This window comes from Micromys minutus, assembly GCF_963924665.1.
Source record: "Micromys minutus genome assembly, chromosome: 10".
Classification (NCBI taxonomy): domain Eukaryota; kingdom Metazoa; phylum Chordata; class Mammalia; order Rodentia; family Muridae; genus Micromys; species Micromys minutus.
This window is the reverse complement of record NC_137979.1, coordinates 22,046,576-22,114,705: the sequence shown is the minus strand read 5'-3', so window position 1 is coordinate 22,114,705 and position 68,130 is coordinate 22,046,576. Positions and strand designations below refer to the sequence as shown.

General features: G+C 46.3%; 4 protein-coding genes and 1 pseudogene across 6 annotated transcripts; 2 read left to right on the top strand and 3 right to left on the bottom strand.

Annotated features, from left to right (window-relative positions):
* Positions 1 to 10,070: 10,070 nt before the first annotated feature.
* ZMYND15 (zinc finger MYND-type containing 15) lies at positions 10,071 to 15,465 on the bottom strand (the record flags this gene model as incomplete). The annotated part of the gene is made up of 13 exons (XM_080922324.1): positions 10,071 to 10,242; positions 10,668 to 10,828; positions 11,012 to 11,070; positions 11,175 to 11,328; positions 11,476 to 11,574; positions 11,664 to 11,752; positions 11,842 to 11,958; positions 12,114 to 12,194; positions 12,505 to 12,657; positions 13,410 to 13,570; positions 13,749 to 13,904; positions 13,994 to 14,228; positions 14,901 to 15,465. The coding sequence occupies 13 exons, from the start codon at positions 15,463 to 15,465 to the stop codon at positions 10,071 to 10,073; spliced, it is 2,202 nt and encodes a 733-aa protein (XP_080778450.1).
* Positions 15,466 to 16,336: 871 nt separating this feature from the next.
* Positions 16,337 to 20,751, top strand: CXCL16 (C-X-C motif chemokine ligand 16). Of its 2 annotated transcripts, XR_013975220.1 has the most exons (6): positions 16,337 to 16,640; positions 16,838 to 16,976; positions 17,189 to 17,271; positions 19,422 to 19,826; positions 20,001 to 20,183; positions 20,441 to 20,751. XR_013975220.1 is itself a non-coding variant. In XM_080924426.1 (5 exons), the coding sequence occupies exons 1-5, from the start codon at positions 16,571 to 16,573 to the stop codon at positions 20,108 to 20,110; spliced, it is 807 nt and encodes a 268-aa protein (XP_080780552.1). In that variant the 5' UTR covers positions 16,337 to 16,570; the 3' UTR covers positions 20,111 to 20,751. The 2 variants fall into 2 exon arrangements, 1 of the variants encoding a protein (XP_080780552.1); XM_080924426.1 differs by having other exon boundaries at positions 20,001 to 20,751.
* Positions 20,752 to 21,354: 603 nt separating this feature from the next.
* On the bottom strand, positions 21,355 to 23,223 carry MED11 (mediator complex subunit 11). The gene is made up of 3 exons (XM_080923474.1): positions 23,100 to 23,223; positions 22,824 to 22,954; positions 21,355 to 21,904 (listed from the first exon to the last, which is right to left on the bottom strand). Exons 1-3 carry the CDS (start codon positions 23,182 to 23,184, stop codon positions 21,767 to 21,769), a joined length of 354 nt encoding a protein of 117 aa, XP_080779600.1. The 5' UTR covers positions 23,185 to 23,223; the 3' UTR covers positions 21,355 to 21,766.
* Positions 23,224 to 36,033: 12,810 nt separating this feature from the next.
* On the bottom strand, positions 36,034 to 43,939 carry ARRB2 (arrestin beta 2). The gene is made up of 15 exons (XM_080922553.1): positions 43,842 to 43,939; positions 41,115 to 41,145; positions 40,445 to 40,505; positions 40,296 to 40,340; positions 39,908 to 40,104; positions 39,738 to 39,797; positions 39,284 to 39,351; positions 39,014 to 39,152; positions 38,707 to 38,791; positions 38,361 to 38,433; positions 37,963 to 38,100; positions 37,183 to 37,266; positions 37,009 to 37,088; positions 36,846 to 36,900; positions 36,034 to 36,534 (listed from the first exon to the last, which is right to left on the bottom strand). The coding sequence occupies exons 1-15, from the start codon at positions 43,862 to 43,864 to the stop codon at positions 36,441 to 36,443; spliced, it is 1,233 nt and encodes a 410-aa protein (XP_080778679.1). The 5' UTR covers positions 43,865 to 43,939; the 3' UTR covers positions 36,034 to 36,440.
* Positions 43,940 to 63,318: 19,379 nt separating this feature from the next.
* LOC308426742 (bifunctional phosphoribosylaminoimidazole carboxylase/phosphoribosylaminoimidazole succinocarboxamide synthetase-like) lies at positions 63,319 to 64,574 on the top strand (annotated as a pseudogene). Its single transcript has one exon. The product of its transcript is annotated as a bifunctional phosphoribosylaminoimidazole carboxylase/phosphoribosylaminoimidazole succinocarboxamide synthetase-like (transcript).
* Positions 64,575 to 68,130: the final 3,556 nt, after the last annotated feature.

The window sequence follows — 68,130 nt, the reverse complement described above, 5'->3', positions numbered from 1 at the left end:
CTCAACTGGTTTAGCTGAAACAGAAGGGTAAGAAGAGGTGGTACATGGAACAGATATGGAATGCTTAGGCTAAAGAGCCTGAAGGGTCGGAGACTCGTGTGAAGGAATAGAAACAGGTCTGGGAGGAGCCATAATGGTGAGATGCTGGTACTGGGTTGTCAGTTCCTGCCAGCTTCCTCTGGTTTTGACCAGGGGAGAGTGTGGCTGAGGCTGGGTAGACTGCAGAGGATTCTACACTCATCTTCACTTCACTGGGAAGTTGTGCAGGTGGATTTGTGCCCACACAAACAAGGAAAGGATTCATAACAGAAAAGCAAGTGTAAGCCAAACACTTAAGCATTGACGAAATCGGTGGGCGTCTGGTGATGGTTGTTACAAACAGGCCATGGGCAGGTAGTCTGTTGGCATGTCCTTCAAAGGTTTTTGGAAGAAGACCATTTTGGAAGCAACAAGAAGCAAGAAAGACACCTGCGTTGTTTCCAGGTACATAGAGTGTGGGAAGAAAAGAAAATAGCTACCAGCTCTCTGCGTTTCGGTTTGAAGTGTGGTCCAGGGAGTATTGGTTTCCGTAAGCGAAAGAAGGCAACTGGAATCTTGAGAGCAAGCAGCTCACAATCTGAGGCATTGTGTGGATGTCTCACCTTGAGTCCCAGAAAGTTCAATGAAAGGATTTAAAGCAGGATGGGGTGGAGGTAGGTGACTGGGACTAAGAATGGCTGAGGATGAAACTCAGACAGGATTCCTTCCTTCCTTCCTTCCTTCCTTCCTTCCTTCCTTCCTTCCTTCCTTCCTTCCTCCCTCCCGCCCTCCCCATCCCTCCCTTCCTTCTTTCTTTCTTTTTTTAAAGACTTATTTTATGTATATGAGTGTACTCTTGCTGTCTTCAGACACACCAGAAAAGGGGATCAAATCCCATTACAGATGGTTGTGAGCCACCGTGTGGTTTCTGGGATTTGAACTCAGAACCTCTAGAAGAGCAGTCAGTGCCCTTAACCTCTGAACCATCTCTCCAGCAATCGGTCACTATTTCTATGCTTAGTATTATGTAAGGAAAGAGATGCAGAGAAACTGGGTCACTTGACTATGGCCATTGTTAGCTTTCCATCACTTTGACAAAATACCTGAGACAATTCACCTCTGGGGAACAGGTTTTATCTTCCTTCAACATTTCTGTGTACTCTGTTTTTGGGAGAGGCAATCTATGAATATCAGCTACACCCTGCTGGCCAAAGGTACTGAATGTTTGTTTCCTTACTTGTTCAAATCAGTTGCTGAGAGGTGAGCCCTGACTTGTGACCTCAGAGAAAACTGCTTGGAAGCTGAGCTATCCTGGTCAGCAGAGCAGAAAAGCGGCTTCTAGAAAAGTGGATGAACTGATGCAAGGTAATGGAAAACCACTTCTCAGATTCCAGCTCCACCCGCCAAGGGTGGAAGACCCAAATAGGAGGCTTCTGTTGGAGATCAGTGGGCCCTGCTGTTTTGGGGCCTGCAATAAAACGGCACATCATATTGCAGCAGGGGCATATGTAAAAATGCTCATCTTGTGGCCAAGGGACAAGAAACAGTGAGAAGAGGCTCAGGTACCATATTTTCCTTCAAGAAAATATGTGACCTAAATGACCTTCCATTGTGCTCTGTTAAAACTTCTGGCTGGAGAGATGGTTCAGTGGTTAAGAGCACTGATTGCTCTTCCTTTCAGAGGTCCTGAGTTCAATTCCAAGCAACCACATGGTGGCTAATAACCATCTGTGATGAGATCCAATGCCCTCTTCTGGTGTCTGAAGACAGCTACAGTGTACTCATATTTATTAAATAAGTTATAAAAACAAAACAAAGTCAACCAACCAACCAAACAAACAAAAAACTTCTGTCCTCTAATGGGACCACTATAGGTTCACACTGGTCTTAAGGGGACATTCCAAAACCTAAATATAACAATCATAAAACTGGTCAGTTCAGGGAACTGGATTAAAATTAATGTCATCTGACTCCTAAATTTTGTCTTCTATTCTAAGCTTTGCTCTTCGCGCTGCAGTGGTGAGGTGGGCAGGGCTGGGCTGAGGGACAGCTATGATCCTAGGACGCCGTGGGTCTCCTTTAGTCACTCCATGCATTAAAAAAACAAATAAACAGAAACAAAACAAAACTCAGCACAAGTGTTTCTGATTCTCTGCATGGTTAATCATGGATGTCTGGTTTAAGACATATTGGCTTTGGGGCTGGGGAAGTAGTTTATTATGAAATGCTTGCCTTGCAGGCTTGAAAATCTGAGTCTAATTCCCAGACTTTGATCTCCAAAACTCATCTTTAAAAAAAGAAAATTCTGGTTGGTATGATGATGCTGGTTTGTAATCCCAACAATGGTGAACAGACGCAGACAGGGCAGATCCTCAGGACTTGATGCTCACTCAGCCCACTGGACAAGCTCCAGACCAATGGAAGACTCTGTCTCGGACCAAACAGCATTCTTTACCTTAAGGGAGGATGGTGAGGTTCATTAAGACATGGAGTCCTGAGGCTCAGCTGCCTGGTGTGTCCCATGGTCCCCTGTGTCTCAATTTCCTTACCACGAAGTGAGGGTAATATCACTGTCAGGAACATAATGTGTAGTCAAGCACAGAGTGAGCTTATGAGTGTTTGACTTTTGAGTTTTCTACCCCGGGCCAGTAGACCTTAGAACTGGGTGGTTCTCTACAGTCTAAGTTGTCAGTTTATCCACCTTTCTAGAAGCCACCTTTCTGCTCTTTGGACCACTAAGGGAGCTCAGGTTCAAACCGGTTTTCTCCAAGGTCAGGAGCCATAGCCCACCTGTCAGCAACTGAACAATTAAACAACAACAACAAAAAAAATCATAAAGAAAACAAAAATTCAGTACCTTCAACCAACAGGGTATAATCAATATTACAGATTAACAGGATAAACACTCTTTTCAAGTAGCCTCAGAACACATGGAGATGAGAGACTAGAGGTGATGCTCAGAGGCTAAGAGCCCTTGTTGCTCCTGCAGAGAACCCAGGTTTGGTTCCTAGCTCCTGTGTGTTGGCTCACAAATGTCTGTAAATCTAGTTCTAGAAGATACCTCCGTGGGTACAGCCACACATGCAGCGCACATTCATACGTGTGAGCAGAACACTCATATGCATAAGTAAATAATTTTAAAAATGTTTTAAACATATCCAGTGGTCTCTGATCATAATAGGCTCAAAGCTAAAAAAGTTAGCAACAGAAAGGTTACCAGCGTTGGTATGAGGGTTTGCGCCACACTGTAACATGTTATGCTGCATTCTGCCTGACATCCCTGGGAAGCCTGTTCTTTTGTTTTTGAAGGGATGTGGAGGAGGAGTGGGTATGGGGGAGAGGGAGATGAGGGATAGACTGGGAAGTGGAAACTGTGTGGTCATGATGTAATGCATGTAAAAACAAAGATTAAAACTAAAAACGAAACAAAACAAATAAAAAAAAATCTTTCCAAACACTAGGAAACTATATTCACACCCTTGGCCTCAGGGAGTGGCCTTCAGTTTGGACTGTCAGTGTTAACAACCCACACACAGCTTCTAGGCTCTTACATCACCTACATCACCTCCAGTGAGAAAGCAAAAACTCTGAAAGCTGCCGGTCACCCCTGACTAGAGCTACTCTTGTAGGTTCCTTAAAATCGCTAGTGTTCCCCAACCCACCCTGCATGTCCCCAAAAGTGAAGCCCCCTTTGGCTCTACAGCGGTTATTTTCAGTGGTTCCTCAAATCTCTGCCTATGGTTTCTCTCTTGTAAGGTTCAGGCTGGAGGGTGGAGGCTGGCCTGGGACTGACTCATAGCGATGCCGCACCCCCATCCCACGCGTTTACCAGGTACTGAGAAACTCCATGCAAAGCAGTGAGATCAGTTCCTCACTCCGGGGCGGGTCCGGACTGTCTTGGATCCGGCTTGGTAGCAAACCAGGTCCCTTTCTACTTAGTCTCTCACTTATTGTTGAGAGAACTCAGGAATTGCCAACAAGTCCAAAACTGGTACTGACTACAGTGTGGTCTTATATAAGTGTACAGTCATCCATGAAGTGAGGCTGCCTGAAGACTTTAAAAACTGGTCATAATATACCGACCAGTGAAAAGGAAGTTCCTGGACGACGAGATGGTTCAGTAGATTTGCTGCCAAGCCTGACAACTTGAACTTGATTCCAACAAAATATGCTCTAGCCTCCACATGTGCCCCATTGTGTGATTAATCGATTAATTTAATAAAAATGGCAATGGAATTACAATAACACAAAGCATGATTATAAGGTTTTGTTTAGGGGGCTGGAAAGATGGCTCAGTGGTTAGAGCACTGACTGCTCTTCCACAGGTCCTGAGTTCAAATCCCAGCAACCACATGGTGGCTCACAACCATCTGTAATGGGATCTGACACCCTCTTCTGTTGTGTCTGAAGATAGCTACAGTGTACTCATATAACTAACCTTACATTCTGATGGAAAGTCTCTATAAATACAACTGAATGGTTACGGTGATCTTTTTTCTGAACACTGGGATTAAGGGGCATTAACACTTTGGTTGAAAATGGTTAATAGACTCTGATTATGCATTCAGATAAAGTTCTATATAGAGTAACAGGGTGTGGCAGACAGTTTACTATAGGTCCCAAAACAGCAGCACAAAGAATTCTGAATGTTACTAACACAAAATGATAAAAGTTTGGGGTGGTACCAGATGCCCTCATCTGCCACTATACATTGTGTTGGGGAAAAAAAAATTAAAAGTGTGTAAGGCGTGGTAGCTCAAGCATGTATTCCCAGCACTCAGGAGGCTGAGGCAGAACAGTTACTGAGAGTCTGAGGTCAGCATCGGCTGCACAGTAAATTTCAAGCCAGGCAGAGCTGTGTAGTAAGATCCTGCTTTAAAATAGCAACCGTAAACAAGCAACAAAACTGGACGTGGTACGTTTGTAGTTCTAGCGCTCTGGAGGCTAAGGCAGTAGGATTGAGAATCTGAAGTCAACCTGGCCTATCTACTCTAGGCCGAGGAGTGGGCTGGAGAGACCCTATCTCATAAATAAGCAAACAAGCAAATAAACGAATGGATGAAGTCTGAGCATGCTGGTGCACGCCTTTAATCCCAGCACTGGGTAGACAGAGGCAGGTGGGTTTCTGTAAGGTTGAGGCCAGCCTGGTCTGCATAGGGAGGGAGGGGGAGGGAGGGGGAAGGGTAGTTGCATCTGCATTTGTGTAGGAAGAAGCAGACAAGTCATGAATATTGCATCAGTTCTGGAAGGAAGTGAAAGGCAAAGAAAGGCAGAGTACCCGAGGATGGCTCTCACCCACACTCCCTCCACCTACTCTCCAGCCTCAACCACTACTCCAGGGAATGTCGGTTTGCTGCCAAGAACAGGGGCTTTCTTTCCATTCAGCTTACCCGGCCCAGGAGCACTGGCTTCCGGTTTCTAGCCTCTCTTGATTTTCCGGTTTTCCCACCCAGTCCCTTGGCTTCTCCACAGCCTTCCCAGCTCCCCTTCCGCTTACATTTTGCCCTCCCGTGTGAAGTCTGCTCTTTCTTTTCCTCGCTGTTAGAGATCTAATCCAAGACCTTGACATGTTAGGCAGGGTCTCTACTGCCAAGCCCCATTCCCAGCCGGCACTTGTGGCTTGGAAGCGTTCCTGGGTCTGTCTGGATACTCTCATCTCAGTCTTGTGAGTTGCTCTAGTACATCATTGATCATAATCTTCCCCAGAATATCCCATGAGTACCTCAAGTTCTAGCACAAACTGTTTTTCTCCTTTCCTTCTTTGAACTCCTGCCTGTGGCCGACTACACCCTCTTCTATCTGCTTCTCCTTTTCTCCTCTTAGTTAGGGTTTCCATTGCTGTGAAGAAACACCATGCAGCTCTAACAAAGAAAAACATTTAATTGGCTCTGACTTATAGTTTTAGAGGTTCGGTTCATTATCGTCACGTCGGGAAGCATAGCAGCCTGCAGGCGAGACATGGTGCTGAAGGAGGAGCTGAGAGTTCTACATCTTGAAGGACACTGGCTCCTCTAGGTAGGCTGCAGGAGGGTTGGAGGCTGAGCATAGGACCTCAGAGCCCACCTCCATGGTGACTCACTTCCTCTAACAAGGCCACACCTACCCAAACAAGGCCATAGTTCCTAATAGTGCCACTTCCTGTGAGCCAAGCATATTCTGAACATCACACCTCTTATAATCTATTACTGTCTTTTTTTTCTTTTGAGACACAGTCTCACACATCCCTGGCTGGCCTCACTATGTAGGTGAGGATGACCTTGAACTTCTGCTCCTCCTGCTTCTACCTCCCAAGTTTACAGGTGTGTGCCACCAGCCATAGTGCTGAGGAACTATCTCAGATCTTTGCACATGCCGGGCAAACACACTACCAAATGAGCTACATCTGCAACCCATGGTCTCCTCTCTACTCCAGTAGAACAGGAAACCTGTCTAGTTGAAACCCTGCCTCAAAAAACAATAAACAAACAAACAAATAAAATAAAGTGTCAGGTTGCTTAAGCTAGCCTCAAGTTCTGGGCACCCAAGTGTGACCTTGGGCTCCAGGTCTTCCAGCTATTAACCTCCCAGGTGTGAGGATTACTAGCATTTACCACCATGCCTGCCGAGGATGAGCTTTGGGACCTACTAATTGGATTTCTGATTTACACCAAGTATTGTAAACCCACATATAAAAAAATCTTACCCTAGAATAGGCCGGCACACCTTTTCTGCAAAAGACTGGTTAATATTTCAGCTTTTGTAGTCACGGGGTTCTTGTTGTAAAATATATTAGACTTTTCATTGACATTACAAAACACCCGAGTAAACAACCAAGGGAAAAATTTGTTGTTGTTGGGGACTTACAGTCTCACAGGTTTCTGTCTAGGATCTGTGTCTCCATTGCTTTAGGTCCTGAAATGAGGCCGATCATCCTGGCAGAGAGCTCCTTACCTCAAAGCAATCAGGAAGCAGAAAAAGACAGAGAGGAGTCTGGGACAACATGGTGCCCCACAGATATGTCCCCATGGACCTGCTTTCTCCAGTAAAGCTCTGTTCCTACTTCTTACCAACTGGCAATCATTCAATTGTAAGAACCCATCGAGGAACTCACTGAGGACATCAGAGCTCTGGCCACCTGATCCCTCCAAAGTCTAGTAGTTGAGACTTTTAGGGAGACACTTTACATCCAAATCACAGCACTGGTAGGGTAGTCAAGGTTTGTCCTAAAGAGTCATATAACACGCAAAGTGATGTTTATGGCTCTGTTCCAACATAGGTTTATGGACACTCTAACTTGAAATTCACATAATGTATACATGGTGAGAAATTCATTTCCTGGTTTAGTTTTGTTTATTCTTTCCCTTGCTTTCTTCCTCCATCCCCTCCTTCCTTCTTTCTTCTTCTTCTTTCTCAGGATTTGACTTCCAACCTGCCCTTCTCTGGCTTCAGTCTTCTCCTTTATGCCATAATAGACATAAAACCATGCTCAGGGGGAAGTGAACCCATAAAGGAGCAGTTTGTTTATGAAACTTGGTTTTGGAGCCAGGGTTTCCTGTGTGTAGTTCCTGGCTGTTCTGGAACTCACGCTGTAAACCAGGTGAGCTAGCCTCAAACTCAAGAGATCCGCCTACCTCTGCCTTCCTAGAGCTTCGATTATGGTGTGTGTCACCACTATCTAGCTATGAAACATTTTTATTACAAAAGGACTGCGTCTGTTCATGGGAGAAAAGTGAACAGGTCATCAGAACAAAATGAAAAAAAAAAAAGAAAGAAAGAAATCTTTAGCAATCTCATGGCTTACAGATAACATAGCTTTCCCTGCTTTCTTTCTTTGTTTTTTGGCTGGGAGTTTGGAGGTTATTTTTGGCTAGGGATGGACCACTAAAACTTTGTTTCTCTTCCATCTACCGGGAAACGAGGCTTCTTTCTGGCTACAGAGTCTGAAACAAGAAGCTATGGTAGGAGGAGAGTGGAAACCGTGGGTGTGTGGGAGGAGTTAGATAAACAGTATAACAAATTCCCAGCCCTGTGCCCCGGCAGACCCTTAGAGACAGAAGTAGCACCCACCCTTGGTCAGTGTGTAACTAGACTAGGAATAACAAGGGGAAATAAAAGGTATTTCAGGGCTTGGGGGATGTATCTGTCTAGCTATCAAGTATGACTCAGGCAGGAGACTCAAGTCTCCCTCTCAAAGGAAGTGAAATAGTAATTGAGCAAGAAAATGGGAAATTCCATAATGACAGAATGCTTGTTATTTAGCGGTGTCTGGCTCGAGGGGAGGAGAAGCTAGACGTCACGAGCTTAGTTGGTAGAACTTGGCAAGAACGATGTGAAAACGTGCTGTGTCAGTCGGCTAGATCTAATGACCTGTTTATGGAAATTAAATACAGGAATAAAGGACAAAAAACACCCTGAGGAAGTAATCAGCCGGAATGAGGAGCATTCCAGGGGACAGACTGACTCAGGCTGTCATTGAGTGCTACGAGAATGAGAGAGACCAAAGGTGGCCTGTTCCAGTCCTCTCCTTTTAAGGAACGTATTCATTTTTTATCTATGCACATGCTCTCCCTGCATACATGTCTGTGAACACTTGTCTGTGTCCAGGGAGGAAGAAGACATCAAATCCCCTGGAACTAGAGTTACAGATGGTTGTGAGCCATCATGTGGGTGCTGAGAATGAAACCTGGGTCCTCTTGCAAAAAGAACAAATTCTCTTAGTCCCTGAGCCATCTCTCCAGGTCCCCCGCCCATCCCTGTCATTCTTTTAGTGAGGTCTTACTACCTGCTTCAGGCTAGAATTTGTGGAGATCCTCCTGCCTCAGGTTTCCAGATGTTGGGTAACAGGTATCTGCCATCATACCCAGCACTCATTATTTCTTGATCAGAACCAACCAACCTTAAAGGTATATTTGCAATAACAAAGGAATTTTAATGTGAACAGGACATTATGTTAAGAAATTATTGGAGTTCGTAAGATGGCTCCTCAGCTAAAGGTGCTTGCCGCAAGCCTGACACCTCAGTTCCTTTCCTAGGACCCACATGATGGAAAGAGAATGCCAACTCCTGGCACCTTTTTAAAAAGACTGTAGCACAGATTGTCCTAGTTCTAAAGGGAATCCTCCTGTCTCAGCCTTTTGAGTGTTGGCACTGCAGGAGTAAGCCACCACACCTGGCTTTGGGAAGTTCTTTCAGCCTTGACACGGAGATATATGCATGCATGTGCCTGCACCGGTGGAAGACAGCTTTCAGGAACTGCTTTTCTTCCATGTGGGCCTTGAGGATTGAACTCAGGTTTTATTAGGAGTTGCAGCAGGTGCCCTTAGCTGCTGAGCCATCTTGCTGGCTTCTGGACATGCTGTTACATTGACACAAAGGACAGTTGCCAGTGCTCTTGATTGACTATGGAGAAATCTTGTAAAGCCAGGCTTGGTTTGCCTGATCCCGTTGTAATATAGCTCACCCCGTCAACCTCGGGTCCCCGAGCAGTTAGAACTGCTTTGCTATTTCTGTCTAGCAAACCTCACTTCCAACCTAAGAAAAGAGAGGTCAACGAAGAGATGTTGGCAGAGAGGTCTAGGTTCTGGTCGGGTAAGATTGAGAAGAATGAAAGAGGGTAGAGTTTGCCCCCCTGAGGCTCTCTTAATTGACTCCAAACCAAGTGTGGATCAGGTCCCAAGGAGGCCATCTACTTCCCAGTCCCGGCAAGAGAAGCCACTTTGGTCTCTCACTGTCTTGGCGGGAGACTCGATGTTATCAGCCTAGAAATATGACTTATCAACATATAAACGGGAGCAGATTTTGGGCTTACCAGGGAAGGCTGTACACCCTACTCGCTGCTACCCCAGGTAGCAGAGTGAAAGGGGCCAGAAGAAGTCACTCCTAAATCCTTATCATCCTTCCCGGGATAACGACCCAATCAATCATGAGGGTGAACTCAAAGGGTCAATAACTCAGAGGTTTCAAACAGGGAATTTTATTTAACCTTTCGTGTCCTGTCAATCAGTCCTCCCCCGGCCTTAGAATGTTTCCCTTTAGGAAGCGTGCTTGGGGATGGACCGCTGCCAACTCTGCTTTCATCTACGCCGGCGGGGCCCGCGTGCAGCTTTCTTTTCTCCTCGGCGCCTTCGAGCCGGGACGGGAGGAGCAGCCGGAGTTGGGGGTCGAGGTGCAGGGCCAGGAGCCGAGCGGACCGTGCCGCCTTGGGGAGGCTTGTAGACCAAATGAAAGATGAAGGCGTTGCAGTACCTGCCGGAGGGAGGGGATGGGAAGTGGGGTGAGGGCGTGGTCAGGGCCAGGGCCAGGCCTCCTAGCCTGCGACGACGCTGCTCAGTGCAAGATCCAAGGTGGTGGTGGTTGGTGGTTAGGGGCTTCTCAGCGGATAAAAGCACCCGCTGCTGAGCCTGGTGCCTGAGTTCGAGCCCCAGAAAAAGATAAAATAAAGGAGCAACAGTCTTTTCAGGAGTAGGGCGAGGAGTTGAGAGATGTGAGCTGTATCTAAAAGATTGTGTTGGAGGTTGTCAGACAAGCAAGGGAGTGGAAAAGTAGTGAAAGACAGAGATAGAGATTTTTAAGGCTGGGGTGAAGAGGGTCCTAGGAATACAGAGACCTTTTGGGATGCAGAGTGTATAAATCGCCAGTCAGGAGAGCAATAGGCAGCCTTGGGCCCTTACCAGGGCATACAGTTGTCAGCTGCGCGAAGGCGGAACGGGGAGCGGAAAGGGTTGGGCTGTGGCGAGCTGGTGCCCCCTCCTGTGGCCACCGCCATGGTCTGATCATCCACCACACAGCCGTACTCACTGCTCTCAGTGAAGAAAGCTGGCACTCGGAGAGACTGAGGTTTGGGTGTGCCCTCAGACACTCCCCGGGTGACCCCTTTCCTCAGGTCCATCCCAAACCCCACCTCCCAGAAGGGACCAGGATGCTGAAGAGGTACTCCCCAAGTCTATGGAGTAGTTTAGGGGTGGTAGAAGGAGCCTTTACAGAAGGAAAGGAGTTGGGAGGTGAGATTATCCACCTGTAACCGAGGTAGAGAGCTCATCCATGTGTCCTTGAGACCAAAGCCAGAGTTAAATCCTGCAGAGAGAGGATAACGCTGGCCTCCTTAAACAACAAACAAACAAAACCAAAAACAAACAAACCCTTTCCCAGATCCCCATCCGTGAGCCCCAGGCTGTTACCAATAACCAGATCAGGTTTGGGTCCCTGGAGCAGATGATAGGGCCTGGTAGACACCCTGATTTGCAGATCCCTTCGACCTCCCTTCTCCTTAGTCCCAGAGCTGAGTCGTGCTGATACTCCAGAACCAGGACGCACAGACACCTCAGGGCCATCCTGTGGGGCCAGGAGTGGTATGGGGAAGCCACAGGATAATGGAAGCACCAGGAAAAACAGAGGATGGTGGAAGGGAACAAGAGGGTCCCACCGGGAGGCTACCAGAGGCAGAGCTGAGTAGCAGGCCTCTCTTTCTCTCGCTCTTACCCTTTGCATAGTAAAATGTTGCTGGTCACTCTCAGGTGGCAGACTGTCACCCACAAACTGTAGCTCCAGGGCCACATGGGGGAGAAGGACCAAGAGCTCCTTAGAGACAGAGAGAAGGTCAGCTTTGGGTCCCATCCAAAGGTACACATCCATCTTTTCAGTGCACGCTCTCCCCGCTGGAGACTTACCCAAAACACCATGACGAGATCGAATTCCTTGCCAGCCTCCACCACGTGGATCTTCAGGGACTGCTTGTTCCGGATGTTGAGTTCAGGGACTGGTGAGAAAAGAACACATTAGAACTATGTGCTCCCTTACAGCCATACCCGCAACCCCACACCCTCCAGTCCTGTCTACACTCCTTACAGGACTGGGGCACCAGGTGGGTGATGACATAGTACACAGTCAGTGGATAGGTGAGAAGCACAGCCATGGGGGAGTCCAGGCTAAGGCCCCGCCACGTGTAGTAATCCTGCCATGAACCTGGGGAGAGTGTCTTGATAGGCCACCGCGTCCCAGGCCTGGACCCCCATCCTCTAATAAGCACTCAGTTTGCTCACATTACCAGGTTTTTGTCTGCCATCCCCTCCAGGATCTCTGTCCTAGCTCCCAGTTCTTTCAGGACCCCTCAGGCTCACCAAAGAGGCTCCTAGGTGGGTCTAGGGGCACTGGAGGCATCAAGGCAGACCCGTCTCCCTGCAGAAGCTGGTAAGGGTCATCTGAGAGGACGAGGAAAAGCCTGTAAGCCTCTACTTGCCTCATCTCCCTGCTCCTCCCATAAGAGCCGTGTGCCCTGGGAGAAGGCCAGAAGCTGTAGTAGGACTGGAGCTAGTCTAGGGACGGGGTTACTGGATCGATCAGGCAGAAATGACGCCTCTGTGGTCTGGAAAGGCTAGAGGTAGTTCTGGTTGTATCCGTCCAGGGTTGGTGTGTGTAGGAAGTGGTTACATGGGACTTGGTCTACTCCCTGAGTCCCCCAACCTTCCCTCTAGGCTTAAGAGTCTATTCCTGGCAAAAGGCCTCACCTACCATTGAGAAGGCAGCTGAGGGATGGTGTGGTGCCCCAAGGGTTCCTGGGTGCACCAGGCCCTGGAATCAGCATGCTGAGCTGGGTCCAATAGCCACGAGTGAGGCCTCGAGAGGCCAGGAAAGCTTCCTTGTTAAAGGTTTCACTGGTGACCTCTGCAGAAAGAGGAGAGGGGCTTTATGCGTATTCCCCCAGACTTTACCTGCCACCTGCTAACCCCGAGGACCCTGACTAGGGGCCTAGGTATACCTAGGGAGGGGATTTTCATCTCTGGGTGCCTACCATGCTTCAGGTACAGAGAGCTTCCATTCCTCTTGAAATACTTAAATGTGATCTTTGTAGTTGCTAGTATTTCTCCTTTGCAGATGAGGAGACTTGGGTTTGAAGAAGAACTTTTGTGTTGAGACAGGGTGCCATTCTATCACAGGCTGGCTTTAAACTCACTGTGTAGCAGAGGATGGCTGTGGATACCCAGTCCTCCTGTCCCCCACCTTCGAAGTGTTGGCATTACAGCCATGTCCCAGCTATTGTTTTGTCTTGTTTTCGAGACATGGTCTCAATGTAGCACAGGGTGGTCTGGAACTCATGATCTTCCTGCCTTACAAGTGCTATGAATGTGCTACCATGCCTGGCTTAAGTGACATATTTGAGGTCATGTGACTGGATAGTGGTAGAGGTGGGCAGCAAGCACTTGAATCAATGCTCTGGAATCCCCTAATCTCTCCCAGGGACCCTGTTATCTATTCTTCTTCAGGTATTATCTCTAATCCATAATCTCAAATACACAGCACCCAACTCTTATTCCTAAGGATGTAAACTTTAAGCACGTATCCTTCAAGCCCTTGATCCTGTCTCAAAGGCTGGTCCCAGGGTCCCCCTCCCTGCCACTTTGACCTTCTTCTGGTACCTGCGGTATAGGTGAAAGGCAAACTTGCCAGTTCTCCTGCCCGCTCCATAAAAGCTGCAAGCCTTGGGCACCAAAATCGGTGGCTCACATCATCTGGGCATCGCTGCCAATCAGCCTGGAGACAATCCTCTCCACAGTACAAGACAGCACTGCACTGGGGGCTGGGTGACACGGGGCATAGGCACCTGGTATTAGCTGTCACCGTCCTTGTATTGCAGCACATAACTTGTCTTTTTCTACTTTCTTACCCTCCCAGCCCCCATCCGCTTGGGACCCTCACTGGTCTGGCTTCCTTTTCTACTTGGTTTGGCCAACTGCTGAAGTCTTGTGGGTGCTCACCAGGGCGTCAACTTCACTTCAAAGCTGTGCTTGTGACAGACGTGGCAAGTTCGAGCCCGAAGGGAGGCAAAAGTAAAGCCTGGCCGAGGGCCCCATGTTCGCATTGGGGTTTTTGCTAACTTCACACCCAACCTTGGCAGCAGGCTCTCTAGTTCTCTGTGTGGGGATGAAGGTGGCATCAGGCTAAAAGGGGTCAGGAGTTTGGACCCCACACCTTCCTACCCTCTGATACTAGATTTTTGTACCGATGCAGATGGGCGTCTCCGACGGTAAGCTGTCGGGGCTTGCGGGGGTCCCCAGAGCCCATAGGGCAGGCCATGCTATGACAAAGGAGAGCATAGGCCCGAGGAGCCAGATTCTCAGTCCCTGGGCTCTGGCCTACACTCCCCTGGGCTCCTTCCATTAGCAGATCAATGCCCAGGACGGTGCCATGTTCATCTGTCACCAGCAAAAGGCAGGAGAGGTGCAGGGGGCCAGCCTCTGCGGAAAGACAGAGAACTTGGGGGAGAGAGCCGGGGCCAGACAGTCATCATCAAACACAGCAAGATTTAGCTGCCTTGAAAGGGCAGGCAAGTGACCTTGAATGAGTAGAAGGGACAAGAGGAAAGAGGCGTTCCCTTCGAATGTTGGCAGCTGCTATGCAGGGCCAGAATGCAAGAAAAAACAGAAACCTTGTAAAAAGCTGGCCTTTTCTTTCATTATACTTATTTTTATATTATTTGCATGGGTACTTTCTCCACCTGTATGTGTGCACGCCAGATGCATGTAGTGTCTGCCGAGGCCAGAAGAAGGTGTTGGATTCCCTTGGAAATGGAGTTACAGACGGTAGTTAGCCCCATATGGGGGTCTGGGAATTGAACCTGGATCCTCTGGAAGAGTTAGTGCTCTTAACCTCTAAGCTATCTCTCCTACCTTAGAACCCGGATATTTTCCTTAAGATGCAAGGTTTCTGGACTTTCATTCCTCACAGCGCTTAGGTATTGATTCAAATTACAAAACAAAACCACGCTGGGACGGACGAAAACAACCTCTGGCACCAAATTTGCATGAAGGTTACCAGTTCAGGACTCCTCTTTGGGTTTTGAGTGACCGGGAAGGACTTTAGAAAGGTGTCTGGACAGGGAACAGGGCAGGGCCATCCTGGGCTCTTACCACTCTTCCGTCCTCTCCTCTTTGCAGGCGCCCTCTCATCCTCTGCACGCTCCTCTCGGCAGCCTTCCTCACAGCTTGTTTCCCTCTGGGTCACCTCTGACTTGGGAGCGGACTTTGCTTCTTGGGGGAATTCCTTGCTTGGAGGGGCTGGCTCCTCACTCTCCTGTGGTTCTACCTTCTCTGTGCCTGGTCTCTCCTCTCCGTGCTCCTCCTCCTCCTCCCCTTCCTCCCCATCCTCTAGGCTGACAAAACTGACATACGGACTCAGGTCCCTCAGGTGAAGTGGAGGCTCATCTCCCAGGAGCCGGGAAGCCCCTAGGCCTGGCCCAGGACCTTGCTCTGCACCTTGCCCCAGGCTGATACCCACACTGCGGTTTGGTAAGACATGTAGCACCCAAAGGGCAGGGTCCTGAGGCAGTCTCCTTATCTGAGACTCCAGTTGACGCCATCGGCCCTCAAGCCTGGTTCCCATGTTCCCCCTCTCTGCCACAAACTTTCGGAACCAGCCAAAGAGAAGAGCAGCGAAATCGAGGAACTCATCTCGGTATCCAGACACAAACTCCATGTCTTTAGATTCACAGGGCCTGGACCCAGACTGAGCAGAAAGGGATATGTGATAACCATGAGGATCATGGTAGTGGCGAGGCTTTGGGCTGGGTCACAAAAGGGAGAAGGGTGTGGGTTTGAGGTAAAATACTCAGGGATGAAACTGTACCTGGGGCACAAAACTCAATGATTCAAATCCCAAAGTGAGATTTGAACTAAGGGAAGACATGAGGTAAGGCGACTCCTATAAAGAAAGGCTTGCTGAGAAAGGGAGATGTGGGGGTCTGTTGGTCTGTGGGAAATAGACGTGAACGTAAGTTCTGAGGCATCTCTTGGGTCTGGATGGGTTTGGGGTGAGCCCCAGTAAACCCACCCCTTTTCCGGCCGCTCCTCTCCTCCGGTACCTACAGCCGCCACCACTTTTCGAAGGTAAATACCTCGTGCGGGAGAATCGTGGTGACGTCAGAGCTGCCCGTGCCCATGGCTCATGACTTTAGTGGCACGCTTAGAGCGTCTGGCAGTATCCAGCCAGGACGTGGGCACTCCTACAGGCTTGGGTACTTGCTTGACTGTTTCACCTTGGCCATGTGACTGGATCCTACTGAAAGTCAGCGGTCCAGGGAAGTGAAAGCATCTTGGAGCCAGAGATCTAGAGGGTCATCCACATTACAAACCAGCAGACAGACAGATGTCCGCTCAAGAAGGCTGAAATCCCCGAACCCAACCGAGTCATTCTTCCGGGACCCTGCTTGCTCACTCGGATTCCTCTGACTCTACAGCCCAAGTTTTCTTTCGGTTTTGTTAGATTGTCTTGGCTGACCCTACCGCTGGCGTCTGGAGTCCTGTCAGGAGCTCCGCCTTCGAGGACAGGGGTGTGTGTGTCCCCCGACTGGGAGCTGGGCGCAGCGCGGGCTCCCCGGTACTGATCGGACCCGTCGGTTCGGGACAGCGCGCGCCAGGGGAGGGGGGGACAGAAGGCGCCACCACCTCGCGCCCCCTCCCCTCCTGAGCGTGGCACGGATCATCGCCCCCGCAAAAACATCAGCCAGGGTGAAGAAGCGAAAGCAACAGAGAATCGGCTGGATGTCAGCTAGGTGACCCAACAAGCTCTGCAGAGGCCGGAGATGAGGCGGGGCTTTGGACCCTTACCCCTAGCGCTCTTCCTTTCCTTGTTGTCGCTGCTGACCCTGCCAGGTTAGTCAGGAGGCGGGGACCCCCCCCCCCCCATGGAAACTGCGGGAGGTGCACTGCGTCTGTCCGAGGGATTAAGAACTCAGCCCAGAGCTGTCAAGGGCTGCAGCGGTGACTAGGGAAAGTCTTGTCTGGGAATAGACTGGGACAAGGGCAGATTCCTCAGTCTGAGAACCCAGGCTGATCCCTTTTCCATTTAGGCGATGGCAACCAGGGAAGTGTCACTGGAAGTTGTTCCTGCGATCATACATTTTCTTCTAGCACCCCGATACCGCCCAATACTTTGAATCATATCCGAAAACATCTGAAAACATTCCATCGCTGCCCATTCTTTATCAGGTACTTTTCCTTTCCCTCCCCGGGGAGGGCAGAATTGTAGGACCATCAATCTGGACACCGGGTCCAAGTCGGGAAGCATAGCTCCTTTCTACTTTCATTTATCTGGGGATTTCCAGCCAGAGTGAGGCTCACCTGTGACTTCACACCTTTGGAATGAGGAAAGGTAAGGGAGGGAAGGAGTGGCCAGGAGACTGAGATTGCTCCTCTTGCAGGTTCCAGTTGCCAATCAGGAGTGTGTGTGGGGGAAGCCAAGATCAGTGGGTCCGAGAACTAATAAACTGCTTTGAGCACAAAGGTGAGAGCCTTTTCTGTCCTCCTGTGGGGCATCAGGGTTCAGGCTGGCATCTTACAATCTCCTCTGCCTCTGCTTCACAGCACTTTCCTACTTAGAATCTTGTAATTTTCGATGAAGTACTGTCACTTAAGTCCGTGTTTTCCCAATATCACTTACTGTCATCTTCCTGGTTTTGGCCATGTTGTTCTACTACATATGCTATTACTTAATGTTTTCTTAAAGTCACTATTATAATATAAACTATACTTGAGATTGGTCAAGCTGAATAAGTACTCTGCCCCTGAGCTATCTTCCTGCCTTTTAAACATTTTTAGACAGAATCTGGCTAAGTTGACCAGGATGGTCTCCTCTTGTTTCATCCTCTCTAGTAGCAGGGATTATATGAGTCTGCAACAGGCTTGGCTTTCACTGCTGTGGTTTAACTGAAGTCACCCGAAGGCACTATTTTCATGTTCTAATACTTAATGATGAAAATAAACATGCTGAAGTTGAAAGAATTCATCCACACACCTTTAACCTCAACATTCTGTGAGGCAGAGGCAGGTGGATCTCAGTGAATTTGAGGCCAGCCTGGTCTACAAAGCAAGTTTCAGGATAGCTAGGTCTATGTACGAAGACCCTGTCTCAAAAGCCGAACAAAAAGTTGAAAAAATTCTATAGTAGACAACTACTATGCCTCTCACCTAGATTCTATAATATTTGATTTACAGTTTTTGGGTTTTTTGGGGTGTCCTCCCCAGCCCCAGACAGGGTTTCTCTGTTTAAGTCTTGGCTGTCCTAGAACTCTGCAGACCAAGCTGGCCTTGAACTCACAAAGATCTGAATGTCTCTGCCTCCCAAATGCTGAGATTAAAGTTGAGCACTACCTCCATCTGGCTCTGAGTTCAATATTTTATTGTTCTTCTTTTTTTTTTCTTTCAAGGTAAAAAAACAAACAAACAAACAAACAAACAAATAAAAACTTAATTAATTAAATGAATAAATATTTCTTAAGAATACATAAGCCAGTTTTCAAACAAATTACTTATCAGCTAGCTTGCCTTCAGCTGTAACTCCTTCATGTGCAGACTGTATTTTTCCTCTGAAAGAAAGAACACGTGCAGGATGTGGTAATACCACGCCGTTAGTTACCACGCTGTCAATCCCAGCACTCACGAGGCAGAGGCAGGCAGTCTTGGCAGTGTGCCTGGTAGCAGTGGAGACCCACTGCCTTTCCAACTACAGAGACTACATTGTTTTCTTCAACCCTCTCAGATACCCCGGGCCTTTTACTCCGCAGAGAGTCCCAGTAGGCTGTAGACGAGGGGTAAAGTACATCTAGAGTCCCATGCAGTATAGCATACCCGCTGGCCCTCGTGACTGTATCTGGTGGTTTGTGAACTTCCTTGTCCCTGTCTGTCCCTCTACCACTGTCTTCCTCCCCTGGCCTTCAGCTACCCTACTCTTTTTGGACAATACTTTTTGGAGAATGAATCCAAGGCCTCACCTCATACATGCTAGGCAAGAACTCTGCTTCTGAGCTGTCTACACAGCTGTTCCACTGTCCCCTGCATGCTGCTCATGCCCTTCCCTCTGCTGGGGTCAGAAATTTCCTCCACCATTCTCTGAGACAGCTGGCTATAAAGGAATTCTATGACATCACCTGAAAGGGGGTGGAGGGTGGGGAGAGGGTGTAACAAAAACTTTCATGCTATAGCAGTCTGGGCCAATGAGGCCAAGAAGAATCTAACAAAGCCTCACTGATCCCCTTCCTGCTTTACCCTGGGGGTGGGGTTGGGGGACTGGAGGTTTAATCCATGCTACATCCCAACACCTTCCCTTGCTCATCACTACACTAATTACTATACTAATCACTGTCCAGTCACACTCCTATACAACTGTCCTTTATCCCTAATCCAGTCTAAGCCCAATATAACTCTCCCTGTACTTTACTCTGAAGGTTCCTGGGTCCCATAAAACTTTGACTGAATTTGTTCTACTGTAATCTGCTTTTCTTGGGGGTGGAGGGGTGGTGGGGGTGTGTGCGTGTGTGTGTGTGTGTGTGTGTGTGTGTGTGCGTGTGTGCATATGTGTATGTGATAGCCATGCAGATATATGAGGAGGATACTTCTATGACCATTCTAGTAGCTGATCTTTTGTTTTCTCTCCAGAGTGTGGAATCAGTCATGAAAAGGGTTTCCGACACCAAAAACATTTGCCTCAGGCCAGTACCCAGCTCCCTGAGGCCACAGAGGGGACACCTCCAGACACAAGCACCTCTGCACAGATCCAAAGTACCCAGCAGTCCACTCTCCCATCTGGAACACTGTCCTTGAACAAAGCGCTCACCCACAGCCGGGAAACGGCCATTCTCCCTTCAGGCTATGGTCTGGAAGCTAGGCCCGAGGCTGAGGCAAATGAGAAACAGCAAGATGACAAACATCGAAAAGAATCAATAGCTGGAGCTGGCACACCAGCCTTGGTACCGGTGCTGTCCCTGCTGGCCATTGTCTTCCTCCTCGTGGCAGCCATGGTCTACGTTCTGTGCAACAGGAGGCCACAGCAGAACCCTGCAGGTAACCGGGATTCTTAAACCTCACCTCCACGGACAGCCTTCCTGGGAGGGAAGTCAGCCAGAGTGGACTAGGTCTTAATGTTAATTCATTAAGAATTGACTCCCCAGTTTAGCCCATGTCCTGCCTCAATCCTTCACCTCAGGAATCATCTACCAATGTCTTTACCCTTTCCAGGTTTGCAGCTCTGCTATACACCGGTTGAGCCAAGACCCCAGGGCCTGCAGCAAGAATGGAAGCTCAAGAGAGGTGATGCGGAAGAGGCGACAGACAGGGTGGCATTCTAGGCTCCACCAATGAACTGAACCTGCGCTCATTCTTTCTGATGCTGTTTTGAATCGAAGTACTGTATATAATCAGGTCAGCTTTGAACTCCTCATCCTTTGCCTCTAACCTGCTAGATTCTGGGATTATAGACATAATGCTACCTACCACACCTGCCTTCATTTGCTTTCATAAATAAGGTATGAGTTTTCAGGCTTTTGTTTTGTTTAACCAGGACCTTATTTAGTTCAAGCCACCTAAAATTCCCTATATGATTATGTATCCTGCTTCCACTTTCCTTAGTGCTGAGATTACACACTCACTTAACACTTTTTTTTTTTTTTTTGAGACAGGGTTTCACTATTCAGCCCTGACAATCCTAGAACTCAGAAAGATCTGCCTGCCTCTGAAGTGTTGGAATTATAGGACTGCCCTTGGCAAATACTCTTTACAAGTAATAATATATGAATAGCCCCTCTGCCCTCAGCCTTCCCCTGCCTCTAATAAAATGTCATACTCTCCACTATGTGATCCAAAAGTGTAGCCCCGAGGCCAAGTGCCTGCCTAGCATATGTAAGGTTCAAATTCAACCCTCCCGCTACCAGATCAATTTTAAAACCTGTCTGCTTTTTACACTGTGTCACAATAAACTGGACAAATTCTATGTTCTTCACTGTAATACTAAAGATCGCTTTTAGAATTATTGGCTGAAGGCTGGAGAGATAACTCAGCGGGTTAGAGTAATTGTCCTAGACTCTAGAGGACTCACATGGTGGCTCACAACCATCCACAACTCCAGTTCCTGGGGATCTGACCCCTTCCTCTGACCTCTACACACCAGGTATGTACATAGTGCACACATATACAATGACAAAATTATTGTTCATACACATAAAATAAACGTAGGTGAAGTGGCTTTAGAATTGCTGACTTCTGCAGATGCTGGGTCTTTGTCCCTGCAGAATGCTGATGGTGTCCCCTGACCACAAGTCTCCCTTCCACTCCATCAGCTGTTCTCCAGTCCCACAATCCCACACTGAAGGCCTGGGTTTCCTCACTTCCCCTCTCACAGCCGCTCCACCGATGCTGTAAGGACTGGACTCAAGTCCTCACTCTCTTGGATCCCTCATATACACTCCAGAGAGGGAGACAGACAGACAGACGGAGAGAGACAGTCTGAGTTTTATAAAAAATATTATTTATTTTTGAAACAGTTCCTGTTTTATTTCTTCCAATGAGGAACATAACTTCTCCTTTTGAAGGAGGGTCTCTCTGTGTACTTAGCCCAGCTTGGTGTCAAACTACAGCAATCCTCTCACCTCTACTTCCCAAGTACTGGGGCTACAGGTGTGAGCCACCACGCTGTGTTTATAAGAATACATTTATCTTTACTGGGTTAAGTCTTCTGAAACCCCAGGGCAGGGTGCGCACGAGGAAGTGGGTTGGCAGTTGACTTCTGACTCCTGTCTGAGCTTGCATAGTGGAAAACAGGGCCGTCTTGCTGGAGCATCCAGAAGAGATCTTTGTGTACACTTGGGCTTCGGACTCTCCGGTTCTACTTTCTGCTTCGTGGTCCTTATCTGCCCTAACCAGTAGGGCCCGTACATTACTCTGCTCCCCATCCTACCGGTCTCTGGGTTCTGTCCCGAGGTGCAGGTCACACTCGGCATCATCCTGACTTAATTCTCCAGCATCTGTTCACAGGTTCTTGCCACATCACCAATCTTGAGGCGGGCATAATCAACTCGCTTTAGAGCCATTTGACAGTCCTTCCTGGAAGAGTAGCTGGAGCCCTCATGCGGCTGCCCTGTGGCCACCTGCAAGACAGTCAGACAATCAATGGAGCACTGCCTCTCTTGACCACTCACAACCAGGCAGTGTTAGGTTTCTCTCTGGTCTCATATCTCTCCCAAGTCTGATCTACATTAGCTGTCTGATAACTCAGTGTTCTAAGGCAAAAGGCGTAGAACTTCATCTGTGAAACAGGGACCGCAGTGAGTACTTCTTAGAGTCTTAGCATAAGACACTGCAGAGTGCCCAGCACATTGCAAATGTTAGTAAACAGTGCTAACTAGTGTATGGACTCTGAAAGCCACTTAGTGCTGCTGTACCTTTTCTTAGTCCCCAAGCATATGTGGCCTCACACAGGACATCAGGACAAGTTTCTGAGAACCAAGTTCAGTAGCTTCAGTTTCATTTTTTTGTTCAGTATGGGGGTGGGAGGTCTTTATGGTAGGCAAGTGCTCTAACACAGAGCTTCAAGCCTCTTTTTTTTTTTTTTTTTTTAAGATTTATTTATTTATTATATGTAAGTACACTGTAGCTGTCTTCAGACACACCAGAAGAGGGCATCAGATTCCATTACAGATGGTTGTGAGCCACCAAGCAGTCAGTGCTCTTAACCACTGAGCCTAATCTCTAGCCCGCCCTCCCCGCACTCCCAAGTCCTCTTTTTTTACCTACTGGGTCTGAATTGCTGAACTTGTGATCCTCCAGCCTCAGCCTCTTGAGTAGCTGAGATACAGGCCTGTGCCACTTGGTCTGGCTAGGGTACTGTTTAATACATCCTAGACAGTTTTAATACTTCGCTTTTAGAGGACTAAACCAGCCCTGAAATAAAAGAAAGTGCCTGTCGCATAAGAGCCAGTCTCACAGGGCTAAAGCTCAAGGAATCCCTAAGGCTAGGGCGGTGGCGCATAGCTGGGATCCCGCCCAGCACCTTCTAAACACACCCACCTGGGTGAGGTAGCGGATCTGAGCGGACAGCTCTGCCTCCACGTGCTGCACAGAAGCGGTGAAGGCTGCCGCCTGCCGGTCGAGGAGCCGCTCGTTCGTTTTTTCCTTGGACAGTTCCAGGATCGCCGTTCCTGCCAGGGCGGGGAGAGGGCGGTATTAGACCCGGGCTGGAGACTTAGCCCCGCCCTAAGGCTAGCATTCAGTGTCCCGCCCCAACCGTGCGCAGGGTCCGGGGCTGGTCTTCTCCCCCTGCCGTCCGCTCCTCGGTTTCCGAACCTGCGTTCTGGAGGATGGCGCCGATTTCGCGCTCGATGTCCTCCAGGGCGCGCAGCCGCTCGTTCGCCAGGCTGTAGGTAGCCATCGTTCCGGTGGAAAGCCTCGCAGGGTGTCTTTTGCGAGGTGTGGCGCCAAGGCCCGGAAATGCCTGTTAGTGTGCGCCTGCGCAGAGGTCACTGTAGCGAACACTACAATTCCCAGAATGCTTAGCGCGGCCTCACTCTTCCGCGTCTACCTGGTCTAGTCTGACTGTCAGGGCTTTAATGCTAGGCCAGGTCAGAGGTTGAAAGAAGCAGTTATTAACTTTTGTTTTCTGACAGGGTCTTCAGTATAGACCAAGTTGGCCTGGAACTCACAGAGATCCTCTGGTGTAATAGGTCTGTCAAAAATGAAGATACTCTAAAGAGATGCTTGTATCTCTTCAGTCTTGACTATTAGACTATTGAAACAATGGCTGCCAAAGAAATGAGAATTTTCCTAGGAATATCATGCTAAGAGAAGGAAAGCGTACCCGCCAGAGGGGGGACTTGTCTTCCAGAAAGAGATTTTACACAGTTCTAACAAATTGTCAGACCAGATAATAAAGTCAATGGTGGATGTAACCACACACCTTGACCGTGGGGGGCGCTACTTAGATATTCACAATCTTGCTCTGTTTAAACTTTGATATTGCGTCAGCACCCTGAAGACTGACTTGAGGGGGTTTGCCGGATCTCTTTGTCACTCTTTCCAATGTGACCGCATTGAATAAACTTCTTTTTTTTGACTTCCCATTTTTAATTGGCTAATTAAGGAAGGATGGCCAGACATGACTTGAACACTAGTCTTCTACCTACCCTCTTCCCCCCAAATTATTACTGCCTCTGCCTCCCTAATTCTGGGATTAAATGTCTGAGCCACCACTGAAACATCCTTGGGGTCTGAAGCCACTCAGACCCGTGTGATTTAATTGACAGTCTGGTGGACTTATTGAATTTATAAGAATTTATTATTAAGCATTGGCCCTGGGCCAGGTGAAGATGTAGGAGTTCAAGTATGTTCCTCCATACTGGGTAGTCATGGGCTATTTGATGGCCATCCTCTCCCAAGGGAAGTATGACTTGTGTTAAGCCATTCTTCCTAAGGCTTCTTCCTGATCCTGAGCCCAGCTAATTCTCAGGTCCTAGATATGATTATCAATTAGGTGTGCCAGGCTCTATGGATAGAAAGATAAATGAGATGTTCTTTCACTCAATGGTGTTTGCTAGCTTTTTTATTTTATTTTTTTATAGATTTATATTTTTGTTTTTTCAAGACAGGGTTTCTCTTTGCATCTCTGGTTGTCCTGGAACTTGCTCTGTAGGCCAGGCTGTCTTTGAACTCACTAAGATCTGCCTTTCTCTGCCTCCTCAGTACTGGGATTAGAGGCACTACCACAGCCCACCAAGATTTTTTTATTTTATTTGGTAAGTAGGGGTATTTCGTCTGTATGTGTGTGAATGATGTGCATGTATTGCTCATGGAGGTTGGGGAGGACATTGGATTGTCTAGAACTCACTGTGTGGGTGCTGGGAATCGAACAGAGTCCTCTGAAAGAACAGCCAGTGCTTTTAACCATTAAGGTTTCCCTTCAGCCCCAGGAAAAGGATTCTTGAGCAATTGGTTCTTGAACTGAATTCTAAAGAGCTGTTGAGATGGATGAGAAGTTGTAGTGTAAAAGGAAAACAGCATCCTCTAAGAGATGGGGCTGTGAAGGGGCCTGGCACAGTTGAGGTCCAAAAAGGAGTCCTGTTTAAGTGGAGGGGGAGTGGAATGTTATTGGTGCTTAAGGATGCCATGAAACTGGAATAGGGAGATCAGAGGCTAAATAATCAAAATTTATTCTGGGATGCTAGAGAAATGACTTGAGCTGTTGAGAGCACTTCCTGCTCTTGCAGAAGACCTGAATTCAGTTCCTAGCATCACATCAGATGGTTCACAATTGCTTATATCCCCAGCTGCAGGAAATCAGATGTGTCTGCACACATGTGACATAGATACACACACAAAGTGTGGATTAAGAAGTCGTAGGTGTGAATATGTTCAAGATGCATTGAACAACATTCTCAAAGAATTAATTAAGAAAATTTGGGGGGTAGGAGGAGGCTGGAGAGATGGCTCAGTGGTTAAGAGCACTGACTGCTCTTACAGAGGTCCTGAGTTCAATTCCAAGCAACTACATGGTGGCTCACAATCATCTGTGATGGGATCCAATGTTCCTCTTCTGATGACTGAAGACAGCTACAATGTACTCATGTGTACATAAAATAAATTTTAAAAATTTTGGAAGCTGGAGAAATGGCTCAGCGGTTAAGAGCACTGATGGCTCTTCCAGAGGTCCTGAGTTCAAATCCCAGCAACCACATGGTGGCTCACAACCATCTGTAATAAGATCTGATGCCCTCTTCTGGTGTGTCTGAGGACAGCTACAGTGTACTTATATATAATAAATAAATAAATCTTTTAAAAAAATTATGGGGGGGGGCAGGGTTCCTCTGTGTAGCCCTGTCTGTCCTGGAATTCACTCTGCAGATCTGCCTCTGCCTCTCAAGTGCTAGAATCAAAAGATGTGTATCACCACTGCCTGGCTCAAAGAATTAAAGTTTTTTTTTTTTTAAATGAAAAAAATTCTGAAGGGACTTTGGGACCTTTGAAGAAAGTGTGTCATGACCAGATTTACCTTTTTCTTTTTCATTCATTCTTTTTTTTAAAAGAGTACTCTTAAGACTTCCATCAAGAATAAAAACATTTTTGGTTGTGGTGGTGCACGTCTTTGATCCTAATGCTCTGGAGGCAGAAGCAGGTGCTCTGTGAGTTTGAGGCCAGCCTGTTTGACATGTGAAGTTCTGAGACAGACAGGGACTCACAGTGAGTCAGACTTCACAGCACACTCAAAGCCAGCCTGAGTTGAGACCTTGTCTTGAGGGACATAAGGAAGACTGAGGAGATGGCTCAGTTGGTAAAGCGCTTGCTAGGCAAGCCAGTGGGCATGTGAGTTTGGATGACCAGCACCCATGGAGAAGACAGGTTCAATGGCTTTCCTCTGCAGTCCCAGTGCCTCAGGGAACACAGTAGTTTCACAGCCTTGCTGGCCAGTCAGTCTAGCCAAAATGGTGGTCTCCACATTCAGTATGAGACTTGAACTTCTGATCCTCTTACCTCTACCTAGGTGCTAGGGGCATAGGCATAGCCAATTCAGAGAGATCATTTAACTGAGTCAACATCCAATGTGCTAGAATAAAAGGCATGCACCACATGACTGGCTCTCTGTGATTTTTTTGCTCCCTCAACCAAGGTGGCCACCATGGTGAAAATCCTGTTTTCCATTTCCCACAAAGAAGCCTTTAAGACCTTGGAAGAGACATTTGGGAACCCTTCTTGCAAGTAAAGTAAATGAAAAGGGCAGCAATAGTCTATGCTTTTGAAAAGCCCCCGCAGAGGGGAGACCCTCACTCAAGTCTCAGGATGACACGATCCCCCAAGAACTCACGAAAGGCCATCCTTGCTGCAATTACAGGAGGTTTATTGATGAACTGATGCACCGGGGTTGAGACTCATATCCCACGCAGGGATAGAGGAGTCTGACCCCAGTGGCTGGGAGAAGGGGTTTTTAAAAGAAATTACCACAACCAAGGGGGGGGAGGGAGTACGTCATTGGAAAATGCCAAAAATACCAGTGAAGAAACGTAAGGGAAACACCCGGTTCCTCAAGATTGTTTATAAGGTTAAAACCTTTTAACTTTAATGGTTTTATGGTCAATCAGTTCCTGAAACAGTCACTGAACTGGCTATGCTACATTTTTGGCTCTAATCTACTGCTAGGGGTCTTCTACTTTACCTGTTAGGGGGTCAGGATTTATCCTGGTCTTTCACCTTTAATTCCAGCACTTAGGAGTTCAAAGCCAGCCTGGTCTACATAGTCAGTTCCAAGGCCAGCCAGGACTGTACAGTGAAATTATCTCAAGAAACAAAAAAACCAAACCAACCAGCCAACCAAACAACAACAACAACAAAACCAACAAAGAGGAATAGGAAATAGGGCTTTTTAGCATATGCCTAAGTCCCTGGAACTTGGTAGAGGCAGGAGCATGGAAGGACACTGTAAACAAATTAAGTAAATGCTTATGTACTGGGTTGTGATGTCTACAACTGAAAGCCAGGTTCATTGTCTCCAGGTTCTAGACTCTAGGACGTTCCTTGGGGAACTTGATTACCCAGAGAAATCATCTAATTAATAACAAAGTCCTTAGGCAGACCAGACCATGTTGAAATTGATTGGTGGTTCCAGTTGTGTACATGGAACAGTCAGTGAGTTCTTTTTGCCTGGGCCTTTTGAGTCCTGGGATTACACTACCATACCCAGCTGCCACTTCACTCTTGAATATGACCAGACAAAACAGCATTTCTAGATGTTTGAAGAACTTTCTGGAATGAAAGCAAGAAACACAGAGAAAAAAACAAATCCCATAGGTCTTAGAGATGTTTTTTAAATGTATGATTGAGTAGTTGAGACTGTGGCATATTCCTGTGGTCAGAGCTGACTTGGAAGACTGAATGGGGTAGGAAGATCACTGGAGCCCAGGAGTTTGTGGGCAGCCTGGACAACATAGCAAGAATGCCCCCGTTTATTCTATTTCATTTATTTTCTGAGATAGGGTCTTGGTACGTTACTTATGCTCCCTGTCTCTTCTTACAAACAAACAAACAGGGCTGAATCCAGAAAAAATGCCTTTGGAAAACCAAATCATGAGAGAAGAGAAGTCCATCATGAGATGAAAGAGAAAGGAAGTCTTCCTGCAGGTAAAGAAAAGAAAAAGAGATGGTGTGTAAGAGTGAGTGTGCTGGCCCATGCTGCTAATCCCAACACTTGTGAAATTGAACACTAGCCTATTGCAGGCCAGCCAGAGATACATAGTGAGACCTTGGTCTCAAAAAGAAGCAAAACAAAAGCCAACACCACACACACACACACACACACACACACAAAAACCCCACAAAACACACACACACACACAGAGAAAGAGAGACAGACAGACAGACAGACAGACAGACAGACAGAATAAATGTAGCCAAGAAAAGGCCATTGAGAAACAGCCCAAGAGGCTTAGATTCTAGATGAGATCACAGAAAATGAGGAGAAGGAATTTGTACCTTGTATGTCTGGGATGAAGGAGCCCATTAAAGGCGCCATGTAGCTGAGGAGGAAACCAGACTCATGAATTAGAGCAGCAGGCTCAACCAAAAGGCATTTAGGGAAGCTTCCAGAAAAAGGAAACTGTAGGCAAAGACTGGGCAATTAGAATGGTGCGGGGCCTCTTAAAAGTAAAGAAAGAGAGAAAGAAAGGAAGGAAGGAAGAAAAGAAGAAAGGAAGGAAGAAAGGAAGGAAGGGAGAAACAGAGAGAGGAAAGAAAGAAGAAAAGAAAAAGACACAAAGAAACACTCAACAAAAGCTTCAGAAAAACAACCACCATCTCTCCATTCCCCCCAGCAAGAATAACCTACATTTGAGGGAGAACCTGTTGGGAATCCAGAATTCCACACCCCAGCTGCGTTGGGGTGAAGGCTAAAATGCAAAGACTCCATTTTTCTCAGTGAACATTTAAATGTATTTTCTCCTGGAACAGTTAGGTGCAGGCAGTTAGTTCTGTGTACTCCCCAGGTCGCACGAGGGCCAAGGCTTGTGCTGTGGTTGTCCTTTAAGGCCTTGCCTGGCTGGGTAAGTCTGTAGTCCTGGATGTCAGCCTTCCCTAGACTCATGAGAGACATAGCCTTAGCACTGACCCCAGACCAACTGAATCATAGGCTGTGTTTAAAGATCCCCAGGTGACTTGTGTGCACAATAAAGTGTGAGAAACCCTGCTGGGGGCACTGTGCATACACCCTGAGACCTGAGTTTCCCCTGCTCTGGGCTAGAGCTGTAGGGAAAGAGGAAGAGGAAATGGAGAGGACAGGGAACTATGTGAGGGTCTGGCTGGGAAGTGACTCATATTTCATGAAGGAACTTAGCCATAGGCTCTTCCCTACCTCTGGAAAATGCAGACCTTTCCTAAGGGGACAGCTATTTCGTCATCTCAGGTATAGATCTCCGAGGCATCTGGGGGTTCATAAAGCTGAACTCTCAATTAGGAGGAAGACGGAATAAAGACACTTTGGTCTGTGTAAACTGTCAGATTTCCCCAGTGAAGAGGCGCATGTTATTCATCAGAGGTGACTGGCAACCCCAGTACAATAGGAAGACCCCGAAATATATCTTCAAGGGCACGAAAGGGATGGATGTCTTTTGTTTAGAAGGAACTGAAATGTAGACTCTTGGAAGAGAGGAGTGTAGGGTAAGTTTGTGATAAACTGGAGAACAAGCATATTTCAAATAACCATTAAGCATGGGAAGCAAGGTGATCACAAAGTACCATAGATCCACTATAAACCTTAGCAGAGGCATAATTTAATACTCGACATTGATCTGACCCCAACTGATACAATCCTCAAGGGAATGGGCTGGGGGCAGGGTGAATAGCATCGTGTGATGATCAGAAGACACAAAGACAGGCTCAACCTTCACCTCTGGCAGGTTTGTCCCATCCGTGGCCTGCATCTATAAATTTATCTTCAAATGTGCCCTACAAAACCATAAACTTACTTAAGCCATTATGGAATTTAAAAAAGTCTTGCTCCTCCCATTCCTCTTCCTTTCTTTTCTTCATTTTTTTTTTCTTTTTTGCAATTTTTATTTTGTACCTGGATTTTGCAGTTCCAGCATAGTCTGAGCATAAGCTTTGTAGAAGACAGCACTGTGTCCTGGCATCAGAGCCAGGCATCTGCTAGGTAATGCTGGAGGCAGAAGTCAAGAAGGAGCAAAATTAGTGTGTTCTGAGATAGGAGTGGGGATTGAGGGGACAGTAAATGAATTCAGAAACATTTGAAGGAGGTGGAAAGAGGCTTCTCTGAGGAGAAAAAAATCATGGGCCTTATTTACTTATTTTTGGTTGTTGTTGTTTTTGTTTAAGACTTTTACAGCTGCTAGGCATGGTGGTACACATACCTTTAATCCTAGCAGCACTCAGGAGGAGGCAGAAGCAGGCAGATTTATGTGAGTTAGAGGCTAGTTTAGTCAATGTAGTGAGATCCAGGACAGCCAGGGCTATGTAATGAGATACTATCTCAAAAAAAAAAAAAAAATCAAGCAAAACAAACAAACAAAAACCAACCAAACAAGCAAACAAAAATCCAACATCAAAACCAAACCAAATCCAAACTTAAATCAGCACCAGACACAGAAAAAAATATTATAGCACCATATGACTCTTGCATGTATATGGGTCTGTGGATAAACCTAGGGTACTGTATGTGTGAGGCAGGCATTCTGTCCCTAAATTACATCTTCAGTTCTTATCTACCTCCTTAAAAGATCTGTATTTATTACTTTGAATAAAAAGTAAAATTTAGGGGTTGGGGAGATGGCTCAGTGGTTAAGACCACTGACTGCTCTTCCAAAAGTTCTGAGTTCAATTACTAGCAATCTGTAACGGGATCCAATCTCTTCTGGTGTGTCTGAGGACAGTGAGAGTGTAGGTTGATGTCAAGGAAATTCATGACAGTAGAGAGTGGGGCAGGGACAAAGTTTTGGTAAGGCGGGAGAGAAGAAGGAAAGGGAGATTCAAGCATTATGGAGGCAGATGTAGATGTTCTTCTCAGCGCATCTCTAGATGGATACAGGTTGTTATGAATATTTTATAAGGGACAGAATTATACGGGATGATCTGACTTATCTAGGTGGGCAAATGATATCATACCACTTGGATCAGAGTATTTTGGTGTGTTCTTTGATGTGGTGACTTAATCGAGTTCAAAAGAGGGTGTAGTGACAGGATGCACAAAGCCTGCCATGGAGTTGGGATGTGTGTGTACAAGGCAACAACCCAACAAGGGAAAGTTAGTGAAAACGGCACACTGGGGCGGTCGTGGACCACCCAGACCAAAAGCAGCCAGGGCGGGCAGAGTGGACTGCGTGGTAGAAAAAGACCAGGCACCCGGCTCCCAACATGACTGCACTTGCATATATAAAAATAAATCAATCTTTAGAAAAAGAAGAAAAAAAATGAAAATAGCAAAATTTAAAAGACAGCCAAGCATTTAGAAGGCAGAAGAAGAGGAGTTCGAGCCCAGCCTCATCTACTTGTCTCAGAAAAACAAACCAAGGGGCTGGAAAGATGGCTCAGCAGTTAAGAATACTGGCTGATCTTCCAGAGGACCCAGGTTTGACTCCCAGCAACCACATAGTGGCTCACACATAATGGTGTCCCCTATTCTAAGGAATCCATCACCTTCTGGCCTCCAAGGGCACTGAACACGCGTGGCACACAGATGTACATGTAAGGAAACTACCTCCCCCACACACATAAAATAAAAATAAAGGTTAATAAACAAACAAACAAAAACCCCAAAGACTCAAACCAAACTAAAACCAGAAAAGTGAGAAGAAATCAAGACATACTTTCCTGGGAAAGAGACTTCACGGTGGAGGGGAGGTTTTGTTTTTTCCCCTTTGTTTTCTTCCCTTGGTCCTCTCTCTCCTTTCTTCCTGTTCCCTGCAGTGGAAGGAACTGTACAGTATGTTTACCTTGGATGAAGAGTCAGTAGAGACAGACAAGAGGTTGAAGAGAAAGGGGTGGTTTGATGAGTCAAGACTGAGCAGGAGACAGGGAGATGTGAGCAGAGATGAAGAGACTGGCCTTGCCCTAGGGATGTACCTTAACCTTCTTATTTTAATTGGTGTCTAGATCAACATGTAGGAGGTGGGATGCTGAAATCATTCATACTTATTTTTTGCCTAATCTTAGGAAAGGTGAAGACGTTCATTCACCACGAGGTAGGTGTAAAAATGGTACTATGGGAGCAGGAGACGGGCTAACGGAGTTATTAGGTATTGAAGGCCCAACCTAGGTAAGAAAACATTCCTTTTTTTAGTGGTCTTAGATCATAACTCAGCACCATGTCAGAGCCTGGGATGTATTCAAATATATTTGTTGAATGAGGAAATAAACATGGTCATGTGATTCTTTCTTTGGCAGGTGTTAGATCTGAGGTGGGGGTGGGTGGACAAATTCAGGGGTGAGGAGAAACTGAGTGTGTTGATGAGAAGTGATTGATAAACTCTTGATGTGTGTAGTGGAAAGAAAACAGTGTTTATTCATGAGAAAATGGAAGGGTGAAAGGCTCAGTGACAGAGCAAACTAAGACCACAGTTAGAAAAGGGTTGTAAAAAGTTTACCTTCAAATAGAAGTGTAGCATTATTGATAATAAATAACAAGAATGTTTTAGATCTAGATAAAGGTGAAAGCTGCCCAATAATGTGGAGATATCAAATAAGGCAACATTGTGTGTTTTAAATAAAAAGGGAATGAGAGGGGCCAGAGAGATTTGCCCTACAGTTCAGGGCACTGACTGCTCTTCCAGAGGTCCTGAGTTCAGTTCCCAGCAACCACATGGTGGCTCACAACCATCAGTAATGGGATCCAATGCCCTCTTCTGAATGTGTGAAGACAGAGCTCTCATGTACACAAATGCAGACATAACAAACTGGGAAAAATACCTTGCTAAGTAACTACTCCAAAGGGTTCACTTCCTCTTCCTCTCCCTACCTCTCCTTCCTTTCTTGTGCTTTGGGCTTGCTGGGTGAGCACTCTACCAATGAGGTAACAAACCCAGCCTTCAGCCCTGGCTGGGGACTGAACCCAGGATGGGGGGAATGCTTTCTCACTGAGCTATACAGGCTCTTGTTAATGTATTCGTATTATTTTTTGCTTGTGTGTACTTTATTTACTTACTTGAGACAGGATCTTCCTTTATAGCCCTAGCTGGCTGTGAACTCAGGGATCTGCCTGCCTCTGCAGAGTTCAAAGGTGTGTACTATCCCTCATTTGTTCTGAAGACAGGGTCTCACTATGTGTTTCTGGCTGGCCTGGAACTTTCAACACAGCCTAGTCTAGCCTTAAACTTGAAGCAATTCTCCTGCCTTTGACTCCCAAAAACGGGGATTACAGGTGTGTATCATTCTTCTCAGGTAATCAGTGCACGTTTATTGTATAATGGGTCAGCATGCCATTTGTATGCATATGTGATGTATTTTGACCATACTCATTACCTATAACCCTCTCTTACCTCTTTTATCTCATGAGCCCCTCTTGCCTATCAGTCCTCTTTGCCTGCTACCTTTTCTTTCCGACACTCTATATACATGAGAAAACATGCACTGCTCATCTGAGATTAGATTTGTTTACATGTTATGTTGCTGTATTCCTTAAAAATCTGTAGTGTGTGTGTGTGTGTGTGTGTACATGTGTACAGGAGATGGCTCAGTGGTTAAGAGCACTGACTGCTCTTCCAGAGGTCCTGAGTTCAATTCCCATCAACCACATGGTGGCTCACAACCATCTGTAATGGGATCTGATGCCCTCTTCTGGTGTGTCTGAAGACAGCAACAGTGTGCTCATAAATATGAAATAAACAAACAAACAAATAAATATGTTCACCCTCTGACCTAGCAACCCTTTAAAAAGCAAGCCTCCCTCCTGGAGTCTGTCCTATAATAAACACTACATATTCAAAAAGATGGATAACTATTATAAAACTGTTTGAATCTTTAAAAAAAAAAAATCAGTGGACATTCAGAATGTCCGCTAGGAAACCAGTGAGCATGAATGATTTCTAGTTGTCTAACAGCTGTTCCTTAAAAGCATCGGGTGGATGTGAGCAGAGCTACAGGCTCTCCCAGGTAACACTAAGTGAAAGCAGCAAGAGGCAGATGGGCTCATGGTTTGCTGCCCTCTGTGCTTTGGATGAGACATAGGGCCTGTGTATGTGAGACTCAAAACGAAGAACCGTCACTGAATAAACAAGGATTGTTTATGGTTGGTGATGGTGGCTGGTGGGAAAGAGAAATGGGGTAGGGAAGAGGATGAAGAGAGCAGCTGCTCACTGTTCATTGTTTTATATGGTTCAGGTTTTTAAAACCCGTGTGCCTGGATTACCTCCTGAAACAGCACTAGAAACACTAAACCCCCTTTAAAAAGGCATTCTTCGGGCTGGAGAGATGGCTCAGTGGTTAAGAGCACTGATTGCTCTTACAGAGGTCCTGAGATCAGAATCCCAGCAACCACATGGTGGCTCACAAACATCTGTAATGAGATCTAATGCCCTCTTCTGGTGTGTCTGAAGACAGCTACAGTGTACTTATATATAATAATCTTAAAAAAAAAAAAAAAACCAAAATAAACAAACAAAAAAACCTTCAACCCCATAGTCATGGGTTTTCCTCTAGCTCTTCTTTTTTTTTTTTTTTTTTTTTTTTTAATTTTATCTATTTAATGTATGAGTGCTCTGTTGCATATACATGCACACATGCACATGCTGAAGACAGCATCAGATCTTCCTATAGATGGTTGTGAGCCACCATGTGGTTGCTGGGAATTGAACTCAGGACCTTGGAAGAGCAGCCAGTGCTCTTAACCGCTGAGCCATCTCTCCAGCCCCCTCCTCTAGCTCTTCTGACTTGGAACCTGAGACTAAAGGGCCTGATCCTGGATCTTTACCTCCGAGTCTTCTGGTGAAGTTAGATGCATAGCCTTAGAGGTCATGGAGCAAGGTCACAGGAGTCAGAAAGGCTGGAAGCAAAGACTTAAAAGGGCTTAGTTCCTTTATGTGACAAAGCCAGCACGTGTAGGGGAGATGGCCTGTGACAGGGTGAGCAAGGTCACGGGCACTTGGGGTTACACTTAAAGCCTGTGGATAAATGATGATTTAATTACCACTTCATAAGCTTTAACAGACCAAGGCCCATGCAAGCTGCTCCCATTTGCCTCACAGAAACCTCTTACTTCTTGTTGGCTACTCCAGTCCCTGGTCTGAGCCTATATATACATGATACCTTCCAGCCTTCACACATAGCTTTGCCATGGTCCAGGTTTATCCTTGCAATCCCCCACCTCATTTTCAGTTCTCTGCTTTAAGATTACTGCTCTAGAAAAACCATCCCCAGCCCCAATCTTCACATCACGCATTCTCAGTTCCTGTTCTCACTGGGACACGGATTGTTCATAGGACGGAGCCTTTAGAAAGGTGTGCTGGCTGGTTTTATGTCAACCTGACCCAAGCTAGAGGAAGGAGCCTTGATTTTGAAAATGCCTCCCTAAAATCAGACTGTATAGGCAGACCTGCAGGGATTTTTCTCAAGTAACTGTTTTGAGAGGGCCTAGCCCATTGTGGATGGTGTCACTTCTGGGCAGATGGTCCTGGGTCCTATAAGAAAGCAGGCTGAGCAGATCATGGAGAGCAAGATAGCAGTAACACTTCTCCATGGCCTCTCCATCAGTTCCTGCTTCTGGGTTCCTGCTGTTTGAGTTCCTGTCCTGATTTCCTTCAATAATGAACAGTGCCACGGAAGTGTAAGCCGAATAGATAAACCCTTTCCTCCCCAAGTTGCTTTGGCCACAGTGCTTCATCACAGCAATAGCAACCCTAATAAAGACAGAAAGGTTACTTCCAGGAGTTGCACTGGATGATAAGAAATGTCTGTTGAGTATTACTAACTCCTTTTCTCCCCCAGCCTGGCTTTGGCCCACAGTTTTGTTGAGGAGCCTGCCCTGCCCAGCCCAGGAGCATCTAGTCTTCAGGGAAGTTAGTTATAATTTTCCCTGTAAAAGACTAAGTTTACTTAGTGGCTTCACCAGCCTCGATCACAACTGTGCACAGACCAAGCCAAGTTTCAATATTTACCTTGGAACACGGGCATAGCACAGTCATCCAGTAAACATTTATTGATAACCTGTGTAAGGTACCCTGCAGATGTAGAAAAAAGCATCACACATGGGCACACCGTACACCCTTTAAACTCCACTGAGAACACACAGACACATTCATGCCTATTCAACGTTTATTTCTTCCCTATTCTCAGAAACAAAGAAATGACTTTGCCGGCCCCTCCCCTGAAACCTCATCTTCAAGGATTGGGAGGCAGAAGTTGTGACTGGGGGCGGGTTGGTATGAGGCCAGACGTGGGAGTCCTTTCTACTCCTTTCCTCTACATTCACTCCTTGCTTTCAGTGATCCCTTCTCAAAACTTTAGGTGTGTACACAGCTTGCCACCCTAGGGAGCAGGGCTCGGGGCCCAGAACTGAAGTCAAAAGATTAATGCCCACTTTCAACAAGTGATGGGTCCAGTGTGTATCTCGGGTGGATGGACGGGGAAGGAGGAGAGGCTGGGACCCTCCAACCCGAAAGGGCAGTGGGACCTCCTGCCCACCCCTACCTCTCCCAGCCCCTCTTCCTAGCAGAACTGGTCATCACAGTCGTCATCTTTCATTCCCTTCAGCCGGAGCCGGGCAAAGTCCTCAAACACGATGTCGTCGTCTGTGGCATAGCTTGGTGATGGAGGAGGAGATGAGGTAAAAGCTTCTGACGGGTCCTTGGGCCTCCCATTCTGCTTTCCTCCCACCCCATCCTAGAGTCAAGCACTTGAGCGGTAACAGAACCAGAGGGGTTCACAAGAGACCCTTGGGCAGTAGCCGCAGCTTCTACAATCTGGGTCATCCTCTACAATCTGGGTCATCCGACTGGATACTTCCACTACTCTCCCCACCAGAAGGAAACAACCCATGAGGTAGGAGGGTGGATCTGAATGGCATGGGAATATCCTAGAGGGTCAACTAAGAAGGCAAGGGGTATTTCTTACTTGGTATCGAATTCGATGAGGTTGGTATCCACAGGGACGTCTGTTTCCCGGGGGGCTGAAAGCAAGAGAGGGGGTGGGTGGATGGGTGCTAGGACCATCACTTCTCCACTAACCCTGCCTCGGTTCCTCTCTGTTGGGGCTTAAAGTGTAGGCAGGTACTCACCTGACTGGGGTCTGGGAAGGGTGATGTGGTCATGGGGCTTGGGGTGCATTAGGATAAAAGGTAGCTCCACGGAGACGTCCCTGGGGAGGGAGAGGAGCTGCATGAGGACAATCACCACGACCCAGGACCCACAGAGAGCCAGGTGACCCTGCCCAGCCCCCACGCTGTACTCACCCGCCTCGAGACACCACCAGTTTCACCTTGACCCTGTAGGATACCAGGATTCCCAGCACCTCCTTGTTGGCTCCTTCCTTCACTCTGTATTTGGGAGAAGAAAAGCTGAGGTCAGGGATCCAGGGCTCCTGCGGTACCAGCTATGCAGCCATGACAATACAGGCTCATGGCAATCCTCCATGCAGAACCTCCCGGGGCCTCATCTTTGTGGCTCACAGGGAAGCTTTGATCTGCGGCAAGGCGTGTACAGCTCCCTTTACCTATTCCTCTGTGTCTCTTCTTGCCACGTAGGCCTGTGTGGTGGTGACGTGCGTACCCGGCGCAGAGGCAACACTGAGTGAAGCTCTGGCCTTCCTAGGGCTAAAATGTGACCAAGGTCATAGTGACATATCACAATTCCTCATGCACACTGGGGACCATCCCAACTGTCCTTAAGCTTGTGGGTCTCCGCCTGGAGCCATCTACAATGCCTCCTTCCTCTGGGTCCTTCAGTGTTCACCCTCCCTGGCCAGTCTATTTGAAATCAACACACCCTTCCCCTTTCGATACTTTATGACATAATACTTTATACGGCCCTGCTTAACACTGGTTCCTAACGTGCTATCCGGTTTACCACTTATCTGATTGTCTGTCTTCCCTCCCTTAGAATGTGAGAAGTTTTTGTCATTTCTGTTCATTGATACCTTCCTGGCACCCAGGAAAGAGCCTGGCACTCAGCCTGCTTCCAACGGAAGCCTGTCCCTTGTCCCCCGTGGCCCCATCCCCCATCCCCGCCCTCACATGGTGCTGGAAGCCAGGTTGGTGTCCTCATGCTTGAGCTGCCCGTCCAGGGCAAGGCCACGCTTCTCTCGGTTGTCACTGAGCAGCGGGGTTATGGTGTACACCTTGCAGAATGTGGAACTGGGAGACACCTGGTCACTGGGGGTTGGGAACAAGATTGTTGGAGACACCGGGCTAGGGGAAGCTCATCTTACCACCCTCAGGCAGCCTCTCCTCCCTCACTGGCCATTTGGGCACAGATTATGAGGGGGTAGATTCTGGTTCGACCTGTTCGAGATAGTTAACAGCTTGGAGCCCCCTGGCTATAGAGACACCCGGAGAAGTGAGATGGGTTATGGGGAATTCTGCCTTCTCATATTCTCCGGGAAGCTTGGGTCCCACCCCTGACCCTTACTCACTCTTGTTCAAGCTGAGCCACGGGACACTTGTACTGCGCGGTGCTGAAGAGGCAAATGTCGGCATACTGTCTCACTGCGGGGCAGGGGACCAAGTGGCTTTCGGTGAAGTATAGACAACCACTGTACCCCAACTCCTGTCCACATGGTGGAAACCCCACTGGGGCAGCCCCTCCCCGGGGCAACAGTCCTCCTATATTAAACACTAGGGCTGTGTATTATTCTGGGATAGACTAAGTTCTTTATGGCCTGGTAGGTTTCCCACACTGGCCTGGGCTGACAGGGCAGCAGAAGCCCTTATTAAGTAGGGACTTTCTTCCCCAACCCCATGTCTACCCCCACCTCCTACCAGACACTCTGATCTTCTTGACGGTCTTGGCAGAATTGTTGGTGACATGAACGTTGACATTGAGGGGCTCCCCATGGTAGTACAGCTTTTGAAGGGAGGGGATTGCATAGCTTGTACCTGTTCTTCACTGATGTCACTGGCCTGTTCCACCCCCCATTCCAGCCCATAATACCTCTACCCACGTGAGGCAATTGCCATTAAAAAAAAAAAAAAAAAACTTCCCAAACCACCATCTTGCCTGTCTTCACCCCTCCCCCCAAGAGTCTGGCCTACTTTGTGGTATCTTTGTCGCCCTCTCACACCTCACCTCTTTGTCCAGGGAAGCCTCTAGGTGCAGGGACCTCCGGTCAGACATGAGGAAGTGGCGTGTGGTTTCAGCTGAGGGCTGGGGGCCGGGTGTCTCAGGAGCAAACTGTACCTTTCTGATGATAAGCCGCACAGAGTTCCTGAGTTGGAGGAGGGGGACTCAGTTTCGAGATTGCACAAACCAGTTTAGATTCCTACCTCCCACTGGGGTCTGGGGCTTCATGAGGCTGGGTGGGAGCGGTTAAACCAGAGCGAGAGCTGTCCCTCTTACCTTTTGTGGCTTTTTTCTTCTATTGATTTGGCACAAAAGGCTCGAATCTCAAAGTCTACTCCACAGGCCTTGGGAAGAGGAGGAAAGGCCACCTCTTACCCGAGGCTCCTAGTACCACATCCAACACACCCCTTCCTTCCTCCTTGCTTCATTCCTCTTGGTATGGATTTCTGCCTCATCATGGTAACAGAGGGACTCTCTTGTCCCCACTGTCTCTCTCTAGTCTGGCACCTGGCAGAGGCTGGCTCGTGGCAGTGCACAGAGGAGCCACCATACCCAGAAAGGAACATGCAGGTCAGAGACAGACTTGGAGACCACACCATGCACTTGGGTTCATAGTGACACCTCCTGGTCCTCAGGAGCTGTCTACACCTCACCCTCCAGCTCAGCTGTGTTTTGTACACCTGCTGAGCCTGGCTCTGTTCACATACTGTGACAGTTGTCCCTCCCATACCTTCCCTGTGTCCTCTGGTCCCGGCTGCAGTGTGACGGAGCAAGGCAAATTCTGGGGTATCTGTGGCAAGAGAAAAGGAGGGGTTTCAACTGGTAATAGGCGTTTCATCCCATGTCAATCCCAAACATCCCCCGACCCCATACCCTTCAGGAAATAGAGAGCATCCTCACTGTGAAAAAAAAGGGGTGGGCATGCTGGCCCAACTTCTTCAGCAGTCGGTCCTGTAGACGGGTAGGGGGCCGAGGTGGGTTGGGCATGGGGGGGAAGGCCTGGTAGGTGGCAATAAACAGATCTTTTCGGAAAGACAGGCCCAGTACATCCAGGTCTTCTCGGCCATAGCGGAAGGCACAGGTGAGGGTCACAAACACTGAAAAGTAAGGGTAAGTTTTTTTGGGGTGATTAGGAGTAACCCCTTTCTTCATGTCACCCACATCCTTCCTCAGCATAACAGACTTCCCGGAATCCTACTCCCGGCTTCTGTTTCATCCTTCCTTTTCTCTGTTACCAATGCCAGCCCCATCTAATGCCTTCTTCTCCCCTCTGGCATGGGTACAGTACCTTTCCGATCCTTCAAGTAGTCAGGATCCACAAGCACTACACCATCTAGGAAAGGGAGATGGATTCATTTTCTGAAGGAGGCCATTCCCAGACCCAGGAAGCACCTCCTCTCTTGGGGGAATGTGCTGGCCCCTTCTAGGCAAACTTACCCACAGGATCCACTTTGTCCAGGTGATCCACAAAGTCGCGCTTGCCCAAGTACACGGTGAGCTAAGGATGTCAAGGGTCACAGGGAAAATTGGGGAGGATGGTGGCAAGCCACCAGAGTTCTCAAAGATAGCTGCCCTGTCCTGGGCTCCCCTTGACTGGGTTATCAGGAAGGAGTTTCTCCCAGTATTGTTGGAAGGTGAGAGTGGTAGGGTCTTCCAGACTACTCAGTAAAACTTCTGTTTAAGCTTTCACCTGCCTCCTTGGTCACTTTCCATACCTCTGCTCACCAACCACAGGTAGGTGTAAATGTGTGTTTGTGTTCCCATGTCTTCAGGAAACACACTCTGCCAGACCAGGCAGTTAGCAGCTGTCCCCACGAAGGGTTACGAGATAAAACAGGCCACTGCCTCGGAAACTATTAACTTTTCCTAGCCCCGGCACCCCGTGTTGGTTCCTAAGAGAGTTACAAGCTTGCTTAGGAACCAAGCCCAGTCTCCACCCAGCCCTGTGGCTTCTTCAGATTGCGGCAAGGGGCTTAAGGAGGGAAGGAAGTCTGCTTCTAGCTGTCACAGGAAGTGGGGAGCTAAGGGTTGGGGATCATCTAGGGGTAGGCTGGGCTTTGATAGGGCCCAGGGAGGATCAAAGGGTAAGCATCGAGGGGGCACTCACCTTGCAGTTAGGGCTCGACTTCTTGAAGACCCTAACAAAACAGAAAGGAAGACCCCACTGCCTCCCTTAGGCTGGGCAGGGAGCACCCCAGGTCTTATCCCTCCCCAGCCTGAGAAGCGGAATTCACCCGATCCCCCTGCTCTACCCTTTCCACTGCTTTTTACAAAGTCCCAGTAATTTCCACATGGCAGCCCCTTGAAGCCAACTGTCAGGGCAAGCCTTTTCTCCTTTGCTCTTTGATGTTCCCGAATTCACTCCTCCCCTTACAGTAATGGTCACTGGTTGCCCCAGCAACTAACTATCCAAGCTCTCCTCCCGAGAGACCCTCTCCAAAACTGAGAGTGAATTTGATGGCTACATAATGTCTGGGTCACAGCTAACACTCCTCTCTCACTTTTGACCTTGGCCTCAGTATGTAACTCTGGCTAGCCTGGAACTTGACATATATAGACCAGGCTGGCCCCAACTCAGATCCATTTATTTGCCTCTGCCTCCTTGGTGCTAGGATGAAAGGCACGAACTACCACACTGACCCCTAGTTTCAAGGACCTACACTGTGACTACTGGAGCAGTCTTTGCCCTTCATATTTTTTTTTCTACCCAAGTTTGACTCTTTCATAAACCTCTGTTTCTGACCTCAGCAGCTTAAAAAAAAATATCTGCTGTGGCTCCAACACAGTAGCATCCTGTGACAAAGATGGCGATGCCAGCTAACACTTACTGAGTGACTACTCTGTTCCTAGCACTGTTCCAGTGACTGAGGCTGAAAGATCCTTGTTTTACAGCGAACAAGAATTTTGTCACAGGTCACAGAGAATGTACAGGTTGGGACTCGGAAAAACCTTAAGGAAGGCACCCTGGTTTCAAGACCCTGTCTTCAACCATGGAATCGTGAAGCTCGAGGGTCAGTCTGTCGAGTCAAAGGGATTTTCTATACAGGTACGGCAACAGTCTGAGCCTACACTCCACCCATTCCTGGGAGCTTAGGAAACTTCTGGTGACCCCAGGGCTCTGGCCATTCCTCGGCTGGTTCTCCCTATCGTAATTCTAAGGCACCTTGCCTCAGGTGCAATTCCTGGAAAGGGTCCTCAGATAAGACTGAAAACTGCCTAGTGTTCCATCCTCCCTTCAACGAGCTATGTAAGTGTCTGCTAGGAAAACCATGTGTCTCTTCCTCCCCAAAGCCAAGCTGTCCATACATCACACGACATATACCTAGGGTGCCCTAACTATCCCCAAGTAATAAAGGCACATTCGGACATGGTGGCAGTTAGAATAATCACTCTAATTTCTGTCTCAGTTAGAGCTGACAGCTCGGACATCACCCAGGCTGGCTCTTTCTTCCGTTTCTGGTTCCCTCCCATCCTCTATTTTCCCCACTGGGAGCCCTGGCAGAACCTGTGACAACCACAGTCAGTGTATCTGAGGCAGTTGCCCTGAGGTTAACTACAGAGCATCTGCTCTCTACATCTTACCCAGATGCCTCTTGTTAGGGAGGGGCCGTAAACATAACATAGTGAGGTTTGGCCAAGGAGGCAGAGCAAGGGAATTACCAGGGAGGTACCCTGCTTGGAGGGGGGCAGCTAAAGCAGATGCCTCTTTGTACTTCCATTCTCTCCATTTCCTCTGGCCCAGACTTTGATGAGATGTTAGGGAATTATGCCAAGTCAGCAGTCTTTCTTTGATCCATCTATTCCTTCCTTGAAACACACAACGGAAATTTGGGGGCCTCCCCGAAAGTGAGTGACTTCCCCTTTCTCTGGGGTATTTAACCTCAAATCCAGGAGGTCAATCTTCCCTGTGAGCATCTCCCTCAGATACTGGTCTTCTTAATGCTTAGATACCTATGTTCTCATACTCTAAGGGTAGTGGGAGTTGTGGGGTTATTCCCATGTTCTGTAGAAGTCACTGTTCATAACCAGACTCTTCTTCGTGGTCCTCTCTGGCTTGAGGCACATGCCCCAACCTATTCTTTAGCACTTGCTCCTTTGGATCTCAAGTATTTACCCCATGTCCTCTTGGGGGTGTTGGGTCACAACAGGAAGTGGATTTTGCTATAGACCAAAAAAGAGAACTCTGGTATCAGTGGAAGGAAGGAGCCTCGATTGCACAGAAAACATCCGGGGAGAGGATGTGTGTCCAGGGCAGATACTACCTCTCTCTCCCCAGAACAGGAATACAGCTCAATTTCAGCGAGGGTCCCTACGCACTCTACTCTCTCAAGAAGCTGTTGCTCCTAGCAACCTAGGAGAAGGCAGAAGTTTGGTAGCAGAGCTATCCGGCCCTTGGGACAGGTGGGAGCAATCAGACTGTGGGGTATTGGGCAGGAGGCTTTCCATTGGTTGGGCACGAGTCTAGGGGAATCCCTTCCCTGCATCCAGTCTCCCAGCACACAACCCCTCGGGGCCGGCCACCTGCTCCTCCTTCCTCCGCCCCTGCATCACAGTCTGCACAGAGAACCCAGTAGTCCGACTCCTACATCTCTGCGAGAACCCAGGCGTGGGTTTCCCGATCCCTATCAGGTCTTGCTTTTTTGCAGGAGCCTCAGCACGCACCCCCCACTCCAATATCCTCAAGGACCTAGGCTTGCGGCCCCGGACCGCTACCCTCTAGGGACCCAGGCGTCTGGCCCCGGGGTTTCTTCCCCGGTGTCCTTGTCTGTGGATTAACCTGGCACGCTCCACGAGCAGCCGTCCATGCCCCGAGGCACGGCCCCACCTCCCTTACCTGGTCCCGGGTTTTTCTCCCATGGTGCGCGCGCGCTCGCCGCCCTCCGCCCGCCGGGTTCGCGGCTCGCTCGCAGCCTTCTCGCCCGCTGCCAGGTCCCCGCTCCTCCCCGCGCCACTGCGCACGCGCGTCCTCACTCTTTCTCCTCCTTCCCCCTCCCCTCGCAGTCTGGGTCTGGGGAGCCGGGGCCGCTGCGTCAGCCGGATCCCGCGCGCCGCGGCGCAGCCCGCCCTCCTCGAACTGGCTCCGCCCCACGCCTCCGCCCTCCGGCTCCCTCGGGGAAGCCTCCCCGCGCCGTCCTTACTCTCGATCTCTCCGCCCCTCCTCAAGCTTTTGGAACTAGATTGGGCCCCTTTAAATGGAGGCGGCCGCCTTCGAGGAGATTAGAAGCAGCTGATTGGCTGTTGGTATTCCTAGCTCTGCAGGGATCCCTCCCCTTTGTTTGCTTTCCCTGTAGCGGAGGAGGGACGGGATCGAGGGGGCGGTGGGAATGAGCTCAAACACTGTCTGGGACTGAGGACCAAGGGCTGCCCACGTGGGCGAACCGATCAGTTTGCGTGATGATGCTTGCTTTGGTACGCGCTGCTCATCCCTGAGCTTGCAGCCTTGTTTGGCCTGCCTTTCCCGCGTTCTTGTGGTCTTCAGCTCCCCCTGGTGTATTGTCTTTGTTTTTTTGTTTTGTTTTGTGGTTTTTTTGCAATGTCACCTTAAAACATTTTTCAGACTTGGTCATCTCCTTTATCGTCTATCCTAGCTGTCATTCACCCATTCCATCCATCTTTCCCTTTCTTCATCCGTCCCTCTCTCTCTGTTAGTCACTGTGCCAAGCCATGGGGGACAATACATGAATTATCATGGCCTAACTTTCCTGGGTTCCTTGAGACATATAGAACAGGTATAAATGCTCCCAGGCATGCTATAATAGAGGGATGACTCAGTCAAGCAACTAAAAGCCTAAAAGCGCTTGGCCAGCGTGGGGGGTGGGGTGGGAGGACTGCAGTCACTCACTCCATAGGATAGGAAATTTGAGGACAGCCATTCTGAAGGATGGGCAGAAGTGGGGAAAGGACGTCCTAAAGATGATTAAGGCAAAGCACACCCTGTTCTAAAATGCTTGTGGGTTAGGTGGCAGGAGACAAAGCGGCAGAGGAACAGAAGAGATTGTGGAGGCTTTGCATAGCAGGTAAAAGAAAGAGCCCGACGAACTGTAGTGTTTGTTTCATTTAATGTCATTTTCTGCTAGGGCTTCACACAAGCTGGCGAGGGCTCACCATTAAGTTATAGCCTCAGTCAGCAGTGATTTGACTGGATCTTGTTTTTCACCAGAGGAATGTCGAGATGGGATTTCTCTTTTTGGGTAACGTGGAGCATAGCAAGGCCGCTAGAAGATTTAAGCTAGCCGAGGGAAAACGATGAGCGGGGAGTGGAGGGGAGCCGAGGGGCCATATTAGAGGTTCAGTGCTGGGGCGGCATTGACTGGGTTTGGTGGAAGATGAAAAGGGTGACGGACATTTCTAGACTTACAGAGACAGGCTCTTCTCTTCGGTCTCTTCATTTTGCTCTTCGCCATTTCCCCCCAGTGGAATACCTTCGTGCCTCTTTCCCCACTTTTGAAAAACAATGTACTTGAGACCCCCCCAAAAAAAATCTCCCATCATCTTTAATTTTCAAACATAGGCCTTGCTTAACACCTGCTTACCCCTCCCCCCCTCAGATTCTATCATCACCTTCTAAGTTTGTTCTTTTATTATTGTAATTTATTATAGTTATAGGTATGAGTGTTGGTCTGCATGTATGTAGGGGAATCACCATTTGTGTGCATAGTGCCTATGGAGGTCAGAGGAAGGTGTCAGATCCCCTGAAACTAGAGTTACGGGAAATTATAAACCTCCATGTGGGTGCTGAGAATTGAAACCGGCAATAAGAAGTGCTCTTAATCACGGAACCACCCCTCCAGCCCTAATTTGATTCTTAGAGACAAGGCCTCAGTATATTACCCTGGGTGGCCTGGAACTCACAAGGTTCCCCTGCCTCTGCCTCCTGAAGCAACAAGCTCAGCCTTAATTTACTCTGAAATTTTTTTTAACAGTAGGCTTTGACTCACGAATGGCTTTTCTTCATTTTGACCCTTGCTGAAGGTCATGATTGAAGGTAAGACATTCTATATCTGAAGTAGTATTTGGGGCGAGGGATGTAGTTTAGCTGGCAGAGTGCTTACCTAGCATACACTAGCATACATGAAAACCTTGTGGGGAGCTAGAGAGACGGCTCAGTGATTAAGAGCACTAAAGGCTCTTCCAGAGGGCCCGGATTCAATTCCTAATACCCACATGGCAGTTCACAACCATCTGTAACTCCAGCATCTGACACCCTCACCCAGACACACACGAGGGAAAACACCAGTACACAGAAAATTAAAAACAAAAACCTTGTATTGGATTTCTGGCATTTTGCAAAACTGGGGTGTGGTAGTGAATGGGGATCAAAAATTCAAGGTCATGCTCAGCCACATATCAAGTTTGAATTAGCTTGGGCTAACTGAGACATTGTCTCAAACACACTCGCACCAACAAAATATAGCAATAACCAACAGCGATATCAACAAAATAATGAGTTACTGGTTATAGCAAAGAGAAAGGCAATAGTCAGTATGGCATGAAATCTGTATAGCTTAGTGGATAAATGCACTTGATGTTAACCCTTGATGACCTGCCTGTGTTCAGTCCTCAGGACTTACGTGGTGGAAGCAGAGAACCAACCCCTACCCTCACATACACAGTTGGTCTCTGACAGCCACACAAATGCCATGGCTTGAATGCCCCTGTTACACAAATATACAATGAATACAAGTGCTACTTAAAAAAAATAAAGTTTAGGATCCTAGCCCAGGGAATGATGCCGCCCATAGTGGAAGAGTCTTCCCACCTCAATCAACCTAAGAAAACTATTCTTCTATAGGCAGACGATAGTAGATATGATAGTACATCACCTCTCAGATAAGTAGATCTCATCAAAGTGATAACTGAGGTTAACCACAATATCTTTGTTATTGTTGTTGTTGTTGGCTGCCCTGGAACTCACTCTGTAGACCAGGCTGATCTCAAACTCATAGATCTACTTACTTCTGTCTTCAGAGTGCTGAGATCAAAGGTGTGCGCTACCACTGCTTGGCTATATTCATTAATTTTAAAGGTATGATAGAAAATGGGATTTTTCCAGAGGTGAAGATGGCTTTGGTCTGGAATGCAGTCATGGGAATCTGATAGCAGCAAAGGGTAGTGAGGTGCTACTGGCAGAATGGAAGGTCTCCCACATAAGCAAGGACATGCTGCCAGGGACATATCCTAGGACCCCAGAAGAACAGGCCAAGACCCCAAGAGGTATAATATGTGTGAAGAAGGTTAAGACAAGCTGTACACAAATGATGGAGAGGGTTGGAGCTCTCTGATCATGAACAACATGAGAGGGGTCCATGGCATAAGCAGGACCTCTCAGAACTGAGGTCACACTGTGATGAACCCATGCACTGGGACATAGTATATCAGGAATCATGTGGACATGTCCCCTACCCCTGTTTCTTGGAATGTCATGAGGAAACAGCTTTTCAGCTTTGTGGCATTCGTGGTTTTCATGTTCTGGGTAGGAGAGACTTTCCTCATCTACCAGTCTGTGGGGCCAAAACAGCAGCCTTATATCTGTACCTGGAATGAAGCAGTGATTTTACAAGCACTTGAGCCAGTGGTTCATTAGGAGATTGGAGGAGCCTTCGTGGGCTTTTGTGTCCTCTAACTAGGACACCCTCACTCCTAGAGATTTAACCTTAATGAATAATTAACCTTATATTAAATGAATAATTTAACCTTAATGAATAATCCCTAATAAGATTCAGAAATAAAAGACTTTCATTCTGGCACTTTCACCGTTCAGTGCTGTCCCTTGTCCTTCTGTTCCTCGTCCCTCTGGTCCCCTCTCCTCTCCCTACACTCTGCCTTTTGCTTTCATGGTATATCTATCCATAATGTTAAGTCTAGATACTGCATATAGGAGAAAATCTGCAATATTTGTCTGTCTTTCTTCCTGTCACCTTCTTTTCCCCACTCTCCCCTCCCTTTACATGTCTCTCAACATACAGTTCTCCCTTTACTTTCATGTCATTACATACATACACATACATTCACACACACACTCACATATACACATACACTCACACATATATATATTCACATACATATACACATATACACTTATACATACATACATATATATATATATATATGCACACATACATGATACATATGTTGACTATGAGAGAAAATGTATCTGTCTTCCTGCATGTGGCTTATTTCACTCAATATTGGTGGTTCTCAACCTGTGGTTCCCAACCTCTTTGGGAGTCAAACAACCCTTTTACAACAGTATCATATCAGATGTTCTGCATAGCAGATATTTACATTATGATTCATAACAGTAAAATTACAGTTATGAAGTAGCAATGAAAATTTTATGGGACTGGAGAGATGGCTCAGTGGTTAAGAGCACTGGCTGCTCTTCCAGAGATTCTGAGTTCGGTTCCCAGCAAACACATGGTGGCTCACAGCCATCTGTAATGGAATCTGATTCTCTTTTCTGGTGTGCATAAAAAACAGAGCACTCATATACATAAAAGGAAGGAAGGAAGAAAAAAAGAAAGGAAGGCAAAGAGAGAAAGAAATTTTATGATGGGGGGGTCACCACAACATGAGGAACTACACTGTTGTATCAGTTGCAGCATTAGGAAGGTCTAGAACCCCTGCTCAATATGTTCATATCCAGTTTGATATATTTTCCTGCAAATTACATAATTTCATTGTTCTTTATAGCTACATAAAACAGAATAGTTTGGTTCCACTTGTTGGCTGCCTTGAATACTATATCCACAGTGAGTACTGTATAAGCTGTGAATATTGTATCCACTGTGTGTAGATTGTCCAGAAGCTGTTGGTATTTTAATGTTAATTCCCCAAGTAGGAATGGGTAGTCACCTGACTTCAATTGACCCTTCCCATTTTAATTAGTAAAATAAAGGAAAACCAGTAACTGAGGGGGGGGGACAGGGGGAAGTAGGAGGTCTAAGAGGTCAGAGGATGAGAGGTCAGAGGTCAGAGAGGCAGAGGAGGTGAGAGGATGGAGGTTAGAGGTCGAGGCAACATGGAGCTTCCCAAGGACCAGCTGGACCCAGGTGGGATTAAAAAGCTATGAACATTAAGGATTTTACAAGTCTAATATCTCATATAGAAGGGCAGTTTGTATCTTTGTCTATTTGATGCAATCTTGTTGTGTAGAGGATTTGTGGATTGAGAGTTGAATATATAAACCTGTATGAAAAGCTATCGGGCTGTAGAGTTGTGTTTGTGTGGGATTTTGAGGTACAAAAATACCCTGGGACAGAGGCAGAAAACCACCAAGGGAAGGAAGTTTCATGGACGAGTTGAGCCGAGGTGGCAGCTCAGACCAGGTGCCAGAGGTACGTGCGGCTCTGAACTAAAACCAGGTTTGAAGAATGAGACCTCAGGGCCTGTAAAGAGATTAACTGATTATTATTTTTTAATATTTACTACAACAACAGTGAGTACTGTATCAGCTGTGAATACTGTAGCAGCTGTGAGCACTGTATCAGCTGTGAATACTGTATCTGCTGTGAGTACTGTATCAGCTGTGAATACTGTATCTGCTGTGAGCACTGTATCAGCTGTGAGCACTGTATCAGCTGTGGGTACTGTATCAGCTGTGAATACTGTATCAGCTGTGAATACTGTATCTGCTGTGAATACTGTATCTGCTGTGAGTACTGTATCTGCTGTGAATACTGTATCTGCTGTGAATACTGTATCTGCTGTGAGTACTGTATCAGCTGTGAATACTGTATCTGCTGTGAGTACTGTATCAGCTGTGAATACTGTATCTGCTGTGAGTACTGTATCTGCTATGAGTACTGTTTCTACTGTGAGCACTGTATGTATCCACTGTGAGTACTGTATCAGCTGTGAATACTGTATCCACCGTGATTACTGTATCCACTGTGAATACTGTATCAGCTGTGAGTACTGCTTCAATAAATGTGGATGTGCCTGGATGGCTCTCTGTCGGATGTGACCTCAGCCCAGACTTGGTATGTCCAGATAATATAACAGTTGTAGTTTTAGTTTTTTTTTTTTTTTTTTTTGAGGAATCTCCATGCCGATTTCCACAGGGGCTACACAATTTACAACACTCACCAGGAAGCATGTAAACATTTCTTTTCTCCTGAAGCCTACCAGTTTGGCTGCCACTTGCTTTCTTGGTGACAGTCCTTTTGAGTTGGGTAAGATGTAATCTCAATACTCTAACATACAGTGGTGTGTGGTGTGGTGTGGTGTGTGTGTGTGTGTGTGTGTGTAAGCCAGAGGTCAACCTCAGGTGTCATTCCCTAGAAGTCCTTTATCTTATTTTTTGAGATAAGGTCTCTAACTAAAACTTGGGGCTCCCTGAGTGGACTCAGCTGCTAGCCAGCCAGCCTCGGGGAGGGGGGTCCACCCATCTCTGTCTCCCAAGGCTTTCAAACATCTACCACTGTCCCTGGCTTTTATGTGGGGATTGAACCCAAGTACGGCATGACCAGCATATCAGTGACTAGTTTTTTATTTCTGCAATACGGTTCTAATTTGCATTTACCTGAAGGCTAAGGATGCTAAAGTTTTTCCCCATACATTTATTGACCCTTTGTATTTCTTCTTTTGAGAACTGCATGCTCATTTTGTTGGCCTGTTATTGACTGGGTGCTTTGTTTTATTTTATATTTGATATTTGAGGAGTTTTAAAAATATGAAAGGGTATTTTTATTTTTATTTTCTTGCATAACATCTTAATGAATAAACCATTTGCATTTTCTCAGCTGGCAAAAAAGATACAAAGCAAAATTCCCTTGATGCTCAGAGAATCAAGAGCGCTCACCTGTCTTTGGGAGGATTCAGTTTCTTAGGATGTCATGGCCATGTGGGTACCAGTGATGCTGTCTAGTGAACACCTTGCTGAGTTGGTCTATCACAGGTGCACAGGTGCTTGCCCACAGTTTTTTTTTCTAATTTGGTTTTCAGCACTAGTTCCTGTGTACTTCATTATTATGCAAACTGTCTGGTTGAGGAGTAGGTTTGGTGTGTTCAGACAGGGTGTCCACGGAAGGGTGACAGCACACTGTTGTCCTTCTGTCAGGTGCTGAAGTGAGCTCTACTTTGCAACGGTAGTCATCTGTAGAAGAACACATAGATTTATGAAAGACACTAGATAGACCTCCATTTTGGATTAGAAATAAACGCTTTCCTCCCTGTTTGGTATTGCCAATTGCTCATTATACGGCAGCTCCATGATTCTTACCTGGTGATTTGAAAAAAGATACTGTGAAGAGAAACAGCATCTAAAATCTGTTTCTAGGCACATGGATTTTTGTTCCTTGGATGACCATCTTTTTTTAAATTTTTAAATCTGTGAGTACACTGTCACTGTCCTTAGACACACCAGAAGAGGGTATCAGATCTCATTACAGATGGTTGTGAGCCACCATGTGGTTGCTGGGAGTTGAACTCTGGCTCTCTGGAAGAGCAGTCAGTGCTCTTAACCACCAAGCCATCTCTCCAGTCCCCTGGATGGCCATCTTCCAATATTTTTGTTTTTCTTTGAGACAAGGTTTCTCTGTGTAGCCTTGACTATCCTGGAACTCTGTAGACCAAGCCAGCCTTCACTCAGAGATCTGCCTGCCTCTGCCTCCCAAGTTCTGGGGTTAAAGGCGTGTGCCACCACACCTGATTTTGAATTTTTGATTTCTAGTTTTTAATGCCTCATCTGTGTAAATGTAGTTCATAAAGACTTTTCTCTCGGTTTGTTGGATAACTCCTTGTTCACAGGTAGGTTGCTTTGCTGTGCTGACGCTTTTTAACGCAATCTCGTCTGTTAATTCTTGTTATTATTTTTGCCTGTTGATGTCTTTTGCATGATGTCTTTCTCTGGGCCTGCATTTTGAATTGTGCTCATTTAGACCCCCAGGAGAAGTGACATGAGCCCATATGCGTTCAGTCCAGAGGGCTCACCACCAACAGACCAAAGAAAGTAACAAATCCCTCCACCCCACCTTCCCAGGCCTTGCTCAGTGAACTGGTGAGTTTATTGGGGTTACTTACAAGAGCAGGGTTGACCCAACAGCAACTGCATTATGAAAAAGCTTTTCAGCCATTCTTATTATTTATACAGCCTTAGGGAGTGGCATGTAGATTTTATGTTTCAAGAACTTTCAGAGTCTGGTTGTTTATTTCCAGAGTCTTTTTTTTTCTTCTTTTTTCACTTTACATCCTGCTCACTGTCCCCCTTCTTGGCCACCCCCTGACACAATCCTACCCCTCCACTTCTCTGAGAGAGTGTCCCCCCACCCCCATATCTTTCCACCCTGGTACATCAATTCTCTGCAAGGTTAAGTGAATCTTCTCCCACTGGAGCCAGACAAGGCAGCCCAGCTAGAACATATCCCACAAACAGGCAACAGCTGCATAGCCCTGGTTAGTTTGGGAATCACTACATAGACCAGGTTGGCCTTGAATTCACAGAGATCCTCCTGCCTCTCTCTCTCTGCCTCTTTAGGGCTAGGGTTAAAAGCCTGGCTATTTCCAGAGTCTTAATAAGTTTCCTCCTGGATGGAATGTTTCAATATGAAGGGAATTGTGATACAGCATGTCACCCCTTCCTCCAGCAATAACATTCTTTCAGACACCTCTTCCTCGATGGTGCCTGAGTTTCAGATGGTGAGAGACAGGCTTGTTGTGTGACTTTTCTTTTGGAGACATGAAAAAGTGTCCGTTTACAATGGATAGAGCACCAACAACAGGTCAAAGTAACGATTCTGCCTGTCAGTCTTGCTGGTATAGAGGTTGGGGTATTTTCCTCAGTCTATGCTGAATATTGGTCCACAATGTCTTAGCAACAGAGTCTCAGGAGCTTGGCTGCTCTGTGAGTCCATTTTATACAGCACCACAGTGCAAAGAAGTGTGCTTCTGAAGTCTTAAGGAAAGGTCAACCAAAGCTAAGAATGTGTCAGAAGGCACATGAAAACCTACTACATTATTAGCTAAAAATGTAGAGTTAAAAATAAGTTTGAATGGAGGGGAACCCCGAATAGTGGATAATGCTGATCCTAGAAGTCACAAGATACTAAATAAAAACCCTAATACTAGGTGTGGATGTGGAGACCTCTCTGTGGTTGGCTAGGAAGTCCCCAGAGTTCCCGTTCTGCAAACAGTAATCGGTCATTATTATTGCTCTTGGTTTTTCCATCAAACTAGATTGTAAGGCTCTATTGCTGAAGAGACCACATGCTTCAGATGCAGCACCTGGAGACGTCACTCAGCATCTGGAAGTGCCGTCTCTGCTGGTCAGCTTTTATAATGGTGCAAGTTGCCATGAAGGTTTGTGAGAGCTACATTTCACAAAAAGTGGGCTGTCAGCTTGTTTGGTTTTGATTTTAGACTCTGTGTCATATAGTCAATGTTCTCAAACTCAGTGTGTAGCCAAGGATTGCTTTGAAAATCTGATCCCTTTGCCTCTTCATCTTAACTCATGGCTGTTCCAAATATTTGTCATGTATACTTTTGGCTACTTTCTGAAGCATCTGCAACCAGATTACTGAAAGGAATCTAATGAGTTGTTCTTTTCTTTTCTTTTAAAAAAGGAAATCTTTTACTTGCTACCTGTTTGTTCTTCCTTTTAAAAAATATTTATTTTACTTCATGAGTGCACGTGTGTTCTTGCATATATGTAAGTCCACCAAGTGCATGTCAGAAGAGGTGATGGACCCCCAGGAACTGTAGTCACAGGCAGTTATGAGTTACCAAGTGGCTTCTGGGAACTGACCCAGATTCTCTGCAAGAGTAGCAGACAGTCTTATGCAATGGGGCCTCTCTTCAGCCTTAATAAGTACAACTATTTGATAAAACTAAACTTATTCAGCAGACAAATTGGTTTTCCTTCTGATTATCAAAATGGGCTTATTTTTTAAACATACAATTATAGTTGATTTAAAAATCGACTCTGTCTGTACCACTTCAATAATTTTAAATCGTATTTATTCTTCTGCATATAATAGCACAGACAATTACTACTATTTAAAAACTCAAAAAAAAAAATAAGATAATAAATTTGGGTTTTTTTCCTCCAACAAAAATGGGAATTTTTTTTTTTTTTTAGTAAGGTAGAATTTTAATTATTTTTTCAAGTCAGTTGTTGTGGCTCATAACTCCTTAAACTATGATGGACTAACAGTAATAATTAACAGCAACTGATAGTAGTGACAGGTAACTAACCAAGTTACAACAATGGTAAAAGGAAGGGACAAAAGCTCTTCAGAAAACACTATTTAAAATATTTTCAAATGGAAATTTAAATTCAGCATAGTTGGCTCGAACAGCAGGGAGTCCATTAGTAGAGCAGTTTCAACTCTACAAAAATATAACAAATGATACAATATTGATTGCAGCAACAACAAATTAAAAACTGTCATAATATATGCAACTTAGGTTCCCCTCTGCTTGATGGAGTGGCTTCTTATCCCTTAGACAAAGACACTCTGTTCTTCAGTAGAAATATGAAGTCTTCACGTGAAAGGCACATTCTCATTGGCTTAGTTACGGTTTCACTGCTGTGAACAGACACCATGACCAAGGTAACTTTTTTTTTTTTTTTTTTTAAGATTTATTGTCTTTAGACACACCAGAAGAGGGCGTTAGATCCTATTACAGATGGTTGTGAGGCACCACATGGCTGCTGAGTATTGAACGCAGGAGTTCCAGAAGAACAATCAGTGCTCTTAACTGCTGAACCATCTCTCCAGCCCCCAAGGTAACTCTTACAAAAGAAAAAATTTAATTGGGGTTGACTTATAGTTTTAGAGGTTCAGTCCATTATCATCATGTGTGAAGCATGTCAGCATCCAGGCAGACATGGTGCTGGAGGAGCCAAGAGTTCTGTATCTCATTCCAAAGGCAGCCAGGTTGAGCCTGATTCAACCGACTTGCTAAGGTCTACATCTTTATTTTATTCAGATGCAGAACAGTTTTAGGGATGAAAGATGCCATGAAATAATCCAGAAAAATATACTGCAAAGTTACTTCTACCAAGTAACTACATGGCAGACATCACTCACAGCTCTGTAGGGCCCTCTCTGTAGGTATAAACTATATGGTGTTATTTCGCGGATTCCAAATATGTCTTTCTCAGGGGGCCATTTGAAAGAGAAAAGAAGTCCCTCCGAGATTTATCTAATTAGATGCTTTCTGGACTTGACAATCTTTTCCATTCGTACAGTTTATAATGCGATTTTTTAAATCTACCATCTTAAGCACTTTTTAAAGATTTATTTATTATTATATTTATATGAGCACACTGTAGCTGTTTTCAGAAACACCAGAAGAGGGCATCAGATTCTATTATAGATGGTTGTGAGCCACCATGTGGTTGCTGGGAATTGAACTCAGGACCTCTGGAAGAACGGTCAGTGCTCTTAACTGCTGAGCCATCTCTCCAGCATATGTAATTTGCTTTGTAGCCTAGGCTGGCCTCAAACTTTCCACCCTCTCACCTCAGACCTCTGAAAGCTGAGGTCACATGTGTAGCTAGGGTTACATGTGTTCACTATCACATCTGGCTTTTAATACTGTTTTATTTTCTTCTAACATGGCTTATAAGGCTATTATATATTTTTAACTTAAGGCTTAAGCATCTGACATTGTTTCATCTAAGACATGTTTTGACTGCCCAGGCACACTCATAGACACCCAACACACCCTGTTACTGTAATGTAAACATCATTAAAATCATATAAGGAAAAATTAGATCCAAGTCCAGATATTCATGCCCAGGACATAGCAGAGAGAGTGCTGCCAGATGTGGTGGTTGGGATGGGAATGGCCCCCATAGGCTCATATATATTTGAATACTTCATTTCCAGTTGTTGGAACTGTTTGGGAAGGATTGGGAGTGGGACCTTGTTAGAGGAGGTGTATCACTAGTGATGGGCTCTGAGTTTTAAAAATTTCATACTGTTCCAAATTAACTCTCTGTTTTGCCTTGTGGTTGTGTCTCAAGATGTAAGTACTCAGCTTCTGCTCCAATGGCGTGCTTGCTTGCTGCCGTGTTCTGCACCAGGGTGGTTGTGGGCTCTCTTAAGCCTCCAATAAACTATTTGGTTCTGGTATCTTATCTCAGCAATAGAAAAGTTACTAATACAGCAACCATCACCTGGTTTCTGCCTTCTGTGATCTCTGTAGTGATATTACTTCTGCACCTCTTAAGGCAGAGTAGCTTTAATGGTCTTCTTTCCTGAGTGAAAGGTTGGAGACCATAAAGTTGCAAAAACTGCAACCATTCAGGGGAAATCAAAAGATACCAGGTGATATCTAGGTATCTGAGAGGACTAAGCTCAGAGCCAGGCTGACTCCATGACAGGATACAAGGTGAAGATTTGGGAGACTAGGCCTAGGTTTCTGTTTCCCAGAAACGAGAACCCAGACCCAGGAAACTGTGGTCAGCCAACCACAGCCATGGGCGACTAATCTGAGGACACCTTGTCATTTGGCCTGAAGTAAGAATCAGTAGCTAAAATAAATAAGTCTATTATTTAGGTCTCCAGAGCCTAACCAATTATAGAATTAGTCAGACTCCTAGAGACAGAGTTAACCAATCAAGGCAAAAGGGCACATATGCGTCCTTGGAATTCCCCTGACAATTAAAAGCTGGGCCTTTGAGCTCAATAGGTGTCTCTATTTCCAACTGGGATATCATTCTCTAGTAATCTTGGACTCTAAAATATGTATACATGTAAGTATGTATGTATGTATGTATGTATGTATGTATGTATGTGTGGGGCGCCGCCCACACATTCCCACGCATTCGCCATTACAAGATGGCGCTGATATCCGGCTGTGGAGCGCCGCCCACACATTCCCACGCATTCGCCATTACAAGATGGCGCTGATATCCGGCTGTGGAGCGCCGCCCACACATTCCCACGCATTCGCCATTACAAGATGGCGCTGATATCTGGCTGGAGTTAGCAGTAAACAAGCCATGTGCGCACACGCTGGGTAACTTTTCCGCCTCATGAGTTCCGCCTCTTCCGTGGCGTCATAGGGCCTGCTGAGTCTCAACCAATCAGGGGGCTCCGCGTCCAAGGCAAGGACTGATCCCTTTATAAGGGGGCGGGCTGGATAGCTCCTCTCTTCTTCTTCCTCCCTTCCTCTCTTCTTCCTCTCTTCTTCCTCTCTTTCTCTCTCGTTGGTTTTCGGCCGTCTCGTGGAGCTTGTTCGTCCTGTTCGTCTTCTTGGATTTCTTGGTTTTCTCCGTCTTTTTCGTCATGTGAAGCAAGTACCGGTTTTCCAGAGCAATAAAGTTTACCGCAGAAGGATTCTATTTCGTGTGCCGCGTCGTTCTTGCAGGCGAGACGGTTGCGCGGGACATGTATGCACGTATCTATCTATCTATCTATACATATGCAGGTGATAAGCAGTGAACTTAATAGGAGAAAATGTCATTCTTCCACCAGATTCTCAGATTGAACTTGAAGATGTTATAGAACATGCCAACCTTCACCTTCAGCACTTCTCAAGAGAAAAAGGAGAGGGAGGGACCATTTGTAACTGCTGTATAGCCCGAGTAAACTGAGCCTGCATTATTATCTAATCCCCTAAGTCTTCTTATTTCCAAGGACTGAATGAAGATGGGCTAGAAGGCCCTTGTGACTAAACTGGCTAAAACTGGTTGGATCCAAGATGGCTACCTGAATTGTAATAAACCTCAAATGCTTAGAATTGAAGAATGAACCAGGTGAAGAAAGAAACTGTTAGTGATTGGGAGGGAAAATCCCATCCAAGCCCCTGTGGCTAAACTCCCTAATCAGTAGGAGGTAAAATTCAAAATAAACATTAAAATAAATAAATGTTAAAACACTCAAAAATATTAAAGATAAATACATCTTTTAAACTACTTTAATGAAGTAAATATTATTGGGCAGAGCACCCTTGCAACATGTAACAAAATAACGTTCCATATTGTCACCAAGGGGAAAAACCTAAATAAACCTAATGACTTTATTTACTCTTAGCTGATTCAAAAATCACGAGTTTTATAGGTCACAAAGATGGATCAAAACATCCTTCGTCTCCCACTAACATTGCTTTTGATAACACCTCTGATGTGTGGATTGAGATGATAGCAGTTGCCTAGGTTACCTTTCAGTAACTCAAGGCTGTTTGTGATGAAAATACCAAATGTTCACTTGGACCTTCAAGCAAAAGCAGCTAAATGGGATAAAACACTCCCTCCTTATAGTGTGTCTGTCTCATCAGCTGGCCTAACCAGTGGGTGAGATTCTACTTAGCTTTTCATGTAAACATGTTGATCATTTGAGAAATGTTTTGTCCCAAACTCTAAATCACGGTTAACCTGACCTAGTCTTCCTTAGTCTGTTTCTCTTTCCTTCAAAGGTTAAAGGTAACTACTAGACATTGCAAATGAAAACACCAAACTCTAAAAGCATCAGAAAGAGGTAGCCCTGAGTTCCTGGGAGACCTCCACCCATTTCTAGAAAAGATATGAATATTCCTCATCTTTATCTGCAAGTCTCATTCCTTCAGTATCCGTGTCCTGTGTCTGTAACCTGTCAGTTTCCTAAAGGAGGAGGAGGAGGAAGAGGAGGAAGAGAAGGAGGAGGAAGAGAAGGAGGAAGAAGAGGAGGAGGAAGAAGAGGAACAGGGGGAGGGAGAGGAGGAGAAGGAGGAGGAAGAGGAGGAGAAGGAGGAGGAAGAGGAGAAGATTTCTGAGAAAGGGTCTTACTATGTAGGTCTGGCTGTCCTGGAAATCATTATGTAGACCAGGCTAGCCCCCAACTCCAGAGACCTACCTGCCTCTGCTTTCTATGGTGGTATTAAAAGTGTGTGCCACCTCACCCTGCTGTGATTGACTTGTGAGCAAAGCTCATGTTCCTCTATTCTTCAGCCACTGCCCTAACATTCACGTTTCAAATAATGCCCCCCCCCAACCTCACCCCCTTGTGGGAAGAGTTTTCTGACTGAGTAAATCTTGGCTAGTTTTATGTCAATTTAACACAAGCTTTATCAGAAGGGAGGGAACCTCAGTTGAGACAATGCTCCCATAAGATCCCACTTTAGGGCACTTTCTTAATTAGTGATTAATGGGAAAGTTCAGTCCAATATGGGTGGGGCCATCCCTGGGCTGGTGGTCCTGGGTTCAATAAGAAAACAGGCTGAGCAAGCCATGGGGAGCAAGGCAGTAAGCAGCAGTTGGCTCCTGCCTCCAGGTTCCTGCCCTGTCTGAGTTTCTGCCCCAACTTCCTTCAACAATTCACTATGATGTAGAAATGTAAGCCTAGCAGACCTTTTCCTCCCCAAGTTGTTTTTGTTTTTGTTTTCCCTTTCTGGTCGTGATGCTTAATCATGTCCTACTCTAAGTAGGAAAATGCCCGAAAGACTTAACAATAGCCAAAATACAATTTCGGTGATGAAGAAAAACCTTAAAAGAATTTCTAAATTAAGCTCCTCCCTCCCCCCCCCCCCGCCTTCTTCCTCTCTCTCTCCAGTAAAATAAGACCATTGGGTGGCTCCTGAGGTACATCGGATAGGACTGTGGCTGACAAGGCAAAACCACAGGGTTAGTAAAATCATGTACAAAGAGTTCCTGCAAATTAGTCAATAGAGACAAACAATCAAACAGGTGAAGGACACAAGAAGATTAACACATAAGAAGCTGGGCGTGGTGGCGCACATGCCTGTAATTACAGAGCTCAGGAGACTGAGGCCAGAGAGTTGTGAGTTTGAACAAGGCTGGTATAGTGGTTTGAATGAAAATGGCCCCCCATAGGCTCATATCCCCAGCAGTCAGAACTGTTTGAGAAGGATTAGGAGGTGGGGCCTGTTGGAGAAGGTGTGTCACTAAGGTGAGATTTGAGGGCTTTAAAAATGGCTTTCTGGCTTCTGTATGTGGGTCACAGAGGTGAGCTCTCAGCTGTTCTTGCTGCTGTTTCCTCCCTCTTCGGTGATGGACTCTCACCCTCTGGAACCATAAGTCCAGTTAAATGTTTTCTTTTGTAAGTTGCTGAAGGTGTTTTTTATTACAGCAATAAAAAAGTAACTAAGGCAATGGGACTACCTAGTGGTTCCTGAGAAGGAAGATATAAATGCTGCCCATTATACACAGGAGAGCTTACTTCACTTCAGTAATCATCAGGGGGAAGGTGAAAAAACTATCATTATTATTCAGATAGACACAGGTTACATTAAATACAAAGCTGGACAGTGGTGGCACACATCTTTGATCACAGATAGCACTTGGGAGGTAGAGGTCTACAAAGTGAGTTTCAGATTTCAGGACAGCCAGGGCTACACAGAGAAACCAATCAACCAAAACTAAACCAAACCAACTAACTAAAGGGGGAAAAAAAAAGCAAAAAATCCCCAAACCCCCAACCAACCAACCAAAACCCAAATCAACCCAACCAAAACACACACACACACACACACACACACAACCCAAAACAACCGAACAACCCCCCAAACAACAACAACAACAGAAACCCAACTGAGAGAGCATGCATGGCTTGCATTTACTGTGTGTATGATTGGCAATGGTATACTATTTATTTATTTGACAATAAAAATCAATCTAGAACCTCAGACATTCTAGTTAAGTGCTCTTCTATTGACCTTGATCCCCCAGCCCAAGCAGGGTACGAATGGATACAATCTTTCTAAAGGACATTTTACCAATTCCTATCAATGTTTAAAATAGGCATTGTCTTTCATCCCACACTAATTCATTTGTTTACTCAACAATTTTTTTCTGGTTGCTGGAGACAAGGTATCTCTGGGTAGCCCCTGTATGTTCTATAACATGCTCTGTAGACCAGGCTGGCCTCAAACTCTAAAGATTTATCTGTTTCTGCCTCCCCAGTGCTGGGATTCAAGGCGTGCACCACCACCCGCAGCTACTCAACAAATGTTAACTGAATACTTTAAATAAAGATGTATTTATTTTTATATATGTGTATGAGTGTTTTGCCTGAATGTCTGTTAAAGTACCAATGACTGTGGAGGCCACAAGAGGACATCCCCCAGAATTTGGGTTACAGGCAGTTGTGAGCTGCCATCTTGGTCCCTCTGCAAGAACAAGTGTTCTTAACCACTATGCAATCTTCCTAGGCCCTACAACACATATTATGCACCATTTATTTGACCTTAGTGCCAAGTAAATAAATAAATAGTACACCATTACCAGTCATTTACATAGTAGTGCTCTGTGGTGTGCATAGCTCTCAGGACTAACTGTATTTACCTTCTTCCTTTTGTTTTGTTAGGCTTTTGTTTTGCTTTTTGGGGGTTGAGTTTTGGGATTTCTTTTTGTTTGTTTTTGTTTTGTTTGTTTGTTTGTGAGACAGGGTTTCTCTGTGTAGTAGCCCTGGCTGTCCTAGAACTTGCTCTGTATACCAGGCTAGCCTCAAGCTCAGAGATCTACCTGATCTCTAGCCTCAACCTCCTATGTGCTAGGATTAAAGGCGAGAGGAACCACTTTCAATCTGGATCTTCTGAGGTGGGAAAATGCAGCTTTAATCCAGATCTTTTGTTGTGGGAAGAACCAACTTAGTCTGAGCCTCGCTTTCTGCTGGAAACCTATATAAAGGACAGAGAAGGAGAGTGCTTTTGATCTTTGCCTGCTCTCATTTTTGCTAGAAGTCTATTCCTTCGCTGGCATTAGAGCCTGCTTCATTGGGATTCTGGCACATACCGAAGGCCAGCTGAGACACCCAGCCTGGAACAACTGCTGTATTCTTGGACCGTTCACTGATAGACAGCCATTGTTGGACTAGTTGGACCACAGTCATTCTAATGAATCCCCTTTATGTATCCATGCGTACATGCATGCATACACACATAATACATTTCTTAAGTTCTGTTCCTTGTGAATTTGTACTTAAACATTAGAGATTGTCAATTAGAATGTAGGTTAGTCCCTCCTTCCCTTCATCTTTCTCCCTCCCTCTCTCTCTCCCTCCCTTCCTTCCTTTTTTTTTTTCTTCATTTCTTGAAACAGAGTCTCCCTCTTTTCTCCTGGTTGGCCTCCAATTGGTGGCCAGTCTTCCAAGTGGCAGAGACTACAGCCACTCACCACCAGATGGAAATGTTTCTAATAGTAATATGAGTTATAGAAAATTCCCATGGTTTTCGGAGAGACAGCTCGGTGGTAAGAATGCATACTTTTGCAGAAGACCCAGATCAAGTCTCAGTACTTACACTGGATGGCTTACAACCACCTATAAAGCCAGCTTCTAGGGGATTTACCCTATACTCATGTGTACATACCCCTAGACAGACAGACAGACAGACACATCTATGCACAAGTCAAAAATAAAAATATCAAATAATTTAAAATAAAGAATATTCACATGATTCATTTGAGGAAAAGCTCCTTTAACAAATGGTGCCAGGGAAGCTGGACACTTACATGTAGAAAGTTGAAACTACATTCCCATCTTTTACGGACAAAATCAATTCAAAATATAGCAAAACCATCAGAGAAAAATGCAGGGAAAACACTCCAAGATGCCCTTAAGTGTAGGCAAGAACTTTCTGGATACAACTCCAACAGGTTGGTAAAAAATGGGAGCTGATAAATGGTGTCAGGTATGGGACTCACGACTTTAAACTCAGCCCTCCGGAGAGAGAGGGGTTAAGAGCACTTGCTGGACAGCCATGAGGACCTGAATTCTGATTCCACCATCCAAGCTGGGCGTGGTCTCTCATAGACTGAAACACTAGAGCCATGGGCACAAGGATCACTGGTTGCCAGACTGGTGTGTGTGTTTGGTGGGGGTTGGGGGAGGCAGGCAGGTCATTCCAGGGTCACTGAGAACTCCCCTGCAGAGGGATAAGACAGAGGGCTGGAGGAGACCTGCTCTGGCCTCTGTGAACTTGTGGGTGTGCACACCTGAATACGTGAACACCCACCCCAGGTAGCAACCAAACAAAATTAAGTTGCACATTGATTTAATCAAATTTACAATCCATCTGCACAGCCAGCGGGTAGTGGCACACATCTTTAATCTCAGCAGTTAAGAGGCGGGGACTGGTGGATCTCTGTGATTTCGAGGCCACCCTGGTCTACAGAACAAGTTCCAAGCCAGACAGGGCTACAGAATAAGGGGTTTCAAAAAAAAAAAAAAAAAAGAAAGAAAGAAAGAAAAGCTTTTGCATAAAAAGGAGAACAGAGTGTGATACTCACCTGAAAGTCATTTGACAGGGGGTTACTATCGGGAATATACATGTAAGAACCCCAGAGCGCTGTACCCCCCAGCCCTCCCTCCCAACCTCTCACCCCATCCCCCAGCTTGGTCTGCTCCTCTAGTTCACCTCTGATAATGGCTACAGCAAAAGTACTGAACTTGGTGGTGGTGGGACCTCTCTCTATGAGAAGAAAACAAAAGAAGTCTGTGGATTGTTAGATAATCCAGGAAGAGCCCTCCTGCAGTCCAAGGACTAAATCCCAGCAGGAAATGCATTGAGAAAGAACCAGTTGGAAGGCAAAGCTGCAATCTCCAAGAAGATCGCCAGCTGCATCTTTCAGCAGTAGAAGCAGGTAGAAAAGCTGCCTTCACCGGGAAATTTGGGGAGACTGCTTTCATTGCACTCCAATCTGAAATGATTCCAATCGAATGGGTCTCCTGAAGAATAGCAGCTGAATCTTCTCTCAAACGGAACCCTGGTGTAGAGGAGGGGAATACGTTTTATCCACCCAAAGTGGAGACGTTCTTCAAGGATGATGCCAATAATGATCCACGGTGGTCTGAGGAGCAACTCATCGCTGCAAAGTTTTGTGTTGCTGGACTTGTTACAGGGCAGACTGAAGTGGACATCGTGAGTCATGCCACACAAGCTATTTGTGAAATTCTGGAGAAATCCTGGCTGCCCCAGAACTGTACTCTGGTTGATAGGAAGATTGAATTTGGCGTTGATGTGACCACCAAAGAGATTGTTCTTGCTAATGTCATAGATAATGATTCCCGGAGACGATAGCCATCTGAAGATCGTAGCCAGCAGAAAGACAAACAGTCTTACCGTGATCTCAAAGAAGTAACTCCGGAAGGACTCCAGATGGTAAAGAAAAGCTCTGAGCGGGTTGCAGACTGAGTTGAGTTGCTTCTCAAGTCAGACGGTCCGTGCAGGGGAGTAGTGCTGATGGGTTCGACCTCTGACCTTGGTCACTGTGAAAAAAAAAGGTGGGATTCCGTGTGAACTCAGAGTAACATCCACACATGAAGGACCAGAAGACACTTTGAGGATGAAAGCAGAATCTGAAGATGGTGGCATACCTACTGTATTGTCGCAGCGGCAGGCAGAAGCCATGGACTGGGCCCAGTGATGTCTGGTAATACTGATTATCTGGTTATCGGCTGTCCCCCAATCTGGGGTGCTCAGGATGTGTGGTCATCTCTTTAACTGCCCAGTGGTCTTGGCTGTTCAACTACACTTTCTCCAGAAGGGTCAGCTCAGTTTGCCGCTCAGATATTTGGGTTGAATAACCATTTGGTTGTGGGCCAAACTTCAAGCAAGCATATTGAACACGTAAATATCCTTAAAGCAGGCTGATAAGAAAATCAGAGAGTGCAATTTGTAATAAAGCAATTTAACTTGCAGGAGAAAAAGTTACATATTCCTAGTTTGGATTTAAAGAAAAAAAAAATCAAGCACAGTGATTTCATATCAGAGAAAACAATTCCATTTATTAATGAGCAAATGGTCCTCAATGTCTATGAGTTGGTACATTGTCAGTGGATATTATTAAGATTTTCTAGCTCTACGTAGTGATATGTCTCTGTAACCTTGGCACTCCAGAAGCTGAGGCAGCAGGATCACTAAATTCAAGGCCAGCCTGGACTGTGTATTGAGACCCTGTATTTGCTAGGGAGGGGATCTTTATAGTTAGTAAAATTGGCACAACGCTGCTAAATTACATCTCACCCTCTGTATAGTCGTTGTTGGGTAAATATGGAACTGGAGCAAGGTGTCTGTGGTTCAACAACCAGTGTGTCTCTCTTACAGAAGACCTGAGGTCGATTCCCAGCATCCATGAAGATTGCCTCACAATAACCTTTAACCCAAGAGGATCTGACCCCATTTACCTGTTCTCAAATTCTATTAAATTCCCCCACCCAACACACAATTTAAAAAAATAAACTTTTTTTAAAGAGAAAAAGAAAAAGAAAAAGAAAAAAAGAACCCCAAGCTGAGAGCACACTGACTTCTCTTAATTCTGAACCAGAATCACAAATGTCTTCCAGTTCCAAGGGATCTACTGCCCTCTCCTGGTGTCTGTCGGCATTGCATGCATGTGGTGCACAGACAAAAAAGGCAGGAAAACACATAAATATTTTGCCAGCCAAACATTAGGTGTAGAGAGCGGCCAAATTGGAGCGCTCCATCAGGTCCCTCCCCTCGGAGCTCTGGAAAGTCCGTGGGAGAGGAGAAGTAAGAACTGTAAGAGCCAGAGGGGTCAAGGGTACCAGGAGAACATGGCCTACAGGTTCATAGCGATGCACACAGACTGAAGTGACATTCTAGCGGCCTACACGGGGGCTGCACTAGGTCCTCCGCATATACACTATGGTTGTTATCTCGGTGTTCTGGTACTCCTAACAGTGGGAGTGGGGCAGTCTCTGACCTTTTAGCCTGCCTTTGGGACCTTTCCCTCCTTCTGGGTTTCCTCGACAGCCTTGGTATGAGGGTTTATGTCCAGTCTTATGCATCTTGTTATGCTGTGTTCAGCAGACATCTCTTTTTTTTCTGAAGGGAAATTTCAAAGGAGGAGTAGATCTGGGGGAGAGGGGAGGTGTGGAGAACTGGGAGAAGTGCAGGAAGGGAAGGCTGTAATAGGGATGTACTGTATGAGAGAAGAGGAGGAGGAAGAGGAAGAAGAAGAAGAAGAAGAAGAAGAAGAAGGAGGAGGAGGAGGAGGAAGAGGAGGAGGAGGAGGAGGAGGAGGAGGAGGAGGAAAGAAGAAGAAGAAGGAGGAGGAGGAGGAGGAGGAGGAGGAGGAACTTTAAGCTGAACAGACAGTTCTCAATGGCAGATAAATGCCAGAATAAAATTTCAACCTCTTCAGCCACTAGGGAACCACAAATCCATCAGTTGGGTGGAAGAGGCAGAAGACCAAGGTTATCCTCAGCTATGGGAGATTCAAGGGTAGCTTGAATTATGTGAGTCAATCTCTCTCTCTCTCTCTCTCTCTCTCTCTCTCTCTCTCTCTCTCTCACGCACACACACACACACACACACACACTCACACCACCATCACTCACCAGTTCAAGAAAACAACACATTCTGGTGAGGAAGAGGAGGAAGGAAGGGTGCAAGTCTACCCTTAGATACTACCAGAAAGGAATGTAAGTTAGTCTAGTTTTTACTGAAATCCACACAAAGGTGTTTCAGAAAGTAATAGCACAACTATTAAGTGATTCAGCTACGCTACTCTTGAGCACACACTGCTGAAAGGAGCAGTGGAAGGGCTGCTGGGAACCCGCGTGCACTGTGGCACTGCTCCCAGGAGCTAAGTCAAGGCATCTGGGTGTCATCAAGTAAGGATGGTGAAAGAAAATTAGGTGGATATTCAGAATGAGTGTATTCAGCCATGACAAAGAACAAAAGCATGTCACAGACAGGAATCGGAACTGGAGGTCATCATGTTTAGTGAAATAAGGCAGATCCGGAACACAAGGGTCACAAAGGTTCTTGAATATGTAGAATTTAGGTTTTTTTTTTTTTTTCTCAAGCCATAAAAGCCATTGTCGGAATTGGGAAGAGAAAGGGGACCAGTGTGTAGGGAAAGCAAAAGACAGGAGAAGGTGGTAGATGTGAATGTAACTGAAGTACGTTATTTACAGAGAGCTGGGTGTGGTTCATGCTCATAGGCCCAGAACTTGGAGAACTGAGGAAGGAGGATGCTGGTGAGTCTAGAGTAGGATTTATAGTGAGATTGAGGGGTTGGCGGCAGGCAGGAGCTGGGTGCGGTGGTGGGGAATCTTTTAATACCAGTATTCAAGAAGCAGAAGCAGGAAGAATGTTAACCCCAGCCAATGAGAGTGAAGCAGGAAGAATGTTAACCCCAGCCAATGAGAGTGAAGATCATTACCCAGATTCTTTTAGTTGAGCTAAGCAAGCTCATATTAGTTCCCCCCACCAACTGCAAGAATAGGGGATTTTCACTTTTTTTTTTTGTTGTTGTTATGTAGAAACTTGCCAAAATATTTCAAAATTATTTGGCAGAACATCTTATCAGGGTGGCAGTTAGGGTATAGGGTGTGGAACATGTCAAACTTCAGAAAATAGGTCAAGACACAGTCAAACCCAAGCCTTACAGAAAACAGGAGTGAACTTATTTGACCTTGTAATAAGATAGATTTTAGTCTTAAGATGGAGTCAGGCTGGTTCATCAATTGCTGCGAGTTTGAGGTCAGCCTAGCCTACACCGAGAGTCTTTGTATCAAAATACCTACAAAATAAAATTCTTCCTCCCTGCACCTCTCTCTCTCTCTCTCTCTCTCTCTCTCTCTCTCTCTTCCTCCCTGCACACCTCTTTCTCTCTCTCTCTCTCTCTCTCTCTCTCTCTCTCTCACACACACACACACACACACACACACATACAAATAATAATAATTGACATTAAAGGAAGTAAAAAATAAGAACCAGGATTTAGCTCACTTGGTCAAATGCCTACCTAGTGTGCATGAGGCCCTGGATTTCATCCCCAGCTGGGTGTGATGGCACAGGCCTGGGATCCCAGCACTTGGAGGTAGAGGTGGGAGACTTAGGAGTCTAATGCTGTTCTTAACTACATAGAGAGCTCACCAGGAGAGGCTACCTTGACTTTAGGGGTGTGTGTGTGTGTGTGTGTGTGTGTGGCAACAAGCCTGTCCAGCAGAACTGAAAGTCTGTGCAAAGGCCTTGGACTGGGGAAAGATGTTGCTGGAGGAAGAAAAGAAGGCTAGTTTAGCCCAAGACTAGGGGAAGACACAAAATAACCCCTAAACAACCGCAAAAAATGAAACAAAACAAACAAACAAAAAGCAGAGGAAGAAAGGAGAAGTTGTACTTGTATATGTTGAGGTCACTCAGGTCATAGAGATTCTAGGTTGTATAAGAGAATTTTCTTATCTTTGGAAGCCACTGAAGGACTC

Excerpts from the sequence above, each read along its gene's own strand:
- MED11 (XM_080923474.1), bottom strand. The coding sequence starts at position 23,184 with ATGGCTACCTACAGCCTGGCGAACGAGCGGCTGCGCGCCCTGGAGGAC. Across the intron at positions 22,955-23,099 it reads CGCCATCCTCCAGAACGCAG|GAACGGCGATCCTGGAACTG; the intron begins GTTCGGAAACCG and ends CCGCCCTGGCAG. Across the intron at positions 21,905-22,823 it reads AGATCCGCTACCTCACCCAG|GTGGCCACAGGGCAGCCGCA; the intron begins GTGGGTGTGTTT and ends ACTGTCTTGCAG.
- CXCL16 (XM_080924426.1), top strand. The coding sequence starts at position 16,571 with ATGAGGCGGGGCTTTGGACCCTTACCCCTAGCGCTCTTCCTTTCCTTG. Across the intron at positions 16,977-17,188 it reads CGCTGCCCATTCTTTATCAG|GTTCCAGTTGCCAATCAGGA; the intron begins GTACTTTTCCTT and ends CTCCTCTTGCAG. Across the intron at positions 19,827-20,000 it reads GCCACAGCAGAACCCTGCAG|GTTTGCAGCTCTGCTATACA; the intron begins GTAACCGGGATT and ends TACCCTTTCCAG.
- ARRB2 (XM_080922553.1), bottom strand. The coding sequence starts at position 43,864 with ATGGGAGAAAAACCCGGGACCAG. Across the intron at positions 40,506-41,114 it reads AGTCGAGCCCTAACTGCAAG|CTCACCGTGTACTTGGGCAA; the intron begins GTGAGTGCCCCC and ends TGACATCCTTAG. Across the intron at positions 38,792-39,013 it reads AGGCTTCCCTGGACAAAGAG|CTGTACTACCATGGGGAGCC; the intron begins GTGAGGTGTGAG and ends TCCCTTCAAAAG.